The following is a 72,089-nucleotide window of genomic DNA, read 5'->3' as shown; positions in this document are numbered from 1 at the left end:
GCACTGGGTGTTGTGTGTAAGTGATGAATCACTGGGTTCTATTCCTGAAACCAATATTGCACAGTCTGTTAACTAATTAGAATGTAAACAAAAATTTGAAAAAGAAAGAAAGGAAAAAAAAAAGGAAGGATGTTACATAATGAAAAAGAGGCCAATTTTCTAAGACCAGCAATTCTTAATATGCATGAACCTAACAAGAAACTGTCAAAATATGTGAGACAAAAACTCATAGAACCATAAGGAGAAACAGGTAAATCTGTGACAGTTGGGAACTTCAACAGCCCTCTATGAGAAATGGACAGACCCAGTAGGCAGAAAATCAGGAAATGCTTCTCAAGCTCACAACCTGGAACATTCGCCAAAATAGACCACATCCTGGGCCAAAAAGTACGCCTTCACAAATTTACAAAAATAGAAATCATGCAGTGTGGCTCTCAGACTAGAATGGGATAAAATGTGAAATCAATAACAGGAAGATAGCTGGAAAATCCCCAAATACTTGGAGATTAAACAACATACTTCTAAGTAACATACGGGTCATAGAAGAAGTCCCAGTGAAATTAAAAAAAAAAAAATTAAACTAAATGAAAAAGAAAGCACAACTTCTTAAAGTTTGTAGAAAGCAAGGAAAGTAATTTCATTTCCCGCCCCCCCCCCCCACCAAGTTTCTAATAATTTGCTCTCAGCATTGCCTGTAGTTGTTAACCCCTTACGGGCAGAAGTGGAAGTCTCCACAATATGTTTAGTTAATTCCAATAGAATCTTGTTTAATTTATTTGCCCTGATATTTTTCTAATGTGTTTTGCTTGTTTTCCTCTATATCTCTGCTTATGTCTTTTCAGAAGAATACACTATATATATGCAGATATATACACATACACTTATGTATATGTGAAATAGATGAAAGCAATGATACGGGGACAAGAAAAGGGAATTAGGAACATTTTGTTATTATAAGACACCTGTACTACTTGTGAAGTGGTATAGTGTTATTTGAAAGCACAGAATTTAGATCCAAAACAGTATTGGAAGCAGCTACCTAATGTGATCACTTAAGTTATCTAACTGAACTGTTTCTCACTGTTTTCATCTACAAAATAAGGATACTTCTGTCTCTTTTATAGGTTTCCTATATGACTTAGACAAAGTATTCTTAAATAGCTGTGGCTTAATAATAGATGGTAGTTTTCATTATTTACAAATTTTAAACAGTGTTATATGTTTCCTCAGTGTTAAACATTATGATGATGATAATGCAGGTTGTACACATATATATACACATCTATATGTACACATATATGTAATTTCATTGGGAACAAATTTAATAAGCTTAATATAGAAAAAAAAGATCGTTATCATTAGATACTTAGAGAAACATGGTAAGCCTCTATTTTCAGCAGTGTAATAACCACAAAAACCTAATTTATATATAAATATATATTCTAAGGGGACACATGCTTTAGAATATGGCAGTGTAATTGACTGGGTATTATGATCTTCTTGCAATTTTATCAATAAAGAAAATTGCTTTAATAAACATGATGAGCAACTTGGCTTTGCCTATAAGAAAATATTTAGAGTTTTTTCTCCCTCTCCTTTCCCTGTTGGTTGAAATGACAAAGTTATTGAACAGTGCAATGTGTTAGTGCGTTGTAAGTATAAATTGGATATGTTCCAAAACCTGCTTATGCAATGAACTTATTGTAATTTTATAATTATTACATAAATCAATGATATATGAGTGTGAACAGGGATATTTATATTTAATACTGAATTAAGTGCTTTATACTATAAAGGCAAAATAAATATATTTTTGGTTGAATTGCTGTAGGTCAGATTGAGGAATTCGTATGGAGAGAAATCATAAAAGTGAGAAATGTTTTCTTCATCCAAACTTCTACAATTTCATTTCTCTTTTAAAAATCTGAAATACTCTGGGGCACCTGGGTGGCTCAGTTGTTAAGCGTCCAACTTCGGCTCAGGTCATGATCTCATGGTCTGTGAGTTCGAGTCCCATGTTGGGCTCTGTGCTGACAGCTCAGAGCCTGGAGCCTGCTTCGGATTCTGTGTCTCCTTCTCTCTCTGTCCCTCCCCCTCTTGCACTCTGTTTCTCTCTCTCAAAAATAAATGATAAACATTAAAAACAATTTAAAATATGAAATATTCTGGGACGCCTGGGTGGCTCAGTTGGTTAAGTATCTGACTCTTGATTTCAGCTCAGGTCATGATCTCACAGTTTAGAGAATTGAGCCCCAGGTCAGGCTCTGTGCTGACAGATCTGAGCCTGCTTGGGATTCTCTCTCTCCCTTCCACTCTGCCCCTCTCCAACTCACGGGCACATGGATGCTCTCTTTCTCAGAATAAATAATAAAATAAGCTTCAAAAAAATCTGAAATACATTGAGTGAGACACCTTGGCTATGATTTATGTAATAAAATCACACAGGACTCTTTTCTGCAGAACCATACTCAGAAGAAAACTCTTGGTCTTAAAGTAAAAATTACAGAATAAATTTATAATTGTACATCTTAAATTCAAACCAAATATTTAAGCCCTATATCTTTTTCTTTTTAATTTTTACTTTAAATGAGTTTTTTTTGTTGTTGTTCTTGCTGTTGTTTTGATTTTGTTTTTGTTTTTGCATCCAGTTGCTCATTCTCACCAGATCATGTAGACGTTTTATACAATAATACTAATGAAACATTCAAGATAGTTCTTTGCCCCTCCTTCACTTTTTTTTTTTAATTTTTTTTTCAACGTTTATTTATTTTTGCGACAGAGAGAGACAGAGCATGAATGGGGGAGGGGCAGAGAGAGAGAGGGAGACACAGAATTGGAAACAGGCTCCAGGCTCTGAGCCATCAGCCCAGAGCCTGACGCGGGGCTCGAACTCAAGGACCGCGAGATCGTGACCTGGCTAAAGTCGGACGCTTAACCGACTGCCGCCACCCAGGCGCCCCAACCCCTCCTTCACTTTTTATCCATTAGCTTGTCGTATGTTTATACATGTCTTCCTCCCAAAACTTTAATCCCTTTAAGAGGAGCAACTCTCTTATTCAAATTACAGTCTTCACAGAATTTTACATTTAGAAGATGTTCAGTTAGTACTAAGCAAATAATTCCTTGTAAGGTGTCAGTCCCTTGAGTTAAGAAAAAAATAACTGTGAACACCCCTTGTCTGATCCAAATAAAGTTTCTTGGAATAAGAAGTGTCACAATCAATGAGCACCCTAGGGTTCTCGAGTGATCCTGTAAGCAAATGCTTACAAATGGTCAAATGCTAAAACATACAACAAGTGATTCACACTGCAGAAAGGATATGGGCAATAGATCAATAATTATATAGTATAAACTCGGTAATTGAGAAATATATAGGTTGATACACCACTTCATAGGCAGAATCTTTGGCTCATTCTAGTAAGGATTCAAGGGCGATTTCCCAACAGAATTAACATGCGAACTTATTTGGGGACAAATGATTTAAACATATGGAGTATTAGATGTAGACATACAGAAACAAGACGGAAACAACACATGGAAGAAAGAGAGCCAGAGGGAGAAAGAAAGAATGAGTGCTTGCTATATTCAAGTAAAGACAAGTAGTTTAGTAAAATTATTTTGTAGGCTATTTATCAAAATGGCCTTAGAGGCTACATGATGAATCACATGATTTGGAGTTTTTAAATGATCCTAAAGACAAAAATCCTTCTAAAAGTTTCAATGAAAGAATGAAATAATAAGATTTTTGTTTGAGAAAGATCACTTTATTTAGTAATTATAGGCTCTGAGATTATGGGTGTTACAATGATATGTTCTCATACCCATACCAGCTTTGATGGTCCTGGTTAAACACCTCTCATTATGTTTTTTGTGTTTGTGTTTTATGATGAAGTCAAAAAAGATACCCTGTGTCTTAGGCCACCTGAAAAGTTTATCCCCCAAATATACAGATGATTCAAAATGGATCCTTTTTTCTGAAAGAAAAAAAAATTTAAGACAAAAAAGGAATAAGGAAAAGAAAAACAATGAATAATCTGTTTAATCCATGTATTTTATGCAGCAGATATTATCTAAGTGCCTACTGTGTGTTAGGCACCAAAATAGATACTAGGATTTAGCAATAACCAAAAGACAAACATTTATATTTTTACCAAGATTACCTCAGAGTCTCACTTTATCTGAATGATGTGTACCTGTTTGAACAATCTATTTTTACCCAGAAAAAAAAAGAAATCAATATACTTTTCACAAAAGGAAAATATGAATCAAAGCTTTAATATACTATGATTCTGTGGTCTTAATTAGGAAATTTTACTTAAACTCACATTTCTGAACATCTTGAGAGACATTAACTATGCCTTGTTCTGGAAAATCTCTACAAGAATGTTTATATAGCAAATAGTGTTGGAAGATCAAGGTACAACTCTCCCCTGAGAAAAGGACAGGTTTGTTTACAGTCTTTAAAGGAGAGAATGCCTCCTTCCTAAGCAAAGAGCAAGAACTCCTTAATACCCTGTGATAAGAGAGTGGAGTTTAGTTTTTTGTTCTAATGCAATCTACTGCATATGCAGGTGTCACCTGGCCGTCTTCATAACACCCTTTGGAACTGGAGTTAAGTGTTAAGGCTCTGGCACCTACTGTGAGTAATAAACTGCTCTGTCTCTGACCCAGGAGCCTCATGTTGTTTGGCAGCATTCAGTAAACCAGAGCAGGTTAAATTGTTAGCTTACAAGCAGGGTAAACTCTAGACATGTCACAATTCTTGATAATAAGTATGTTTTTTCTATAGTTCATACTGAATTTTCATCTAGGTCACAAGTCCAGATATATCCAGAGATGATAAAACAATGATTTTAAGTTTTTGGAATTCATATCAAGAAAATTATATAACTGTACTGATAGACACAAGATAAGGCCTCAGTAAATGGAAAGTTATATAGTGTCCATAGAGAGAAAGAATCAACATTGTAAAGAAGTCTGCTATGCCCAAATTAGCCTTTTAATTAATTGCAGACTGATTAAAATTCTAATAAGCTATTTTATGGAATTCCTACCAGAAGTTGGTAGAATCAGGAAGACAGGAGTACAATTTAGATGGGCAATGATACATCAATTTGTACATCCACTCTAGTTAATCTTACATGGAAAATGTTTTCATATGTGACATGTATTGCTTTTTCTAACTTTAAAAATAAACTAAATGTTTATTTATTTTAAGTTTATTTATTCATTTTAAGAGAGAGAACGTGTAAGCAAGCGCGTGAGGAGGGGATGGGCAGAGGGAGAGAATCCCAAATAGGCTCTGCACTGTCAGCACAGAGTTCGAAGTGGGGCCGGGTCCCACTGAACAGTGAGATCATGACATGAGCCGAAACCAAGAGTCCAATGCTTAACCAACTGAACCACCCAGGCACCCCCCAAAATAAACTAAATGTTTAGAAATGATTTAACACTATTGTAAATAGTAAAGATGATTTAAAATTTAGGTATTCTTTTGTATAAAATTAGAATCTGGGGTGAATTATTTTGAAAATGTTAGTGAAAATACTTAGGCTAAATTTTCTGTGACCATTCACTTTGATAGACAGAACATACATACAGGATTCATATTGAAATGATTGTAACTGGATAAAACATAAAAATGTTAAACTCCGTGGATAAATTACATCTTTTACAATGTCATTAGAAAAATATTCACTATAGGAAGTGACAAGAGAAAAGATGACAATTTATTCTGCCTCTTACAGAAAAAAGAAAAAAAGGAAATTGTGTGAAAAAGAGACAGAATGTGTGTCAAGCTCATCAGTGAACTTTTGGAAGCTTTGCTCTCCATTTATGAGAGTTTGTGACCTGATAAATTTGATCACTTTGAAAGTTAATCCAACAAAAAATAGTGATAAAAGCTTTCAAATACATTAGAATTCTTACTGAATGTACTGTATTTGAAGACTTCAAAATTATAGGAGGGAAACAATCCATGTGCAAAAAAAAAGAAAAAAAAAGAATGTAGACACACACCTACATCCTTTATAAACATTAGCTCAAAGTAAATGATAGAACCAAATGTAATATGCAAAACTATAAAACTCCTAGAAGGTAATATCACAGAAAACATATGCAATCTTGATATGGTGATGACTTTTAGATACAACTCAAAAGGCATGATCCATGAAAAAAAAATTTGATACTCTGGACTTCATTAAAGTTTAAAACTTCTGCTCTGCAACAGAAACTACCACAAAAATTAGAAGACAAGCCAATGAGCTGAGAAATATTTACAAGGCACATTTGGTAGAGGACTATTATCCAAAATGTGTAAAGAACTCTTAAAACTCAACAATAAGAAAACAAACAACCTGATTGAAAATGGGCCAAGGACCTTACCAAACACCTCACCAAAGAAGATCTACAAATGGTGACAAGTATATGAAAAGATGCTCCACATCATATGTCATCAGGGAAATGCAAATTAAAACAATGAGACACCACTTACACCCCTGTTAGAATATCCAAAATTCATAATACTGACACCAAAAAATGCTGGGGAGGATGTGGAGCAACAGGAACTCTTATTCCTTGCTGGAGAGAATGCAAAATAGTACAGCCATTTTGAAAGACAGTTTGGCAGTTTCTTACAAAACTAAGCATACTTTGACCATATGATTTCAGCAATCATTCTTCCTGGTATTTACACAAAGGAGTCAAAGTTTATTTCCATTAAACACCTACACACAGATGTTTATAACAGCTTTATTCATAATTTCTAAAACTTGGATCATCTGTGATGTCCTTCAGTAGGTAAATGGTTCAACTGTGCTACGTTCAGACAATGGAATATTATTCAGGGCTGAAAATAAATGAGCTCTCAAGCCATGAAAAGACATGGCGGAAACTTAAATGCCTATTACTAAATGAGAGAAACCAATCTAAAAAAACTATGCTGTATGATTCTTGAGATACTCTGGGACAGGTAAAACTATGAAGACAATAAAAGGATCAGTGGTTGGCAGAGGCTGAAGTGAAAGGACGAATAGGTAAAATGAAAATTTAGGACATCATGAATACGTACCATTATATGTTCATCCAAAGCTGTGCATATATAACATCAAGAGTGAACCCTAATGTAAATTATGGACTGTGGATGATCATGATGAAAGTTTATAAACTGCAAAAATGTACCCTCTTGTGGGGGAAGTTAGTAATGAGGAAACTATGCATGTGTCAGGCAGGACAGGCTGAATGGGAAATTTCTATACTCTCAATTTGCTGTGAAGCTAAAACTGCTTGGGAAAAAAAAATAAAAGTTCTCTTAAAAAATTTTAAGATACAACAAAGCTCTACTTTAAAAAAAAATTTAATGTTTATTTTAGAGAGAGAGAGAGAGAGAGAGAGAGAGAGTGCAGGGGAGGAGCAGAGAGAAAGGGAAACACAGAATCTAGAGCAGGCTCCAGGCTCTGAGTTATCAGCACAGAGCCCAATGCGTGTCTCGAATTCATGAACTGAACCGCAAGATCATAACCTGAGCTGAAATCGGGCGCTTAACCGACTCAGCCACCCAGGTGATCCAATGAAACTACTTTTTAACCTTTCATTCCATTGTTATTTTCAGCCTTAGAAGTCTATAGTTACATATTTATGTTTCATAGACAATTCACTTCTTTTTAATTCACTTAAGATAATTTTTTCTCTTCATTTTGAGGAAAAAAATTATATATATATATTCTTTAAAAAAAGTATTTTGGTAAATTTCACTGAAAATATCAAGGTACAAATTTCTCTTTGATTTTGTATTTACCTTGAGATATTTTCTACTTCATAAACTTTCATTTGCCATGAAAATATATATACATAAAAACCCCAAATTAGGTATTTAATTTGATTCAATTTAGGTCAAGCATTTGATTTCAGTTCTAGATCAAAAGCTTGAGGAACATGATACAAACAAAGGCAGTCCTTTGTGGAGAGGCTGATTCTCGCCTCATCTTCTCTGTTACAATTTGGACATCATTTTAAGTGCAGAGAAACCAGCCTGCGACTTCAGAAACCTACTTAAACCATAGCTACCTCAAAAATGAGATTTTCACCAGTTAATATGATAGGTTTGGAAGAAATCTTGAAATGGTCTGAATAATAACGTGCAAATTCACTAGGATTACCTTTCTTCCATTGTAAAATGGAAGTAGAACATACCTATGGAATATCTCATCTCAAGTCTTCCTTTCTAGCTGCCTCCTAGGGTGAGACCTTCTCTGATTATCCTTTCTTCCATCCCATCCAAAGCCCAGTATCACCTGTCTTTGTTTCGCTTTATAACTCTGACTTAAGTTGTCCAAAATTGGTTATTTTCTTTTAATAATTTATCTTTCTCCTTTTTCTGAACTCTAGTTGACTTCAATCATGCTTAGTTTGTGAATAAAATAATTTAATCAAAACTTTCATTTAGAATATTATATCTTCATTCATCCTTAATCAGTTTGCAAATGAAATTATAAATTGCCCTTGGATTCTGTAGTAAATTGTCATGTTTCTATCTTCATTAGCCTATAATGTCTATTTCTCCTAAACCATAATGGTTATTTTGCATGTGAGAATGAATTATAAATCTGGTGGCACTTGGGATTTCCCCACTCTGTGGAATTTGGACTGTTTGTTTTAACCCCAACTGGTATTTCAGCATAAATCTAACCCAGGCAACTTGGCCAAATCATTAAGGCTGTTTACACCTAGTGAAAAGGAACAACAAACATGAAAACCTTAAATAACAATTTTTTCCTCAGTCAACATTACTGACCGAATATATTTTCTGGATGTGCTATTAACTGCTTTAATTGCTTCCTTAGGTGTTTTGTACATAGAAAAAAATATATCTGATATAAGGAAGATTGAAACATTAAAAATTCTCTGGAAATGTATTTCCTAGATACAGGCATTTCACAAAAAGTGGCTGTACAGATCAAAGATAAAAGCTGTAGTGACTTATAGAGTTAACTCTTAGTTTGTAAATAAACCTCTGGCTATAGATATGTACTTAGAAGGAAATTTATTTGTGAGTATGTTTTGCTTCCCAAAGAGAAATTAGGATAAATAAGAAAAACAGTATTCAAAATCTTAATATTATATGTGAATAATAGGAATAAACACAGGCCAAAATAACAGAGTATAATAAACATTCTCCATCTGTACTCACCCTTGTTCTTAATGCAAGGTATGATGGTATAGAGCCATCATACCACCAGATATGATATCCATCAGGTGGTTGATAAGTTTAATGTTCATGATCCATTGGGACCCACATAAATGCTCCATAGTACAAATGATCAAAGGTACGTACATCTTAATCGTTAAGATTCATCAGGAAATTATTGTTGTTTATATACTGATTTTATTTTATTTTAATTTAATTTATTTTTATTTATATTGATTATATTTAATGTCTCTGAGAATATTTTCATTTTGTTTTTTGGAAGAAATAAGAACAGAATCTGCTTCAATTAAAAAGGAAAAAAAAACATCTTGGACCTTGACACTGCAGATGACACACATCCCATAAGTTGGTCACGAGCCAAACACCAGTGAATTGTGACAAGCAATAAGATTAAATAGAATAGCAAACAAAAGGAAATACCAAAGTACCTCCAACGTGGTTATCTTGTGATTCTTTCACTTCAGTTTCTTATGTCTGTATTTATGTGTCAAGATGTAAAATACAGCTCTTACGGTAGGTTCTGGTCAAAGAATTTGAAAGCCACTGCTTGAGATAGCAGAACGGCTGAGACTAAAATGACAGTGTAATCATAAAAGCATCTGTTGACGGGAGGCAGAGTTGACAAGCTTATGCTCTGGTGAGTGGCTGTTATCATCTATAAACATTCCTAAGTTGGAAGTGCTTAAGCAGAAATATTTGGGCAATCCCAATGAGCCAGACCTCGATGTCTCAGATACATCGCAGTAGACTTCTCACTGCCCTCTAGGAATTTCGACTTCTCAGTTTAAGACACATAGCAACCTGGTTGGGGATTTGGGAAAACATGCGTATGGAATTCTTTTTCTGTCTTTTCTGTAACATAGTTTTCCCCTTTTTCCTTTCACTGACTCAGCAAGAAAATAGTAACTGCCTCACTTTGCTTTCCTTCTTCGTCCAGAGTTTAGGCCTCCATTAAACCACTTTCCCATCATTCCCTTTTTGAATTTTAGGCTCTACTTTTAGAGAACATCCATCGCCAACAGTATGGTCTCAGAAAATACATATCAGAGAGGCTTGATGGAAATTTGCTATTTGTCCACTTTCAACCTATTCATTCCTTACATCCAGTAGGGTGACCTATTGCTTATTTAACTACAACTAGAGCCACATCCGGCTGTGGTCTTTCTACATACAACTGACAGCAGTGTGATCATTTCGCTTGTAATCAGTGGTATTTTTTACTAGTAAGAATGAGCCCAGTGGGAAGTCTAAAGTGGGTCTTAGAGTGTATGACAGAGGACCTCGCTTCTTTTATTCTGAAGGCTGAGAGAATTTGCTAAGTTTGGTCGAGGCACAGCTCTTGGGAAGGGAGGCAGTGAGACATTTCCTCAGCCCACTAGCTGCCTCCATAGGAGCTTCTTGGCAAAGGAAGTGACGACACAGTCTTTACGATCCCAAAGATCCTACAGGTGGCTCCATCAGTGCCCCATGAAACTGCAATATTGCGTTCATATCCCATTTTGATCCTTAAATAGGATAATAAATGATGGGGAATAACTTGGTCTGGGTGCCCACCTAGTCTGTCCTGTTTTTTCACTCCCTTCCCCTTGCATTTTGTTCTCTTTGACAGCACTCATTTTCCTGGTGTGATTATCATCGGACCAATAGAGAATTTTAATTACATAGGTCATAATTTTTACTTTTAGCATGGCTTTTCAACCTTTTATAGCTGCATAGGTCATTCAGATCCCCAACACCTTAATTTCTTTTTTGCTTCTTGGGACCTACAGAGTCTGAAATTCAGTCTCCCAGTTTTGGGATACTGAAATTTCTCAGGATAGCATCTTACCATTGGATCCTTTTACTGTTAAACATCCAGAGTTTTCTACTGTTCAAAACTATTAGTAGCTTATTAGATCTAAAGGTAGCTCTGAGTATTTCAAACCTTCCTTTGCATATCCTTTAATACACAAATAGATCTGGCTTTAAACTTTCTCTGTATATCTCCATTTTCTAAATAAGAAAGTATTGAGTATCACACCTACTTATTCTCAGAATTTTTTACCTTCATGCAAGGATTGAGGAAAAATCCACAGAGACTACATACTGTGTCAGATTAAATTGAAAAATAATTTAATTAAAATACACCTGTTCTCTCCAGTCTGCCAGAATCTAATCATTTGAAATGGCATTCTTCCAGACAGGAGTGGCCACTGTCCCTATTTTAGAAATAAGACAAATCTAATATTTCACACATTTCTATCATGTTGGGAATCTAATAACTCCCCCTTTCACAACCACATCTAGTGGAATGTTATAATAATCTTTTGAAAGTGAGGAAGAATTCAGAAGGAAAAAGAGCATCAAATGACTTCAGAATGTTTCTTGAGTTTCCAGGAAATATTCATACCATACACATACACACACACACACTCACACGACATATACCAATTACAAAATAATATTAGACTTGAAGTATAAATTACTTTAAAGTATGTTGTAAAAATTTTGGGACACCTGGGTGGCTCAGTTGGTTAAGTGTCCGACTTCAGCTCAGGTTATGATCTCACGGTCCATGAGTTTGAATCCTGCATCAGGCTCTGTGTTGACAGCTCACAGCCTGGAGCCTGCTTCAGATTCTGTGTTTTTCTCTCTCTGCCCCTCCCTGCCCCTTAAACTCTGTCTTTCTCTGTCTCTGAAAAATGAATAAACCTTAAAAAAATTTTTAAATAAAAAATAAAATATGTTGTAAAAATTTAAAAATTGCTTTCCTTTTTATTTTAAACCCTAGGTAACCTCATTAGCTTCATAAAATTAATCCAGGCAATTATAAAGACAACAAATATTATTATGTTCAAAAATACCCATCTCTCTGTAGTTTCATAGACACCAATATTTGCCTCTCTATGTTATGTCTTCTGTGTGGATTTCCCATCCCTCTTTTATCTGACTAATACTCAATATATTTCATCCCTTATCACCCCCAATACAGATCAATTCAGTGCAGTTCCTTTTTTCTACTTCTGCACCTCTTTACTATTGCTCTCTTAAACGTGCTGTAAACATATTCCTATATTTATATATTTTTATTTGGCACTGTCTGAGCTCATTAAATGTGAAGAATGTGTGCTTTGTGCAGAGTAGATGCCCAGTAAATATTGGTTGAGTAGATGAATGATCATTATCATCACTAAATTTCTGTAAAATCGAGAGATTTCAGCTGAACTGTAAGATGAAGTTTCAATTGCTTCTTGTTTCAAAATGAATTCCAGTTTCTTTGCGTTCCAAGGGTCTGAACATATCAATCCTATGTGACTTTTCAAATAGTGTGTGTGTGTGTGTGTGTGTGTGTGTGTGTATAATCATTCATCCCTATATTAATACAATAAAACCTTAGATTGTGACTAACATGTTCTGTGAGTGTTCCATAAGACAAGCAGACATTTCTAATAAATTTTTTTTAATTTTTTTTCAACGTTTTTAATTTATTTTTGGGACAGAGAGAGACAGAGCATGAACGGGGGAGGGGCAGAGAGAGAGAGGGAGACACAGTAATCGGAAACAGGCTCCAGGCTCCAAGCCATCAGCCCAGAGCCTGACGCAGGGCTCGAACTCACGGACCGCGAGATCGTGACCTGGCTGAAGTCGGACGCTTAACCGACTGAGCCACCCAGGCGCCCCTCTAATAAATTTTAACTTGTTCAATGAACGATGTCTCTCAATATGAGTAGCACGTGGCCCAAATGTCATGTGATCATAACTGAGCCATGGTTCTTCTGTCTCTCTCTCTCTCTCTGACTTGCTCTCTCTTCTGCGGAATTATGGATGATCATCTCCCATGCTCAGATGCTCGGTCTCAGGCCTTTACAGAAATCAGTGATTTTTCAAAACATTGGAAGGTACCCACAACTGGCACTGGTGTATTTTTTGTCACTTCAAAGTACTTACAGACTGTCCTTTGCTTTTCCATACAAGAGTAAGCTTAGGAATGCTTTGCTTCCTTCTAGGTCAGGCTGCTTGCAGATATGGACCCTTTCCTCTGCTGCCTTATTGCCACTTACATTAAATACAGTATATGATAAGAGTTTATTAATACTGTAGTCAACATCCATGCAAGCATATACAAGGGCCCCCATGCAGAACAAGGTTGAAAACAAAGGCTGTAAGAAGAAGGAGATGATTGGGGCAGAAGTTAAGAAGGAAATCATTGAGAAGCATGAATGAGGTATGCAAGTGGCCGAAATTGCAAGATTTTGTAAGCAGTCTGTGTCGATCATTTGCACAATATTAAAGAAGAAAGAAGAAATTAGGAGCCTAGATGCAATAAAAGGAGTCATGAGAATCTGAAACCAATGGCCACTTGTTCTGAAAGATGTAGAAAAGTTGCTTCTGGTGTGGATAAGTGAGAAGCATCTAGCAGGTGATACTGTGACTGAGAACTTTGTCTGCAAGAAGGCAAAGGCCTTGTACACTGACCTCATAAGTAAACCTCCGGGTACATCAACAGAAAACGAAGAAGGTTTCAAGGTGAACAGGGGTCTCCGTCACACCAGCCATGAAGGTTTTCAAAGGTAAGTGTGCAGATAAATTTATTTATTTTTTGTATTTTCTATTTTCTTTATTATTTTGTATATTACAGCATTGTAATCATTTTTATATGAATATTTTTGGGGATGTGAAACAAATCATCTGAGTTTCCATTATTTCTTATGGGGAAATTCATTTTGATATACAAATGCTATGGATTACAAGCATGTTTCCAGAATGAATTGTGCTTGAAAACCAAGGTTTTACTGTATCTATAGATACAGTACATACTACATACTTTCCATTTATGAATGAAGCCTCTTTACTCTAACTTCAGTAAGTTGATTGATAAGGTCCTTGTTGTTCCCCCAAACACATTGTTTGCATTCCAGCCTCCACAGTTCTGCTTTAGTATTCTCCTGTTCTCTTTCTGGAAAGACCTATGTTTTTTTCCTCTATCTAAATCTTATCTATCTTATAAGTACAGCAGAACTTCCCCCTGCTGAGTGGACTATCTTGATGACTCACATCCTAATGAAGTTTGTTATTTATCTTGTGTGTTGGCTTTAACTTTGAATTTTGACATATGAAAAGGCAAAAATTATGTGTTGTAGTTATTTTATACTCCTTACTGTCATCAGAGTGAGTCTTTGCTGAAGACTCTGGGACATCTAACACTAGAATGAGCTAAAGAGGTCTCTGGGTTATTTGTATTTGGAGATGGTTCATTAAAGTATAAATAATTATTTTCCCCAAGCCAGTTTGGAATTTACCTCTGTAGAAGAAGAATAATGAGAAAAATGTTTCACTGAAGACAATTCTGGTTTCAAGATTCTAACCAGAACCTTTAAAATAAAAGCACGTAAATGAACACATCTTAATGAGGAGGGAAATCAATGAGAAGAAAATGGTCATGTGGTTTTGTTTTTCTGATCAGGGAAGATAGCTTCATTTCTTTTCTGTTTTTCCATCTGTTCAGCAACTCTAAGGTTTAGCTCTCTTCTAACTAATTGCAATTGCTTAGTATTGATTGATGGTGATACAAACCAAGGGACTATATAGGGATTTAGTCTTGATTTGAAGCTTTTATATGTAATTTTTTTCCCAACTTTTCTCTGAAAAGTAGAATGTTCTGTGTGCCCTGATGTGCTGTAATTTCCTGGAGAATACCAGAGTCCTTGCATTTACAATGTATAAAGAAAGAATAAAGCAGAGGGGTGTTACAACACATTTTCCCCAAGAGGAAAATTATTATGTACAATAAACATGTAAAGAAAGACCCACTGACCTAGAATCCAGTTAGCTAGTTTGCAACTGCCTGTGTTTGAGAAGCGACTTCCTCTCTTAACTATTACTAGGGGTCTAGTTGTATTAGAAGAAGCTAGGAGGACGACAATGGGACAAATATTTCATACAAAGTGAACATTACTAATATTTACTTCATTTTGTAGTAGGAAAACCTTAGACTCTGTGACATTTTCAGATATAAAATATGTATTTTATATATCTTTGTCATTTCCTAATCTTTGTAGAGAATTGATCTTAATGACTATCAATTAAGGTTAGTTAATTAACCTTGAAGTGACTCTAAGACATCAAATTCTCTGTTTCTTGTGGTTTTAGGAAGATTGCAATGAACCCCTCTAAGGAAGCAGCACTATTCGCTCAATCTGATCTAGCGCTGAATGTCACCCATAGGATTAATTTTAGAATTAAGCAGTTACCCACATGTTGTGTTATGGAGCTTGGTCATTTCTCTGCACAATAATGATTGACCTGACACAAATATTGGATGCCTCAAAATTTCCAGAAGCTGGTAGGATGGGTCACAGATCAGCATCCAGGCTCTGGTATTAGCACTTGGGCTACACTTGCAATCTTAAATTTTTTTTTTAACGTTTATTTATTTTTGAGACAGAGAGAGACAGAGCATGAATGGGGGGGAGGGTCAGAGAGAGAGACACACACAGAATCAGAAGCAGGCTCCAGGTTCTGAGCTGTCAGCACAAAGCCCGACGCGGGGCTCAAACTCACGGACCGCAAGATCACGACCTGAGCCGAAGTCAGACGCTTAACCGACTGAGGCGCCCCTACACTTGCAATCTTAATCGCTTACTATCTTTTTGCCTCGCTTTTCCCATCTGTAAAGAATAATGGTGATACTTACTCCTTAGGATTGAAGGTCAAATGAAGCAATACATATAACCTACTTATGACTATACATGATTAATACTAAATGCTTTAAAAAATGAGCTACTGTTGCTATCATAAAATATTCATCATTTTGACTTACTCTATCTGTATCCTGTATCTAGTGAGGATAAAGTCTTAAACTAATTCACACCCAAGTGTTAGTGTCTTCCTTAATGAAAGAACATATGGATTAGCTTCATAAACTGCAAAGTGCTCGATAAAAAATAAATTGTGTAACTAGTATTTTAAAGGGCAATGAGAGAACAGAGATGGTTTCAGTACAAGAGGGATGGCAGATAAAGACTGAAGGGAAATTCAGCCATTTCATACTTTCCCTGGTGCCTTCCTTATTCTGTATTACAGAATATACTGCAAATTCATCTCTATGTGGTTGTTCAATAAAAGAATGCCATGAGAGATTACTCACTGCACATGTTGAATTGAAAAACCCAGGGACACCTGGGTGGATCAGTTGGTTAAGCATTGGACTCTTTGTTTCTCCCCAGGTCATGATCTCACGGCTTCATGGGTTGGAACCCCACATCAGGCTCTGTGCTGGCATCACAGAGCCTGGTTGGGATTCTCTCTCTCCCTCTCTCTTTCTGCCCCTTTCCCTCTCATGCTGTCTCTGTCTCTCTCAAAATAAATACATAAACTTGAAAAGAAAAAATCCAGGCCAGTGGGGCAGCCCTGTACCCGGGGGGAGGAAGGGGCACAGCCTGTGATAAGTATGTACACATCTGGCCAGTCGGTGTAGGGTGCCTAGGGGAATGTGCAGGTCTGTGCACCAAGGGAGCAGGATCATGGGAAGTTTTAACACTCTGGGAGTAGATGTTTGCCATGAACAGAGTAAATGTGAGATTGGCACTTGCATTTGATACGCTCCCCAACCCTGCAAAATGGAGGCCAGGCCTGAGGTCCACAATCGCATTTGTAGGTGTCCTGCCTCACTGTAAACATCTCTAGGTAGCTTTAGAGCTACTTGCAGGGGGCAGAACCTGGGGTGGGGGAAGGTTTGAGGTGCTTGGATCTATTGTAATTTGAAGTCTTTTCTTTTTTAAGTTTATTTATTGAAAGAGAGAGACAGTGAGAGAGAGAAAAGTGAGTGGGGGAGGGGCAGAGAACGAGAATCTCCAGCAGAGCCCAACACAGGGCTTGAACTCATGAACGGTGAGATCATGATCTGAGCCAAAATCAAGAATCCGATGCTTAACTAACTGAGCCACACAGATTCCCCATCTATTGTAATTTTAAGTCTTAATATAAAAACTACATCGTTTATATCTCTAGTGTGAAAAAAGCAATTACTTACAATTTTTTACCCCTGAGCATTTCTTTCTGCAGGACACTGAGCTCCTAAAAGACAGTAACCATGTCATAATCATTTCTTTTATTCCTGGTACCTTTTACACAATAAAAACTAAAAAAAAGCCATGTGAAAACTGCTCATTGATTTTTTTAATACATAAATTAATGAAAGAAATCAGTAAACAGTTGTCTTTTAGACAAGAAGATATTTAGACTTTGCAAATACTATGAATCCAGAGTAAGAGATGATTTTCCTATGAAGAACTATTCAAATATTTTTATAAACGATAAAACATTTAATATGATGCTGTTTTCTAGGAGGTTTCTTTTGTTATTCACCTATGAATGCTATACAGTAAATATTCTAAGCAAACATATTGTCAAACTGTATAATAAAATATATGTAATGAAATTATATTAATCTAAAATCCTCTCATGCCAAGAATGACCACTCTTAAACACAGTAATATATTTAGCTATATTTTGAGTTCATTAGACAAAATCATTTTCACTCTTTCGTATTTATGCACAGCAAACTGCATTGTGAAGAGAATATATGTATATGAATAACTAATCTCTCACTGAAATTGAGTTTTCTCAGGAGGAAAATTCACTATAAAGTTGGGATCAGTGATGGGTGCCTCAATGGCTCAGTCAGTTGAGCATCCAACTTGGGCTCAGGTCATGATCTCGTGATTCATGAGTTCAAGCCCTACATCGGTCTCTGTGCTGACAGCTCAGAGCCTGGAGCCTGCTTCGGATTCTGTGTTTCCCTCTCTCTCCACCCTTTGCTTGCTCATACTCTGTCTCACTCTCTCTCTCTCTCTCAAAAAAAAAAAAAAAAAATTAAAGCAGTGACACCATACAAGTTGTATTATGATGTATTATTCATAAAAAAAAAAGTTGAAAGAACTTCAACTTTTTGTCTTGTAGAAATGTTATTTAAGTATATTTTGCTGTACCTATAAAGAGGCAAGTGTCTTGTTGATTATTTTATATGGTTTTCATTCTAAGAGCTGGTCAGAAAAGCCATATATACTTTTGGATTGGGAATCATGTCAATCTTAGAACATATGGTCATCCTTAAAGTCTGTTTAGAATCTCTAAAATAGAAGTTGTTTGAAAATTTAAATTATTTGATTTATAATTTTATCAAAACTAAAATGTTATGATCAGATAGAAGTACACATGTATCTCAGCATACCTTTACTTTAAAAAAAAGAAAGGCTTATATCCACCCAAGACACTGTAAAGATTTGGTATTTGTTTTCCTAGTTTACTTTCTGCTCAAATAGTTCTTGAGTTTTTGAGATTTCTTTTTCTTTTCCCATTACCTAAAGTCTTTCTGACAGTGGAGGACCAAAAAAAAAAAAAAAAAAAAAAAAAAAAATTGCCCAGAGACCCAATCTGTATTTTACTATAGATTTTAATCATATTTAATTTCTTCCTTACTCTATCCTACCTATCTCTGAATTTAGTGTATGCATTCCCCAAGAATTAAATACCCCTCTTTCATGTGAGTCCAGCTTTTCTTTTTTCTTCCCCCTTATCTCTCCCTCTCTCCCCCTCTCCCTTTCTTTCTTCCTTTCTCTCCTCTTTTCCTTCCTTTCTTTCTTGTTTCCACACTGTCATATGCATTTCATTAACGATTTTCAACACTCAAGCTAGGTTCTACAGCTTAACAATTCAAAGACCTCCCACCCTAAAGCAACTACTTTCTCAGAAATAAAAGTTCTGTTAGTAACCATCTAAGGTGGTATTTTCAAAAATGCCAGATTATAAAAATGACCTAGGGATCTAGTTAATATACAGATAATCAGGACCATGGGGTGGGGGGGACTACTAATAAACTCCCTAGATGACCTTTTGATAAGAAAACTAATCTCTCAATCAATGCAAATTTCTTCCCATTGCCATTCTGGTATGTGGTCATAATACCAGCCTCAGTAGAGTGATAAACACTTCTTTAAGAGAAAGCCTATTTCACTGTTCAATTTTTTCTAATTATAGAAAAAAAAATGTCTTCTTACATTGTTCCTAAACCTATTTCCTATTCTGCAGGTTACAGTTTTATCATGGGCACATACTGCTCTTATAAAAAAAAAGATGAATTATAGAGAAAATCAAAAGTGCTCTAATACATATGATTTGACATGAGCAGGTTTTTGCCAGCAGGAAAGCAATGAAAATGGGATCAAGTCTTCCTAGCAAAGGAAATTAACCAACAGGAGCTTGACAATTGCAGGCTTATTTTAAGGGAGTAGTGATATGTTTTGAAGGTTATTAAGATGTAACCTCTTATTCATCTAGAAACTTGGATGTTTCTCCTTGAGAAAAATCTTTAGGAAAGTTACAAGTTGTTGTTACCTCTACAGATGAATTGGCAAAGAGTATCACTATTATCACTTGATTTTAATCAGAAAACTTGACTTAAATTCCAACTAAGACATCCTGAATTTGCCACTAATTCTGTTAAGTAGATCACTTAACTCTCTGTGAATTAGTTTTTCATGTGTGATATATAAGACCCTTCTGACTTGATTATAATAAGGATTAAAAGTGAAAATGATAATAAACTAGTATTTAGTTCTGTAAAAACACTAAATGTTGAGAAATGTCCCTGAGCTGGCTAGTGACATTTTGTCTCTGGTGGAAATTCAATTGTCATTTAGTGAAAAGAAGAAAGAGCTCAACTGATAATTGGCATGCATGTATCTAAAATTACATGTTTTGGGGCGCCTGGGTGGTTCAGTCCGTTGAGCATCCGACTTCGGCTCAGGTCATGATCTCACGGCTCGTGAGTTCAAGCCCCACATCGGGCTCTGTGCTGACAGCTCAGAGCCTGGAGCCTGCTTCCAATTCTGTGTCTCCCTCTCTCTCTGCTCCTAACCCACTCGCATTCTGTCTCTGTCTCTCTCAAAAATAAATAAACATTAAAAAAAATAATAATTAAAAAAAATAAAATTACATGTTTCTGGAATTCACACCTAGAGTTTTTGTAATATTATTTCACCATTAGAAGAATTCTTTTTTGGTCCTTACTAGGTTTCATATATTTATTGGGGTAGGAGAACAGAGATCGGGAAATCAGAGTGAGAAAAGACTGTATCTTTTAAGTTTTTGAGAGAGAGAGCAAGGAGAGAGGGAGAAAGAGAGAGGAAGGGAAGGAGAGAGAGAGAGAGAGAGAGAGAGAGAGAGAGAGAGAGAATCCCAAGCAGGCTCAGCACTGCAGTACAGAGCCCAACGCAGTGCACGAACCCACAAGATCAGGTCATGATCTCACGGTTTGTGAGTTTGAGCCCCACATTGGTTTCTGTACTGACAATGCAGAACCTGCTTGGGATTCTCTCTTCCCTTCTCTCTCTACCCCTCCTCTGTTCACTCTCTCTGTCTCTCTCTCTCAAAATAAATAAATAAATTTTAAAATAAATAAATAAAGCATTATCTTGAAATGAAAATGCATATGCAAATAATTTTAAGGTTGAAACTAAATGCAGTTTTCAGTGGTTATTGACACTAGTCACTCATTTTATTTTATTTATTTTTTTTAATTTTTTTTCAACGTTTTTATTTATTTTTGGGACAGAGAGAGAGCATGAACGGGGGAGGGGCAGAGAGAGAGGGAGACACAGAATCGGAAACAGGCTCCAGGCTCTGAGCCATCAGCCCAGAGCCTGACGTGGGGCTCGAACTCCCGGACCGCGAGATCGTGACCTGGCTGAAGTCAGACGCTTAACCGACTGCGCCACCCAGGCGCCCCTCACTCATTTTAAGCTAAAGGATGTTTGAATGTTGTGTCTTTATGACGAATGAACAGTTGGTTAATGTCAGAACCAGTATTACCTTTTTTCTGGGCTCCATGTTTTTTCTTCCATTAAAAACTTAAACACTGAAGGATGGTCCTGAATATACACATAGATATGCTATGTATAAAGGGAAATCAAACACTTAATCTGCTTCCTAAAGACCAAAATCTGTTCAATACCATAAAAATACACTAAGTAGACAAAACAATGAAACAGTTGCCCAGAATGCATTCCCTTCAGTAGGACCTATTTAGGATGACTTCAGGGGCTTTATGAATTCATTCAGTTTCCTATATTGTCTTTTAAATACAAAAAAACTTTCATTTTCTCTATAGTTCCTTTGTCTTGCTTGGCCAGTATTAAGAAGTGATGTCTGACTTCTGTTTTAAGATATAGTCTTGGGGTGCCTGGGTGGCTCAGTTGGTTAAGCTTGATTTCGGCTCACATCATGATCTCACGGTTTGTGGGATCGAGCTCCGCGTCAGACTCTGTACTGACAGTGTGCAGCCTGCTTGGGATTCTCCCTCTCCCTCTGTCTCTGCCCCCCCCCCCCCCCCGTGTAGATGTGTACTCTCTCTTCCTCTCAAAATAAACCTTTAAAAATTATAAAAAGTATTTAATGAGTTCCCTATACATTCCAGTGAAGACTTATCTGTAGCAGAATGTCTACATAAGTGTTCTAAAACAGATATGAATAAAGTACTTCTGTAAGAGAACAAAATCAGATTAATTTCAGCTATAAGTCACTGAAAAGATTTTGGAAGGGAGAGACCTATGAATGCATCGATAAATATCTGGGTAACTCAACAAAACCACACTCAACTGAGCATGTAAATGAAGACAATTAATGAGTTCATAGGGATATGCATGCTTTGGAGGTGGATTTCTGTAGTTAATTTCTGAATACGTATGAATAAAGTGACATTTTCCAAATCAACTAGCTTACTAGAGATTCATTTCACAGAAATTTTGTATGTTTCAAAACTATTTCAACTTTGTGGTTAGAATGTGTAAGGTAAATGGAATTTTTGGTAGGCAATTTTTGTGGAGGTGGAGGCAATTTTCTTGCTTATGAAATTAATAAATTTGTGTATTATTGTTTGGTTTGGCTTTCTTTTTTTTCAGTTGTCCACAAATACATTTACAAACAAAAATATCAAATTATACTGTATTATACATTGACCTGAATAAGCAACATGGCATATTGAACATTCAAGCAGTGATTTTATGACTTCATTCCTCATTATGTTAATTGAAGCCATTCTCCCACAAACTGGACTCTGTGTTCTGTGAGAATGATCTAGATTTAAAGATATTGGAAGATTTGTACTTGTAATTAACTTCATCATTCAAAATTTTCATCCCATGATATAGCCTAAGGGTGTCTTTATTCCCACCCACCTTTAGGTCATAATAAAAATTCAGCTACTATCCTATACAGAAGATTGGCAAAGATAAGATTTCATTATTATTTTCTTGTCACTAAACAGAAGCTTTTTCTTTCCAAAATGAACTCTGGTATTGCCAATCTATATTTGGGTAATTTTGTCAGTCCAGTATTTTACCTGTTATAGAAACTAAAAGGGATACTTCTCACTTGTATTTTAATAGGTCACCTTTTAAAGTGATCACATCATTTTTTTTCTTCTGAAGCATTCTCTGGTGATGTTTCACTGCTTATAACACTTAACATCTCCGTTTCTTTGTTCTTGCCTTCTTGCTTCATATGGCTGGAGTGTGACAACCCTAGATCCAAAAGCTAATTTCTGCAAAAAGTATTTACTTTGTATGTTTGGTAATTTAAAGCTTAATTTCTTCATGAACATTTATTGAGCACTTATTATATGCAGTGTACTTTCAACGTCTCTTACCTCATTTTATTTTTCAACATACTTATCCACAAAATGATAGACACATTTCTTCTTAAATGTTTAAATTCTTACTGTTGCTTAAATGGCAGGTCATAAAGAATTAATAGAAGGTCTGAGATGAAAAGTATAATAAGTACAAAGACAACAGTTATTTTTGATGCTTCCTGTTTTGAAATTTCCTAGAGGCTGTCGCTGCATTCAGTAATTTTTTTCTTCTAGAAGGTCTCTCAGATTTACTTCATTCTCAGTTCTTTCTAGGAAGACCAAAGTCCAGACTTCTATCCCTTCATGTTTGGAATACTACGCAGTTCTTTAACTGATTACCCTCCCCCGTGCCTTCCTTCTCTAATCCATCCTTCCCCTGCAATCATCTTTCTGAAATGCTGCTATTGTTATGTCACTCTTCTGCTCCGAAAACTCCTATGCTCTATTATTGCCTTCTAGACAAAAATGAAATTCTCCTACCTGGCGGGAGGTCACCCATAATTTTGTGCCATACTGCTAGTGAAGCTTTATTTCCTACTTTTTCCCTCATACTTTGCCTCTGTCACTCTGGTCAACTCACTTCCGTCCCAACACACTCTGCTTCCTAAAAAGTCCATGTTTTACAAGTATGATGACCTTTTTCAGCATGGCCCTTTACCCTTGCACCTGTCCAACCACTGACCCTCTGGAAAGCCAAAATTGAACTCCACTAACTCTAACAGTTCTAACACATCCTGATGTTCTTTAATTTTCTGAATTCCAATAACATTTATAATCAGAATCTCATGGTTACTCAATTTGTCATTAAAAGGGTGCTAGAATCAATTCAGATAACCAGGACACTTGTTCCCTGCTGAGTGTTAAAACCATTTCTACCTCCCCTTACTCACTGTATATTCTACTGGTATCATAGTGATCACAGCATCACAGTGATGGATTATGTTTCCATTTTCTGTGCTACTCTGGAAGGCCTGTGGGAAGCAACCTGTTTTTGGTTCCCATCCCCAGTGCATCTGGAATCACATCTGACACGTAGCGGCTTCTCAATGCGTGTTTAAAGATTGAATATCTACCGTTAAAAACTACTCGTCCAGAGATTATCTGTAAAATTGAAATAATAATACCTGCCCTCCGTAGATCACTAGGTATTATTTAATAGAGAAAAAGGTGGGAAATTACTCTGTAATTGTAAGCAGTATAGAAATATTATATGGCTATGTGATGCTCTCTCTCTATAGCAATGCTTTCTTAACTATAATCTTTGAACCTAGAAACTATCCTACTATTTTGACACCCATGAGCATATACTCAGCTGCTAACCAACTGATGGCTTATGACATACTTTTAGTAAAATTTATGCAGACAATCACTTATTGAGTGATTGTAAATTTAGTATTAAAAATCATCTGTTTTTATACTATTAGCATATTTAATATTTGTCTCCTATGTCTCATGGGGCCTAAAATGATAAAACAGTTTTAATTCTAATTCTGAATAATGTGTTTTAATAATTACACTTTTATATATTACATCCTCTAGACAGAAAAAGGAAGCAAAATAAAATTTGTAACAGGAGCTCATGAATACTATCACCTTCTAGGATAGCAAATAAAATCAAAAAGAATTCCTGTTTGGTAGGGGGTTCATGGGAAATATTACCTTGAAAATAGAAAATGTTGAAAAACTGAGTTTTGATCTCAGTTCTGCTCACTTACCAGATGGGTGGTGGTGGGCATGTCATTTACCTTCTCAGAACTTCCCTTTCTTCTTCTGTAAAATGGAAATTTTGTTTTAATTCCTGTTCCATATCTATCTTACAGATTAATGGGAATAAAATGAGAACATGCATGTTAATGTATTACTCTATTAATAAATTAATATTTATTCTATTATTTTTAAAATTAACTTGCTTATTTATCTAAATGCTTCACACTACATTCTAAGTTATCTGTAATTCTATTCAATGAAATATTTTTATAATGATGATTATATAAAAACCAGTGACTACATGAAACACTTTGGAATCGCAGGTGTTTAAATATGTTTAGGTTTATGTTTCTTGACACTTTTTGTCTTGAAATGCACTAACTTGAGTAAATGACATACAGACAAGTTTTACAAATCACAATGCCTTGGACATGGGATTCTTTATTTTCCTTTTTTTTTTTCCCCCTCCTAAGTGGATTTAAACAGATGAGCCAATAGCAATTTATTTCCCCCTTCTGTAAATAGGTCTTAGGAGTGAACAAGGCAGTGAAACAGATATATCAGTTTTGGATGATGTTATAGACTGAATGCTTGTATCCTTCCAAAATTCATGTGTTTAATCCCTAACCTTCATCGTGATGGGATTTTGGGAAGTACTTAGGATTAGATAAGGTCATGAGAATGGGACCCTCATGATAGGATTAGCGTTTTGTTTTGTTTTGTTTTTAAGAAGAGAAAGAGAAAACAGTGTTCAATCTCTGTCTCTGTCTCCCTGTCTCTCTCTCTCTCTCTCTCTCTGTCTCTCCATCATGTGAAGACACAGCAAGAAGGCAGCCATCTCCAAGCCAGGAAGAGGTCCCTCACCAAGAACTGAGTCTGCCTGCACCTTGATCTTGGACTTCCCAGGCTGTAGAACTATGAGGCTGTTATATAATTATATGCATAATTATATGCATAATAATATGCATAAAATGTTTATTTATTTGAGAGAGCATGAGTAGGGGAGAGGCAGAGAAAAAGGGAGACAGAGGATCTGAAGCCGGCTCTGTGCTGACAGCAGCAAGCCCAATGTGCGGTTCAGACTCATGAGAACTCACGAACTGTGAGATCATGGCCTGAGCTGAAGTCGGATGCTCAACTGACTGAGCCACCCAGGTGCCCCTGTGAAGCTGTGTTTTAAGCCACCTAGTTCATAGTATTGTGTTCTAGCAGCCTGAGCAGACTAAGACAGATGCAACAACTTTAATAAAAATAAATGACTCAAAAGCATGTCTGGCTATAAAGAGTTAAGTATAAGGGAAGTGTGGAAAACACCATACACACACACACACACACACACACACACACACACACACAAACCAGAGCATGTCGAGGTGTAGATATAAAGTAGAAGTACTGAAATTAGCACACATTTTAATTAGTTCAATTGGGATGGATGGTAGAAAAGCCAGCTGTCCCACAGTCCAATCTCTCTATCTTCATTTTCTCAATGGATACCCTATTAAAGTGTGTATTTCACAGGCTTTCTTGCAGCCAGTTGCGGCGAGGGACTAATTTCAAGCTTGTGATATATTAATGGAAGTGATATTTGCTACTTCCAAGTTATTTCTCTGTCTCTTTAAAGATGTTGGTCCTGGGCTTTCTCTCCTGCTTAGTGTTCTAGCTTGGTGCTGACCAGAGAAATCTAGGAAGCCATATGTTGAGGATAACAGAACCACCCACAGCCTTGGACTACTCCTCTCTGAACTCTTCTAAGAGGGGGAAACACATTTCCCCTATATTTATGACTCTTCCTCACTTCAATTTAGCCTCTTCTAACCAAGTTGACTCACAAAAACCAAACCTACTGCTATCTTTCCTTAAAGCAAAAGACTTAGTCTGAGGAGAAAAAAAGACTTTAGTTTGGGGGTAGAGTAGGCAATTTACCCAATTTGTGGGACAGTGGGAATGATTAATATCACATCTTTTGTCACCTCATCCAATGTGAGGAAGTACATTAGTAATCTGAAACACTGAAATAGAGGATGGGTAGTTAATGTCACATCTTTCCTTGTCCAACACAGCTAACAATTATGCCTCTTTTATTTGTTTTTTCTTATATGTGCCAAATTGAATTGCACAATACAGATAGATTCGCATGGATTAAGATAGACTAGCTTTAATTCCTCTGAGAACCAATCTCTCTTCGGCAGTAACCATCATCATGAAGGCTTTTCTGAATCATTCAAGACAGAGTATATTCAATTGGTAAAGTGTGAGTTATATATATTATTTACATATGTGTAATATTTACAAAAAAATTGACAGCCCACTATATATCCCTTTGTGTATCCAAAATACAATGTAGAAAAATACCATACTAAATAATTGGAGGACAAGGTAAAAGAGGAGTCCTGAGCTTTGCATTTATCTGACTTTTGCATATTTAGTTCACCTCTCTCCATGGAAAGAAAACCTGTTATGACCAATTTATTATCTTACTGTCTTTTTTTCTCTCTTTTTTTTTCTTTTTTTTTTTTAATGTTATCCTTCAAGACCTTTCTACCTCTTGGTTTTTCAGCAACCTACTAAGGTACATCTTGCTTTGCATTTATTGATGTGATTTATACACCTGAGTATATAGAAACAATGTACTCTTCCCTCTTTCAACCACATAGCAAAGTGTAACCTATATGTTTGAGAAGATGGCACTGTGTAAAAAGAGCTTTTACACACGTAAGGTCTATGCAACCTACGCAGAAAATTGTATAGATCTAGATACAGATTAAGAACTATCTATCTAATCTATGTGTTTAAATATATGTAAATATATGTATGTAAATATATGCATATATACATATATATGCAAATAAAAGTGTAAAGATAAGCATAGAAGTATATATGTACTACTTTATGTTACTTAAACACATCATTAATATTGACTTGGGACTGGGAATGTCCAACATTCCAGATTTTTCCATGATTGTTGACAATAAAATAATACTTCATCTGGGAAAATCCCATGTAGTTAATTACTTGTAGAAATATGTGACATGGATATTTCCTATTTACATAATACTGATTCTAAGTCAGCATATTTACTTAATCAGATATCTCACTTCTTAAACATTCTGGATCAATAAGAGCTTACTCTTTTGCTCACTATGGGTTTTAGATCAGTATTATTGATTTCGAACGTTAAAATTTCTCTGTCTGACAGAAGTAACATACCTTCCACACATTCTATGCCTTCACTAGCAACTAACTTGAATTTTGTTCTCACTGTAAGGTCTAATCCCTGGAACTGTTCTTCATATTTCTGGTTCATTAACCTCTGTCTGATTTCACTTTTTTCTTTAGATTGTGAGACCATATTGAGCCTCTTTAATGGTCTTTTCATTAGTACTCTAAAGTCTCTCATCTATTTAACTTTTCCGACCTATTCCCCAATGCTGAGTGGTCCTTATGGTCTTTTTTTCACTGCTTTCAGACTATTTTGGCATTGCTGGAAAAAAGTAGCTAAATGGTGCTAACTCCACCATAGATTTCCATTGTCCAATCTTACTTCTCTCTTGCTACTGCTCAGAAATGGTTATTTGTGTCCTGATTCGATATTGCATTAGTCTGAAAAGGGGTTTCAATCTTATTTTTATTCCTAATGTATTTCATCCTTCTTAGGTTAAACCTCTTCTTGCACTTAACTATGGATAGCAATGCCATCTTAAATGATTTCTGTAGACTCTCCCCTATATAAAGACTTGACATCTATGACGTCATGTTCTTCATTCTTTTCTCAAAGAAAAGAAGAAACCAGGCATAGTTTCTCCACTTTTTTAGTGTTACACCATCTATGTGGACTTTGATGTTAACCTTTTCTTCTTTTCTTGACAACTCATTCCATTAAATCACCATTTTCTATATTTTTCCCTTTCTTCTTACATTTGCTCTGAACTACTTATGTGCTCAAACTTATCCTTCTTGTGTAAAAGCCTTTCTTCACTGACAATCTCTCAAGGTATCAGTTTGTTTTGTCCTCTTGCTAAGAAACCTCTTGGAAGAGTAGCTGGAGTGTTCTCCCCACAATCTCATTATTCTTTCACTTCTTGCAGAGTAACTTTCACAACAAACCCTTGAAAATCAGTCTACAAGCCTTTTCCAGTCTTCATGTTCACTGACTGCTCTTTGACATTACACCATGGTAACCATCCCTTGTTTCTTAAAGTGTGCTCCCTCTTGCTTCTGCGTCATATTTTTAACTCTGACCTTCCTACTACCCATTTCTATAGAGAAAGTGGGACCTATTATTTCTTGATTAAATGGTACTTAATTTACATGCTTCAGCTACTTTGCTTAGATGCTCTAACAACCATTATCCCCACTTAGTTCCCAATAGTAGCCATTCTCCAAGAAGTCTGTGCTTACCTCTTCTGCTCTCTGTGTTATTTGTGGCTGCCACTAGATGAGTAAATTTTATTTCTTCATAATCCCAGAGACCTGTATCTTAGCTGACAAACTCAAACTCATAGCCATCTACTTGCTCATTACCTTTACTTAAATATTCTGAAATGAACAACATAGCCCGAACAATTCTTATCATTTCTATGACCCTTGTTTTCAAATTAGTTTCTTCTATGTATAATTTTTTTAAGTTTTATTTATAGTACAAGCATTCTCTAAGTAATCACAACTTGAAATCAAGTGTAATCCTTACTTCTGCTCCCTTCTCCTTTCCATCATTAGGTTTCAAATTCTTTCCTTTTATGGTAACTTCCTTTTAACTTTTCCCCTTTTCCATCCTCATTGTGTTTTGTTAGATTTAGTTCTCATTTTCCTTTACGTGGACTGTGGCCCCACAGTCCAAGTTGGTGTCCCCATATTTAGCCATTCTCTTCTTTAAGTGTAATGTAAAAAGTTCTCCTTTGCATTTTCCACAGAGAACAAGTTATTTTAGAGATATCTTTAATATTTTTTTAAATCTGGCTGAAATTCACCTCTCTACCTTATTTCCAATTATTTGTCTAAACATACTTTAAATCATAGCATAACTATAGATTTAAAATAGTCTAATGTCTTTGAACATATCCCATATGTTTTTGTGCCTATGGTTTTGTTTATACTTTTGTCCTTCTGCCTTAAATGTCCTCTTCCAAAACATCTACCTTTCAAACTCCTATGCATCTTTCAAAGTTTTTTTATATGCTGGCCTTCAGTGGTGCTTACTCTCAGTCAAAAGTTCTTTTCCTTCTTTTTTTTTTTTAAATTGAGATATAACTGACATGTAGCTTTATGTAAGTTTAAGATGTACCATGTGTTAATTTGATACGCTTATATATTGCAGTATAATTACCGCTGCTGTGTTAGCTAACACCCCTGTCACCTCACATAATTATCATTTCTTTTTGCAGTGAACAATTAAGATCTAGTCTCTTAGCAACTTTGAGGTTTATAATACAATATCACTGACTGTAATCACTATGTTGTACATTAGATCTTCAGGACTTATTTATCTACTAGTTGTCAGTTGATACCCTTAAACAACATCTCCCCATTTTCCCCACCCCCTTGACTCTGACAACCACCATTTTATTCTCTGTTTCTATGAATCTGGCATTTTTAAATATAAGTGAGATCATACAGTATTTGTCTTTCCATATCTGACTGACCCCATATTAGCATAATTCCCGCAAGGTCTGTGTTGTTGCGAATGACAAATTTCCTTCTTTCTCATGTTATCATGGTTGAAAGATGTTCCATTTTGTGTGTGTGTGTGTGTGTGTGTGTGTGTGTGTGTGTGGTCTATATCTCATCTTCTTTATCCACTCATCCACTGATAGATTCTTAGGTCATTTCCGTATCTTGGTTCCTATGAATAATGCTGCAATAAATATGAGAGTGTGGATACTTCTTTGATACTCATTTTTTATTTCTTTGGATGCAAACCCAGAAGGGAAATACTAGAATTGCTGGATAATGTGAGTGGCAATTCTGTTTTTTAATTTGTTGAGACACCTCCATACTGATTTTCATACCGTCTGCACCAACTTACATTCCTACCAACAGCAATCAAGGGTTCCCTTTTCTCCACATCCATGCCAACACTGGCTTGTCTTTTTAATGATAGCTATTCTAACAGGAATGAGGTGATAACTCATTATAGTTTTGATTTGTATTTCCCTGAAGATAAGTGAGACTGAGCATCTTTTCTCTTTTATTAACATTTATATATATATTTTGTTCTCCATCCAACTAGCTTCAGGTGTATATCATAGTGCTTCAATATTTTTATATATTATGAAATAATCCCCACTGAGCATTTTTCATGTACCTTTTGGTGATTTGGGTGTCTTCTTTGGAAAAATGTGTATTTAGTTGCTTTGCTTGTGTTTATCAGACTGTTTGGTGTGTGTGTGTGTGTGTGTGTGTGTGTGTCTTTTCTGTTGTTACTGAAAATTTGTCTCAAGGAAAACAAAGCTAGAAGCATCACACTCCCTGACTTCAAACTATATTACAAAACCATTGTAATCAAAACAGTATGGTATTGGCATAAAATCAGACACAAGGGTCAATGGAACAGTATAGAGAGACTAGAAGTAAACCCATGGATACATGGTCAATTAATTTACAACAAAAAAGCCAAGAATACACAATGGAGAAAGGATAGTCTGTTCAGTAAATGGTGTTGGGAAAACTGGATAGCCACATGCAAAAGAATGAAATTAGACCACTGTCTTGCATCATGCATAAAAATTAACTAACTATAATGGGTTAAAGACTTGACTGTAAGGCCTGAAACCATAAAACTGCTAGAAAAAAAGCATAAATGTTAACTTCTTTGACATTGATCTTGGTGATGATTTTTTGAATCTGACACCAGAAGGAAAGGTAACAAAAGCAAAAAAATCAACAAGTGAGATTACATCAATCTAAAAATTTTCTGCACATCAAAAGAAACAATTAACAAAATGAAAAGGCAAACTACTGAATGGAAGAAACTATTTGCAAATCATTTACATAACAAGGGGTTAATATCCCAAATATATAAAGAACTCTTACTACTCAATTGCAAAAAAAAAAAATGTAATTCAATTTAAAAAAATGGGCAAATGATCTGAATAGACATTTTTCCAAAGACATACAGATGGCCAACAGGTATATGAAAAGTTGTTCAATATCACTAATCATCAAGGAATGCAAATCAAAACCCTAATGAGATATCATCTCATACCTGTTAACTTTGCTGTTATCAAAAAGACAAAAGTAACAAATACTTGTGAGGATATGAAGAAAAGGGAACCCTCCCGCACTGTTGGGTGGAATGTTAATTGGTGCAGCCACTGTGTAAAACAGTATGAGTTTCCTCAAAATATTAAAAATAAAACTGACTTTGGGCACCTGGGTGGTTCAGTCAGTTAACTGTTAAGTGTCCGATTCTTGATTTTAGCTCAGGTCATGATCTCACAGTTCATGAGTTTGAGCCCCACATTGGACACGATAACAGCACGGAGCCTGCTTGGGATTCTCTCTCTCTACCTCTCTCTCTGCCGCTCCCCAACTCATTCTCTTTTTTTCTCTCAAAATAAATAAAAACTAAAATGAAGTAAAATAAAATAAAGCAAAGCAAAACTATCATATGATCCAGCAATTATATTTCTGTATATTTATCTAAGGAAAACAAAAGCACTAACTCAAAAGGATACATGCATCCCCATGTTTATTGCAGCATTATTTACAATAACCAAGATACAGAAACAACCTAAGTATCCATCATGGATGAATGGATAAAGGAAATATGAATACACATACACCCCCACACACACACATATGTGTGTGTGTGGGTGTGTATGTGTGTGTGTGTGTATATATATATATATATATATATATATATATATATAGAATAGAATATTACTCAACCATTAAAAAGAATTGGACACCTGGGTGGCTCAGTCAGTTAAGCCTCTGACTCGTGATTTTGGCTCAGGTCATGATTTTAGGGTTTGTGAGATCGAGTTCCACATCAGGCTCTGTGCTGACAGTGTGGACCTTGCTTGGGATTCTCTCTCTCTCTCTCCCCTCCTCTATTCGTGTGTGCCCTCTCTGTCTCTCTCTGTCCAGATAAATAAATAAACTTTTAAAAAAGGCTGAAGTCTTGTCACTTGGAACAAAATGGCTGGACCTTGAGGACATTATGCTGAGTTAAATAAGTCAGACAGAGGCAGAGTTGGGTGGGGGGAGGGGAAATGTGTGAAGACAATCAAAGGTACAAACTTCCAATTATAAAAAAAATAAGTTATGGAATGCAGCGTACAGCATGGAGACTATAGGTACTCATACTGTATTGCTTATTTGAAGATTGTTAAGATAGTAGATCTTAACATTTCTCATACAAGAAAAAAAAAACTGTTAACTATCTATGGTGGCAAATGTTAACGAGACTTACTGTGGTTATCATTTTGTTGTACACCTGAAACAAATATAATGTTCTGTGTCAGTTATACCTCAGTTTAAAACAAAATTTTAAAAATTCTCCCTTCCTTCTGTGAGCATCTATGTTAGATTTTTGGGAACATTCTGCCTTATAATGATGCTTGTTTTATATAGGTTTTGACTGCTGTAGCTTAAGCTCTTGGAATGTAGAAATCTTGCCTCTTCATCATTATATCTTTTGCTGTTCCTGAAAACACTTACGTTATCACTATTTTCTCCCTATTTATGCATATATGTAGGTTGCACAAAGAAATAATGATAAATACTTCAAGTTTTTTGAAAATTGTTTTGAATGACCTTCTTATGGTATATTCATATGCTTTTCTGCTTCATTTTATTTGGTGGCTTTTATCAAGAATAATAATTTCACCTAATTATAATAAAATAAAATAATAAAATAAAATAAAAATGTGATTCAGTGGGTGTGGAAATTAACTAGATGGCAGGAATTTTTTCATAACATATATATATAACATATATACACATATACACATGAATATATCACCATGATATAAACTTAAAATGTCTTACAGTATTATTTGTGAATTATACCTCAAGAAAGCTGAAATTAAAAAAAAAGAGTAATCACAATATTCTATGTTCCCGTTCCATTTTATCTTTCAATTTAGGCATAACTTTATAATTTTATTTGCTTCAGTAAATCTTTTCCAAAAAGAGAAGTATTTGTAAGGGCTTAAGACTTCTGCAATTTCTTTGATTCAGTTACATTGTTTATGTGTCCTAAGGCATCTATGCTTTTTGATTCCAAACTATGTAGTGCCTTCTGGGTGAGTTTTCATGAAAAATTCAGGAAGCTCCATTTGTGTTTCCTCTTTGTAATATAACTGTTTTTCAGATATTTCCCTTTTATTCATGAAAAACTCTGTAGCATAACTTTTAATTTAAATACAAATAATAAATATATACAGAGAAAGATAGATGACATTATCATTTCCTCCCTCAGGAAAAATACAAGTGTGAATAATTAATGAATCTCTGTTAATAGCAAACAATAGACCTCCTTATCCAGCTTGTGGATGAAGTGAATCCATCGACCTTGCTATAGAATATCTCCCCCGATGAGTATAAATTACCTCTTGTCAAGGCTACCACATAACTCCTGTTAAAACCATTTTCCAGAGCCTCAAACCCTGGTGTGGGCCTTGTTCAGTGTCTCTTGTCTTCCTTCTTATTTAAAGGAAGTCTGTTCACAAGGAGACTGGAAGCCGAAAGATTTGGTTTCTACCTGCGCAACTCCTACAGATATGTGATGAACTGAAGCTGACCCTCAAGTATAGCTCACTCTTAATGGAACTACCTACTTCTACACAGTGTCAAGGATTGGCTTTAAAGGTTTCCTGGGCCAATAGATTAAATTACTCTTTAAGGCCAAAAGGCTGTGGTATGAGATTATACCTGATGAAAGGGAGAAATAAATTATTAAGAGGATATGAAGGTAATAAATCTTCCATTATAAGTAACACATGAAGTGCTATTTTATGGCCAAGGCTGAAATATTAATATCAAGTTTTCTTGAAAGGGCACCTGCACTTAACCCAGAATTTTCCATAATGCTAGACACATGAGAGTTCATGTTTTTGCTCTAATATTGGGTATTCTGGTGAAATATTCCTCACGGTGCAACCTCTTGGTATTTTTTGTCAGGTACTTAATAACTTCAATGGCTGTAAGAAAAATAATTAGGTGTGCCCAAGAGTTTTAAAGGCATTTATTTTAAGTGAGTGCCAAACTACATGAAATCTGCAGTACCTTAAAAAAGCTATTTCTATAGAATGTGGCTTGATGTTGGAGGAAAAAAATAAAGAAAATAAAGTCAGTGAGATTCCCAAGAACAAGACTGATCATGGTGTCTCCAGCCCCTCACCTGAATTATAGTAGGAATGACTAGTGATTTATTGAATAAATTAAACTATAAAAATCAACTCACAGTCAACTTTTAAATATTAAAACTTGGAGATGCTGGATATTACCACAATGTCTCCTAAACCTATTTACATGTCTAAGTGCAGGTTAAGCTTTCCGTAAAAGAAATTGATTTCTGTTCCTCTGATAAAGTCACAGAAATATTTCTTTGAATTTCTGTGTTCCAGGGCAATCACAAGAGGCGTGCCTTCTGCAAGGTAATATTGAGTGTGCTTCAGCGTCATACTTCAACTTCAGCTTTTCACTTTATGTTTTAGATGGGCATGCTGATACCAATATGCAATAGAAACAGGTTACCACTGGCCAATTAGACTTACAGAGACTCTAAGAACAGAAAAGATACTGTTCCACACCCGAAATTTGAATCAAGACATCTGTAAGACACATGTGATACATTTATTCAGTTGTATATTTCTGATTTTTCTCATAATGACGTCAAGCATCAAGTTATTTCTCATATCTATATATAATTCATATTTATCTATCTATGTATTTATACCTATATCTATGTTGCTTTGATGGTCCTCTCGGTATATACTTAGTTGAATAATACAGCACTGACATAATCTCAAATACAAAAGAAAATAATTCTGATTTAGACATCCATGTTATGTTCTTCTAAGAAGGGTATTGTGATAGTAATAAGAAAAAAGGAGTGTATAATCTACTTTTAGTAAAAAAGTCAAAGAATTTCCTAATGAAAAAGAAAATTAAACATAAAACCAATCGTTCAGAGGTTTTAAAGAGTAAGTATTGATTATTTAAAATTCTGTATCATGTATTGTCAAGAGATTTTACAATATTTTTGAAGAAAAGGATTTCTTTCTACTCACATGAAAAACCACAAGGACTCAGAGTCTATCAGTTAAAAGTGATTTTTATTTCTTTACATTTACTTACAATCTAAATATGTTGTGTATTATAAACATGTTTTCACTAATCAAAAAAGGGCACATTTTGTTCCTCTTACACATTAAAAAATAAACACACATGAACCCATTTATAATAATCATTAAAGATCTATGTTAAGTAAATAAAATTTTGAATCAATAATACTAGGGATGGGGTACCTGGGTGGCTCAGTTGGCTAAGTGTCTGACTTCACCTCAGGTCATGATCTCACCATCCCCAGTTCGAGCCCCGCATTGGACTCTGTGCTGACCGCTCAGAACCTGGAGCCTGTTTCGGATTCTGTGTGTGTGTCTCTCTCTCTGCCCCTACCCAGCTCATGCTCTGTCTCTCTGTCTGTCTGTCTCTCTCTCTGTCTCAAAAATAAATAAACATTTGAAAAAATTTAAAAAAAAGAATGCTGGGGATGAAAATATAGTCTAAATACAACCTATTCTGAGTAGATCTTGCCCTTCCTTCTTTCCTTCCTTCCCTCCTTCCTTCCTTCCTTCTCTAAAGGTAAGGCAGAAATTAGTTTGAAAAGTTCATTAACTTTTATGCCCATAGGTAAGAATTTCATATATTCTAGGAAAAAAACTAGATTTATAAAGTCTAAGTGTCCTTCAAATAGAATGTCTACGTATCTTTTTTTTAATTTTATTTTTTATTTTTTAAAATTTACATCCAAATTAGTTAGCATATACTGAAACAATGATTTCAGGAGTAGATTCCTCAATGCCCCTTACCCATTTATCCCACCCCCCTTCCCACAACCCCTCCAGCAACAATCAGTTTGTTTTCCATATTTATGAGTCTCTTCTGTTTTGTCCCCCTCCCTGTTTTTATATTATTTTTGTTTCCCTTCTCTTATGCTCATCTGTTTTGTCTTTTAAAGTCCTCATATGAGTGAAGTCATATGATTTTTGTCTTTCTCTGACTGACTGATTTCATTTGGCATCATACCCTCCAGTTCCATCCACGTAGTTGCAAATGGCAAAATTTCATTCTTTTTGATTGCCGAGTAATACTCCATTATCCAAATACACCATATCTTCTTTATCCATTCATCAATCGATGGACATTTGGGCTCTTTCCATACTTTGGCTATTGTTGATAGTGCTGCTATAAACATGGGGGTGCATGTGTCCCTTCGAAACAGCACACCTGTATCCCGTGGATAAATGTCTAGTAGTGCAATTGCTGGGTCGTAGGGTAGTTCTATTTTTAGTTTTTTGAGGAACAATGTCTACATATCTTCATTTTTGAATTTCATTATTTTCTTTATTGTGAGGTTTTCCTCTTTATAAATTAGTTCTGTCTTTAAAGCAGAAGACACTATGAGGAGAGTTAGAAATTGCATCATTATCCCATCATTTAAAAATCAATAGGAAAACATTAAATTGCCAATACTTTCAGATATAGTAAAATTAAAAGTTACTTTTTGAAGAAAATATTTAATCATTATTACAAAGTATACATTTGTGGTTATTCCAATTATGATATCTTGAAATTTCAAGATGATCCATATATATATATGTATCTATACATATATGTGTGTGTATATATATATATATGTATCTATACATATATATATACTGTGTGTATGTGTGTATAAGTAAGGACATAAATAATTTTTAAGATTCTTTGAGCTAGATTCAACTGAACTATAGTCTATTGTTGAATATCCACAAAACTATTTTTTCTCATTTAAGACTATCATAGAATGAGATCTAAAAGTCTTTCTGCATGAGGGTTTCCAAGGAAATTATAGCGAAAAGTTCTAACATCTGGACAGTATTCTGGAAAATCAGAAAACTCTAGATGTCATTAAATATGTGCCAAAGATTAAATTGTTCCCAAAATGCCAAAGAACCAGATATTTTCAAACTACCTGAGAAGCTTTAAAAACATTAGTTTATGAACCTTGCATTCTGAAAATAATCAATGTAGGACCCAATGATCTGTATCTTTAAAAGTTATAGAGCATGATTCTTATATACCGCTAAGGTTTGAAATCCATCCCATATTTTCTACCTTGACAGGGATCGGCAGCAGTAAATGTAGGAATGTGTGTGTGTGCGCACACACACACACACACACACAACCAAACCAAATTTCTGTTCGCCATCCCCTCCCCACCAATCATCTTACTTGCTTCTTGATAATCACTTCTCAGACTGATATCTAAAATATATTTACCTGTATCATCTCCAATTATGCAACAGAAGGCTGATCTCTATGTGAACTCAATGAAAATGCACCTAGGAAGAATATTCAAAGGAATTTAATTTCCATAAATCAATACCCTAGAATGTCTCAATATTGTACAGTTTCTAGCAAAGGGACATTTTACCCTCCTGTATTCCATTTGTACAATTTAGTCTCAGACTGAGAGTTGTTCCTGAATGAGATAAGTTAATAAAAATTGCATTCTGGAGGCTGGCGCTAACCAAGCCTGGCTGACAGCAGTAGAGCTTTCTCAGTGCTGAGGATCCTGAAGAAGAGGGTCTGGAGTGCATGGAAATGCTTGGGGCGGAAGAAAGAAAAGAAAAAGAAGCAGAAACTTGAAGATGCATGTTATTGGGAGATGTGACCAAAGGTCCATCTTGGCTCCAAGGGAATTTTGCTCTGCATCATTTCTGCGAAGATCCATCTTGTCTATTATTACAAAGGAAGAGGTTTGTGATATGACATTTTTCTGAAAATTCAACTTCACTATATTTACTGGAGAGTTACAGTAGAAAAATAACACATACACAACTGATTAAAATCCAAAGAAAGGTGTCATTTTTTAAAGGCTGAAATTCTGATGTGTGCAATTGAAGATTTTATGTAGGAGGACGCACTTGAGCTGAATGGGTGAATTTTGACAGCTTGAATTTAGGAGAAGGGAAAAAAGCAGAGACGTGGAAAAGTGGAGTATGTTTTAAGACAAAGACGAGTTTTTTGTATGCCACAAATGAATTGTGTTTTGGTAGGATTATGATGTAAAAAATAAGACCAGAAAGACAGACCAACCTAAAAGTTTGCATTTCATTCTGTATGTAATGATGAACTCTTTGAAATGTTTAGTAAGTGTAGGACCTAATCAGGTTTGTGCTTTAAGAAAATTTGAGAGAGAGTGCAGTGGTAAGAAATGCAGCAGTCTCTATAAAAGAGGGCTTACAACTAATCAGCCAGATGCCACTTCAAGAAACACATGCTATTATCTATGTGTAAGTGCTGGACAAAGAGCTAAATGAAGGTTTGAACTAAGACAGAGGCATAATGAATGGAAAGAATAAAACGGTTTTGAAAGGCATTGCAGAGACAGAGATGAGAATTACATATTCATAACTACCTTTATCTTGTTTTAGAAAAAAAAATTCTGCCATCTTTCTTTTTAACAGCATTATTGAAATATAATTTATATACCATACCATTTACTCATTTAAAATGTGCAATCCAGTGGTTTTTTAGTATACATACAGAACAATGCATCCATCACCATAATCTAATGTTGGAACATGTGCATCACCCCCAAAAAGAAACTTTGTACCCGTTAGCGATCACTCCCCACTCCTGCTCCACTTCCCCCAGAGGCACCCAACTGCTAACCTACCTGTCATCTTTCCTGCTTGTATTTTCTGTTGCACTATAAGCTACCAGAGGGAAGAGTCGGTCCTTTAATTAATCCATAGTACCTGATAGCAAACATTTGTTAGGCTACAGCATTGTTTTGGAACTCACTACAATCCTCTCAACTTCCATCTCCCCCTCCTGGGCCCTCTCGGCCACCCACATTCACACATCCACACAGCACAGATTGTCTCGTGGAGTAACATTCTTACCTTCTCCTTCTCTTGTTATTGTGCAGATCAGAAAGCCATGAATGCCTCTGTGGAGGTCAGTAGAGGCAAACAATCCATGATTGTAGATACAAAGTGATTCTAGGAGGATCAAGTTCCCTGTGATTTTTTCCATTTCTCTCCCTGGTGGTTGCAACCTTGAGCTCTGTGAAGAAACAATGTAATACTGCCTGGCTATGGCCCGTGCTGGTTCTGGAAGCCCTGGGTCCACACCAGACTAGGAGACCCACTAAAATTAAGTCTAAATGACACAGGCCAGAGTGAGCCATGCCTGAAAGAAGGTGAAAGTCAGCCTGAAAGAGTATGATAGACCTTTTGTAAGACTCTGCTAAAATTCCCTGTTGCAACTGAGCATCCAAAGGGTTCATGCCAATCTTCCTCTCCTCTCAGGAAGGTGCATGCTCTCAGGGGCTTTCCTAACTTACCCAGATACTGTTTGATCCTAGAATTTTATGAAGCTCAATAAATTTGGGGACCTCTGTACATAATTCATGACCATAATGATTATGAGAGAGAAGGGACAAGTATCATAGACACTATTTTTACAAATTAGGAAATTCCTTAACAAGTCACACTAGAGGTTACCATTAATTCTCTACCTTTTACCATATGAACTTATCCAGGTCACTTAAACTTCTCTCAGTCCCCAAGGATTGCCTTTCCAGGATTGTTTTGAGGATTAACAAGGACAATGAAGAGGCACCTGGGTGACTCAGTCGGTTAAGCATCCAACTTTGGCTCAGGTCATGATCTCTTGGTTCAAGGGTTCAAGGGTTCGAGCCCCACAACAGCTCAGAGCCTGGAGCCTACTTTGAATTCTGTGTCTCCCTCTCTCTCTCTGCCCCTCCTCCACTCACACTTTGTCTCTGTCTCTCAAAAATAAATAAACATTAAAAATTTTTTAAAGACAAAGAATCGAAACATAATTTATAAATGATAAAGTGGCTCATGGTGGAAATATCATATTTCTGCATTGACTAGTCCAGATTGCCATATACAGGCAGAAGAATCCATATTTAGTTCTTTGAATTTTCCTGGAGTCTATGAAGATTTCTAATACAGACACTTATACATCTGATTGGGCTGCTGGGTAGTTATTAGCTCTGGATTGTTCCTTCTGAGTCAAACCACTGGCTAATGATAGCATACAATTTACACTGTCCTCAAGGACGGTCACTCAACACTTGGTTCCAGATTCCCTGCGGCTGAAAAAAGCAACAGGATCCCAGTGCTACTCACCTTCTGTGTTCTCTGGGTGTTGCAGTGAGTTGTCATGCTCTAAGTCTCCACGTGTGAATGATCTTTGTATCTTCTGAAGAAGTTTGAAGAAGAGAATTCATTTTTTTTTGTTTTGTTTTAGCACCTGGTTTCTTACAGGCATCAGAAATAAATGGCTTCATATTCATACATATTTATAATTATTAGCCAGTTAAAACCCCGGTCTTGATGCTGAGCTTGCTTGCAAGAGGCGTATAACTATGCAGCTCCTGAGTTTAGCAGTTTTTGGCCCCTCCGAAAATGTCCAATAATTGAATTGGTTCTACCTCTTCCCGGTGTGCTGCCCAGAATATTCAGTCGTATTCTCAAACAATAAACTATTTGCAGAATTACAAGTTTTTAAAGAGTATTATATTTCCTTTTATAAAATGGCTTGCTGTTTTTATTTTCTTAAAAAATAAGCTGGAAACTGCAAACCCTGTGACTTTTCTTTCAGAGGCAGTTAAGTAATTTCTTTTATGATAACAGAATCCATTATATACAGAGCAAGCCATAATTAAAAGGTTTTATAGTTTATATATATAAGGAGAAATTTTTAAAAGCGTCGATTGTACTTTAAACACAAATACTTGATTTTAAGCCTACTTAAAGTCTCCAATAACATTAAAAGTTAAACAGTTGACTTACATTAATTAGTGTTTCCATAAAGGTTTCTGAGGGTAATAAAAACAAGATAATACAGCACCATAAGGTTAAAGTAGCAGGGAAAAAAGTAATTTTTATGTTTATATTTGAATATACCATCTGATTGTATATCCAGTTTGTGGTCATTATAAAATAATTAATCATCATCAAGAGAATCCACACACACATATTTTACAAACTTTGGCTTCTAGTTATACTCAACATAGAATTCAGAGGCTCGGAGTCAATATCTAGGGCTCATAAAAATGAAAGTTATAGCCTGATCTAGTGTAGTTTCTATTTCTACAGACCAGTAGATGTGTGGTCTCCCCAGGATAGAAACTCTAAAAGTTGTGGGGTTTGGCTACTATTCCACGTGGTTTCATCAGGCTGAAGAAGGATTTTCTCCCTAAGCGTCACAGATAGGAAAAGGTAGTGCTGTAAATAAATACAAAGCAAAAATGGCTTTGGAAACTTGATTGCCTCTGTGAAACTCATACCATCTTTAGGAGTCCTTTACTCTAAGGTGACTTCAAATGGAGGGATCTTCTAAGAATGAGTCTCAGCAGCTTTCTCTAATGTCTTTAGGGGAAACGTGGAGAGGCAGATAAACTTGAAGTTAATTTACCGATAGTGCAGGCTCCTACCAGTTCTAAAGTGTTACGGACTCTGTGTCTTTTTTTGAGATCGCCACTTCTTCGGGAATAAGGATGTTTTTTCTTAATATACAATGTTATGTTGCCAAAAGTCTGTTTTATAACACAATTCATGTTTCTTTGGAGTAACTTCTATTTATAATATTCCTTATCGGTTCTGCATTTTGGAAGTATATCGTCATATAATACTGTCCTGTGTTTTGTGTGATTTAATTAAACCTTCCATTCCTTTCTTTGTTTTCTTTGGTTTCTTTGTAAGGCAATATGTATCTTTACATATTTCTTACCTTTTTATTCACCTACTTCTTTGATACCCGAAACCCCCTTTCCATTCACTTTGCCGGTACAAATCTGTTCTTTTCTAGGTACACATGAAGATGAATAAAAGAAGTTCCCTTCTGATTAACCATGTATTAAACTCAAAATGTTTTTACTTCGTAACTTTCTCTAAAAAAATCAGGATTTTATTTTATTTTTTATTTTTTTATTGACGTATAGTTGACATATAATGTTACATTAATTTCAGGTGTACCACACAGTGATTCTGCAAGTCTATGTTACACTATGATCACAAGCATAGGTACCATCTGTCACCATACAACACTGTTATAATATCATTGACAATATCCCCTATGCTGTATACTTTTTACCCCCTGACTTACTCATTGTATAACTGGAAGCCTGTGCCTCTGAATACCCTTCACACATCTTGCCCATTTTTCTGACTCTATCCCACCTCTCTGGCAACCATCAGTTTGTTCTCTGTATTACTGGTCTGTTTCTACTTGTTGTTTGTTTACTCATTTGTTTCATTTTTTAGATTCCACTTATGAATGAACTCACATGGTATTTGTCTTTCTCTGTCTGGCTTATTTCAGTTAGCATCACACCCTCTAAATTCATGCATACTCTCACAAATGGCAATATCTCATCCTTTTTAAAGCTGAGTAATATTCCACTTCATATATTTACATCTTTTTTTATTCATTTATCTATCAATGGACACTAAGGTTGTTTCCTTATCTTGATTATTGTAAATAATGGTGCTCTAAATATAGGGGTGCAAATTATTTGTTTGAATTAGTGTTTTCATTTTCTTTCAGTAAATAGGAGTGGATTTGTTAGTTCATATGGTACTTCTGTTTTTAATTTTTTGAGGAACCTCCATATTGTTTTTCACAATGGCTCCGCCAATTTATGTTCCTACCAAAAATGCACCAGGCTTCCTTTTTCTCCACATCCGTGTTAAGACTTATTTCTTTTTGTTCTGTTTTTTTTTTTTATGTTTTGTTTTGTTTTAATTCTAGCCATTCTGACAAGTGTAAAGTGATATTTCATTGTGGTTTTAATTTGAATTTCCCTGATAATTAGTGACAGTGAGCATCTTTTCATGCATCTGTTGGCCATCTGCATTTTTCTCTGAAGAAATGTCTATGCAGATCTTCTACCCATTGTTTAATCAGATTTTTCCCTTTGGTGTTGAGTTGTAGATATATAATAGATATTATCTATCTATATTATATATGTAATATATATTAGATGTATATATGTATACATCTGTATATGTAATATATTACATATATATTATATATGTAATATATTTTAGATATTAACCCCATATCAGATACATTGTTTCCAAATTTCTTCTCCTATTCATTAAGTTGCTTTTTTTTTTTTTTTTTTTTTTTTACTGTTTCTTTCGCTATCCAATCTTCTTATTTTGGTGTGGTCCCAATGGTTTATTTTTGCTTTTGTTTTTCTTTTTTGGTTTGTTTTTTTTTTTTTTTTTTTTTTTTGGCCTAAAGCAACATATCTAGAAAAATGATGCAATGGTCAGTGTCAAATAAATTACTGCCTATGTTTTTTTCCAGGAGCTTTATGATTTTATGTTTCACATACAGGTCTTTAATCCATTTAAATAATACAGGATTTTAGAGATCAAGAGATTAGAATGTTTCCGTCATAAACCAGTGCTAATGTAATCACATATCTCAAAACTCAAGTGAGGTAAAATAGAACAGTTTTTTATTTGCTAAATTTGGTTAAAGAGAAACATTTAAATAGTGATAGTTTACATTTTTTAGTATCCATAAATATTCATTTTAGATTGTTTTCTTTTAAGAGCTAACCAACAGAATTTACTAATTAGCAAGGAGTAACATACAAGCTATTCACCTTGATAATAAGCAAGAAAGCACATATTTATTCCAAATCTTATCTTCAGTCCTGGTTTACTCATAAAATAAAATCTTGAATTCAGTAGCATGTTTAGGAATAAGCCAATTACCGTGAAAATGTCCAAAGGGAAGAGAAACATTTCCTACAGTGTCTCCATTTTAAAGGGGCATTTTTCCTCTTTATTTCTAATCTCAGATGGTCTGGCCAACCTTCATTCCCAGGGAGAGATGGAAATAGTACCTAAAATGGGAAGAAAGAGGAAACATCTTAATGCATATACTGACACACTGTTAAATTGTCAAATTTGGTAACGATGACTTCACAGGGACAGAGAATCTCTTTGCCGATAAAAGCAGATATATCCTAGGTGACAAGGTTCCTAAAAGTCGTATTTTATACTTGCTGAACAGTAATTCCCATACAACATAGCATCTACTTGTGTACTGCAAAATGCAATTATTTGCTGGTTGTTGATTTATCATGTGTTTCTAACTCTTGTTGAAAAACAAACGCTTTTGGGTGCCTTGTAGCCTTTACACGTAAGTCCCCATGACATGCACACACACACACACACACACACACACACACAGCAAGACAAAGTCATCATCCTCCAAAAGTTTATAGCTAAGTTATAATATCTATATGAATGTGAATATGTGTTTTGCTTTAATCCACTTTGTCCAACACCTATAGATAATTGCTTGTCATATAACAAAATCACAATTATTTTTTAAAAAAAACATTGTTTAATAAATACACTAATGATATAGAACCCCCAGGTTCTATTTCTTTCTTATCTTAACATCTAAAAAAGTCATTGGTAGTAGTAGTATTTTTGTTTCTTGGGCTCTCTTTGTCTCTTTTTACAAAGTGTTAAACTTATTGTAGCCCATTTAACAACCTAACTCTCAGAAATATTTATCAAGGAATTAATGTTGGCCTGGCAGGGAGATGCCTAGAGAGGGTCTAACCTTGACCATTTCTGGCTGAATGTCTTTATTAAGGGCTCCTGTAAGGGTACCAATGGCAGGCAAGGAGCATTTGCAGTTGACACAAGTATGGAAGTGTTGAGAAGTAGCACAGACGATAGGATTCATATTCAAAAGAGTCCCAAACATAGCAACATGTCGGATCTGACTAGCAAGGAAACATAACAGGGATAAAATACTGGGCACTGTTCTTGGGTCCGAAATATCAAGTTCAAGCATAAGGTAATTTAAACTCAGCAAAAAAGCACTCTATATAAAGTATTCTGGGGGCGCCTGGGTGGCGCAGTCGGTTAAGCGTCCGACTTCAGCCAGGTCACGATCTCACGGTCTGTGAGTTCGAGCCCCGCGTTGAGTTCGAGCCCCGCGTCGGGCTCTGGGCTGATGGCTCAGAGCCTGGAGCCTGTTTCCGATTCTGTGTCTCCCTCTCTCTCTGCCCCTCCCCCGTTCATGCTTTGTCTCCCTCTGTCCCAAAAATAAATAAAAACGTTGAAAAAAAATTAAAAAAAAAAAAAAAAAGTATTCTGGTTGCCTATCAGCTCAGTGTGAGTGAGCACCATGAGATGACTTTCCTAAAACGCTGAGTAGGAAACGAAAGGTGACAACACGTGCTGCGTGTCATTCAGAGTGTCCGCTGTAAGCGCCACACTCTAACCGTGACATTGACACATTGTAAAACTGCAGGGGTAGCGCTGGGGATGGAGCGAGGGCTTGAGATACAATAATTTAAGGAATTTATAACACTTAACCTTGAAGAGAGGATACTAAAGAAGAAAATGAATATTGTCTTCAAAATATTTCTAGATCTGTTAGCTGGAGTAGTAGTAATTCCATTTGGAATTCTAGATCAAGATGGAGCAGTCCCAGGAATAGAGATTTTAATATGAGAGAAAGAGAGAGTTCTTAGCGGTGGAATTATGAAATGGACAACTTTGAGAGGTAGAATTTCACAGCGGCTGAAGGAATTCATGCAGAAGCTGATGTCCTCTGAGGAGTGGTTAGGAGGGAAAAAATCAAGGATTAGATAGTGCGGAACTAGATAAAATGTAAAATCCAGTCTGACACTGAAATTGTATGCTGTGACAAATTCACTTCATGACTAAGAGATTTGTCTTTTTCTCTTTTAATTCTAATAGAGAATTGAGTCTGTATCCATTATAATAGGATATCAAAATATCTACAACGGATAAATGCGTAAATTGCTAAATCAGAAAATAACATTATGTGTACATTATTCATAGATAAATTGGTAAACACCAGAAAAATAAACAAAAGTGAAAGTGGCTGCACCAGAGGAATAGTACCTGGGGCAGCGATGTAACAAGTAAGGATGGTTTCTATTAAGGGACACACAGGGGCACTTGGTGGCTCAGTCCGTTAAGCTTCCAACTTCAACTCAGGTCATGATCTCACGATTTGTGGGCTTGAGTTCCGCTTCAAGCTCTGTGCTGATAGCTCAGAGCCTGGAGCCTGCTTTGAATTCTGGGCCTCCCTCTCTTTCTGTTCCTCCCCCACTCATGCTCTCTCTCTCTCTCTCTCAAAAATAAATAAACATTAAAAAAAGCTTTTTTTAATGAATGAAAAAAATTTTAATAAATGGAAAAAACATTGTTGTTGACAATGTCAATTGAGAATAATAAATATTTGACTTTTAGATTTTTTTCCCACACCTGTTCGCCTGTTTCAAAATATGCTACCTGGTACCACTTAGATTTTGTCAATTTTTTTCTTGTTCAAACTGTAATGTCAAACAAATCTATAGTGTTTCATGTAGATTCTGAACAGGGCCACATCAACTGCATTATCTTCAGTTCCACAACTTGCAGTACAGGGCCAGGAGAGTAGTAACTGCCCAGAAGTAAACAGTGAGTGTGTCTGAAATCTCACTTGTTTGTATTTTATTCTGATTTCTAATAAAAACTGGGTAAGTTCTGCAGTGTGTAAAAGAGAGTAGGAGATTGGCTTCAGTGTAGTTAAAATAACAAGGTCATACATAAAGAAAATTTACTAGCCAAATTATCTGTAGTCTATTACACTTCTGCACAGCTAGAGTCTGTCATTTTTTCTCAACCAGTGACATGACTTTTCCCCATTTTTCTTCATTATTTCACTCAGTAAAATATGATAGTTTCCCTTCTAGCATTAATACTAGATCTATTTAGATTGAGTGGTAAGTAGATGGATGATTAATATGATAGACAAGGTTACACACACAAACATATAGACATATTGTACTCCAGTTTGCAAATATCTACCTGTCAGAGGTGCCTAAGTTCTACCACTAGAAATTCATTTTGTGGCTTGAACAAGTTTCTGTATTTGGTAACAATTCATCAAAATTTACATATCTTTAGGGGCTACTAGCAACTTAACCCTATTATAAATTTAAACCACAGGGAATATAATAATGTCAGTAACTCAGTAAATCTCCGGAAACAGAGAAATCATTGTTTTTGAGAAAAGAGTTGGCTTCCGCTCAAGACACCTTGACACAAAGAAAGACTGCAAATGCAGCCTGGGGATGCGTTGAAAAAAGAAACACCCCTATGTCTAAAGACAGGACTATGGGAAGTAGTGGCTACAAAGATTTCAAGAGAGAAGAACACCAATAACAATGAAAAGTGCATGTAGGGAAAGGAATTCAGAGAATTCTGGCTACAAGTGATAGTGAAAATGTTTTCCTTGGAAAGAAGCTGGCTGGTACCAAGGCCACATGGACCTGGGATCCGGAAAAAAAACAAAGAGCAACCTCATCAGGAAAAAAATGAGATATGGGTTGTTTTCTGTCAGGGTGGAAGAGAGGATGCTGAGAGTAAGGCAGAGGAGTGCCAACCAAATTAGACCCACCTCTACGAAAAGCTGGCCTTTTATCATCCATAATAGTGGTGGTCCAAGAATCCCCTTCTTCAGACCAACATCTAATGTGTTGTGACCCTGGATGAAATTTATTGTTGCTACTCACAGGTAAATTTTAATGATGGAGTTAAGGTCATAAAAACACAATAACCATGTTAGCTATCTATTCAAAGTGATGATACTTAGACAAAGGATTCTGTGAATGTTTATTTGTTCTATTTTGTTTTGCCATCTTCATTATTTTAAACTCTTTTTTCAAATGGGCATATTTTCCATAAACAAATGTAAAATGAATGCCTCCAAAATCAAAATGTAATAGGATTTTTAAGATAAATGAATGATAAGGAATTCGTAAAGGTGTTAATTGACTGAGCATAAGGAATTTGTTTGTTTCATTCACAGTACTAACCACAGTATGAAGTACCCACGTACTAAAATGGAACTTTGAAAGGAGAAGAAACACAAGAGGGGAAAACTAGAAAGGAAGTCCAGATTTGTAGATATGCAAATGGCACTGTGGCTGGCTGTTGCCATTTGAATTCATCCCATTCAAATTCATGGGAGTATTGCTATAGAATTAGTCCAGAGTAATAACACCAGTGGGGGAAGAGAAGGGTAAAGTAGTGGATGCTGGGTTATGTTTCCCCTTAGATGCTGATGGACATATTAGAGGGCATGTGTGAGACCTTGGCTATAAGGAGAGCTACTTCTGAGCCTGGCTGGCAAAATATGATGTATCGTTTGAATGGAGGCTTTTCTCTTTGCCTGTGAGTAGAATCCTCCAGTGAATTGAATCCCTGCATGTCAGAGAGTTTAGACCATCTGGAATTAATAAACTTGACATGGATATTGATATTCTCATAATGAGCAGGATCTTAGCCTTAATTCCCCAGAAACCAGAGCTGAAGTGAAGGCTTAAGTGCAAACATTTTATTGAGGTATGTGATCTAGGAGGCAGGGGAACAGAACAGGTAAGAACAAAGAGCAAAGAGAGATGCATTTTCAATTTAACCACAGCTATGGGCAACTGATTTTCTGTTCAATGTTATCTCCTAAAGAGGTGTATGGAATATGTCTCAAGACAATCTGTCTGGAAAAAAATGGACAAATTTTTATCCATTGTCTCCCACACTCCTTTCTTCAAAAGATTTCTCCCCTGGATTAACTTCCCACACTCCTAAGTAGCACATTCTAGAGCACCAGTAGGTCACCATGACATTATATTCCATGTGCCAACAGAAAAATCCAGAAGAGTAAGTGATAGGCAAGTAGTGTAAGATTTAGTAAAGGAGTTCATGTGTCATGTATATAAAGAACGAAGCATTTTGGCTGGTCTGAGTTGTTTGCCAGTTAGGTTGATTCAAACCATTATCCCCAAGGTATCGAAGCCATAAATTCCTTCTCTCGTTGAACCATGATTGCTGCAATTTACTGTTTTCACTGAGAAGAGAAGTACCAGAGGAGGACACTGTTATTCCTTTGAGGTCCACAATATTTGTCACTGTCCCTATTGTGTAAAAACGACACTAATTCCTCATGGAATGGGTGGTTTACCTCATTAGTATGGTAACCCCTTTCCTTGCCTGTGGGTACACTGGCACGAGAAACGCAGTGAAACCAGGTGGTAGTTCCAACTTCACGTTACATGGAATCCTTTCTATATCCTCTAGAGGTGCATTTCCCTCTTAGGAACCATTATCTCTTCTTCAGAAAAGTCTAATGTGCGGGAATGGGAGGCAGAAGTTATTCTACCGGTGAATTATTTAGATACAATGAAGAGAGAGGTGAACCCTGCTTCTACCTTGTGTTTCTGAAAATTATGTGTTCTAGATATTTGAGTTCCAGCACCACATATTGGTTGCTGGTTCAGTGTCTATTCTGCATTCTGGAGGAATAAGCCTCAAACATACAGTGTGCTTTCCTCAAGCTCTTAGTTGAGCCCTTTATATCTATTCTACTTTTCTACTAGTTGCGCCTTAGCCCCATGCATCTTGTGGCCAGGAACCCTTTTCACACTTTTTTTGCCCTAAAATCAGTTCCTTTCTCTGAGTGAATGTGCAGAATGCCATGATTTTTTTTCTTTCTTTATTAGTTAATCCTAGTGTGCCTCTTTTGAAGTCTACCTAAGCTGAAGAATAGGCATTTGTGATACAGATGTATGTGATAGAGCACCTGGGCAACTCATACATGGGATTTACTTGTGCCTTCTGAATCTTCACAGGCCTATGCCTGAACTTACCTCTGGCAAGCAAACTCTCAGATGGCCCTCCATGATCCCCATGTTTTGGTGTCCATGCTTTGTGTAATTTCCTCCCCTTAAGTGTCATTGGGACCTGTGACTTGCTTCTAACCAATAGACTTTGGCAAAAGTGATAGGATATAACATGTGTGTTATGTTATATTATATAACTGCCTTGCGTGCTAACTTACCATAGATTCTCCTTGCGGCTTAATGAAGTAGGTGGCCATTTAGCAAGGAATTGCAGGTGACCTCTAGGAAATGTGGGCAGTCTCTATAAATGGAAGGTGACTTCAAACCTATAGCCAACAAGAAACCGGGGCCCTCAGTTCTGTAATAATAAGGAAATTAATTGTTCCAACAATATGAGTGGACTTGGAAGTTCATTTTCCTCCAGTGATCTCTGGATGAGAATATAGTGCAGTCTGTCTTGACAGGAGCTTGTCAAAGCAGAGGACCTAGCTAATCTGTGCCAAGACTCTTGACCCAGAGAAACTCTGAGATCACGTGTATTGTTTAAGCCACTAAGTTTGTGGTGATTTTGTATATAACAATAGAAAATGAATACAGTGTCTTTCCATTGTATAATGTTATGTTGCAAATTCTCATATTCATCAATGGGCAGATCTGACGATATCCAGCTCACAATGGAAAAATCTGATTGCAAAACCATTTCACATCCTGTGCTAAGGTGTTCAGTCTTTACTGCAGTCCAGTTGCATGACTCTTATGCAGGTCTCACAGGTCCATGATACAACTTTTATATTTGGCCTTGTTATAGACTTCCTAGAGCATCATTATCTACTACAGGTATGTCTAGCATGTTGGATTTTCTGGGTCACGTACCGAACTGGCAGAGTCAATTGTGTTCCAGAGCCCTCTGTTTCTCTAGATCCCACTTAAAACTGGTAGCCTTTCAACTTACCCAATAAGTAATGCTGCCTCCAAAATCCAAATTGCCCATCCAGACCTGGGCTTCTTTGTTGGTGATAGAAGGTACAAAGTGAAATTTCTACCTCATGGCATACTCCAGTTCACTGGACGTCTAAATGTCACCAATTTGGTAAGCCTCTGATTCTCTATTTGGTTTACCTGCCACCATATATGGTTATACATACATATATATATAATATACATATATATGTATATTATATATGTTTATATGTAGAATATTTATGTTCTATATTTATTTTAAAATATATATTATATTTTTTAAAATATATTAAAATATATATATTTTTTTTTTTTACTGGGGAATTTTGTTTATTTAGACTTCATTGTATCAAGTCTAATTAAGATAATGTCACCATTTAGTGAACGATCATGATGCCCTGTCTAATATCCAGATAATAAAGATCTCTACAAGTTACATTTTGATAGAGGACAGGATAGTTAACATAGTCCAGGAGCAAGAGAGTGAATTTGTACTTCCATCCTTATCACACAGAAACAACTTGACTTTGAATTTTTTATCTTAATTGCTTCTCCACTAGAACTGCTCTTGAGACTCTGATCAAATAGTGGCTCCTCTCCTGTTGGGAATCTTTTCATCATCAGTTCCCAGACCTCTGCTCCCCACCTGATAAACTTCTTTTGCTTATTCCCGTTATCTTCATGAAGTTCTACCTCCATCTAATACTCACCCCCAAATACATTATTTTCTTCTTCTTGTAATTTCATACTGTATGCTTAAAACATTAAATCCAGAGCTTAAGTCATTAAAAACAAAACTTGTTTTGCTCTATTCTCTTTCCTTGAGGGAAGGGAAACATTAATCTTAAAGTACTGCAAGGAGTCTTTTCTAATGTAGCGAAGAAAATAAAGAAAAAAATAAAGACAAATTTCCATATTATACATATTGAATATTCATATTCTGCCACTGCTGTTCAGATATTTTCTTGGATGAATGGATGATTTTACAGAATAGAAACGTTCTAGGCTTGGATTAAGACAGCCTGGGTGTAGTTTGGAGATATATTACAAACTTCATAATAGGAAGTTAAGTTGCACAATATCCTTATTGGGTTAATATAAGAATAAGTTATATATATATATAGTATTATATATAATATTATATATAATCTATATCATGTATAATACATATAACATGGTACTATTGCATGATTCAAGCTTTCTATCTACTTATATATGTGTTCTCAATATATATTAGAACTAATTATCAAAGTTATGCTGCTGTGTGTTGTTATAATAGAAAATATTTTCTTAGAAAAAGAGAAGTCTCATTTAATTCTCAATTTACTATATAAACTGTAAAATTTAATACTTCCAGTTGAAAACAGAATCATAATCTACAGTGCCTAGAGATGACACCAAAGAAATGTATTCAGTGAAGGTGACTCCTAGCATATCATCATGCAGAGTATATCTGCCACAATCCAGTCAAAATAAAAATAAAAACTCATAAACCTTTTACTCGTTTTGAAACAGGACAATTTAATCCTAGGAATTAGCTGCAAGGGTTACGGAAGAGCTGAGAAGCCAATCAAGTGAGCATGAGGAGGCATGAAAGGCGGGAACACCAGCAAGGCATTCTTTTCCCTAGGCTGGGGTCTCAAAGACAATGGCATTTTCCAGAGCTCAGGGACAATGCCTTTCCGGTGGAAACTGAAACCACACTGGGTCTTTCTGGAGAGACCCACAGAAATATGTAGTCACTGTCTGAGCCTCAGCTTGAGGAATGAGGAGAGGGGGAGCACCTTTTCTTCTTCCTTCCTTCCCACTTCACTGCAGGTAAACCAGATGGAAGTCAGCTGACAAGATAGGCTGGGCAATGCAGCCTGAAGAAAGGACATCAGAGTAAACAAGAAAGTCACATTACATGGCCGTTATTATAAGAAGAATAGGTAGATAGTTTCACTTCCACACGATGAATTTGGAAGCATGTTCATGTATGTAGAACTAAAACCCTTGAAAATATGTATTAAGTGTTCAACCTGTAGCCTCAGTCTTTTTTTTTTTTTATGTTTATTTATTTTTGAGACAGAGAGAGACAGAGCATGGACGGGGGAGGGGCAGAGAGAGAGGGAGACACAGAATCGGAAGCAGGCTCCAGGCTCTGAGCCATCAGTCCAGAGCCCGACGCGGGGCTTGAACTCACGAACCGTGAGATCGTGACCTGAGCTGAAGTCGGTCGCTCAACCGACTGAGCCACCCAGGCGCCCCATAGCCTCAGTCTTTAAAAGTGGTTTATTGGAAAGAAAACATTTGCATCGACACTGTTCAAAGACTTTATTAGGAATAAATTCAGACACCCAGATGACTTAGTTTGATCATCCACAGTTTAAGGATTTCTCAGGTGTGTTTGTAAGTTTTCAAGTATATCAATTACTATTATGTTTTCTTAGTAGCCAAATAAGTGCTTACACTAGTGCTTAAAATTGAGGATATTTTTCTTTTGACAAACGTATATTGAGCTCATACTAAAAGCCAGATGAAGTGATTAGGGATTCAAAACTTGAGACCCAAGTCTTGCGGTGCCTGACTCACCCCAGTGAGTCACTCAGCTCAGTGGGTTAAGCGTCTGACTCTTGATTTTGGCTCAGGTCATGATCTTGCAGTCATGATCTCGAAATTGTAACATGGAGCCTCATGTAGGGCTCGGCACTGGGCCTGGAACCTGCTTGGGATTCCCTCTCTCCTTCTCTCTCCATTCCTCTCCCACTCACTCTCTCTTTCTATAAATAAATAAAATAAATAAATACATAAATAAACAAACACACAAACATTTAAAAAAATTGCAAATAAATGCAAATTCTCGTTCAAGATTGTTTATATGGGAGAAAAAATAACATAAGACTGCAGTGCAGATGAGAAAATAATAATGAATAGGTGATGTTGCAGTTTGAGGGGCCTTCATATATTTCAGAAATTTTTAAATGATATGTTACATTAAAACATTTCAGCTAATACCTGTGATAATAGTATGAGTTGGCATTATACTTCCTCATTTATTGATGAGGAGTCTGAAAGGCAAGCAGAACTTGTAAGCAGAAGAACCCAGTAGAAGCCAATAAATGCTCTGCTGCACTTCAATATGACTGTTGCCTCCACATTTCATAGCAAGACCTCTTGACATTGCACATGGTACAGAAAAATTCAATGAGAGTTTATATGAGAGAAGATATCTCAGATCTCAAATATATCAGATATTTTTCTGATGTAAAAAATCAAATGATAAAAAAATGTTCATACCATGAAAAATGGAAAAAGGAAATTTTTTCTATTTGAAATACAATCTTCATAGAAATCTTTTAAAAATTGCTTTCAATGCTCTAAATACATTGGCCTAATTTTTCACACTTAGAATTAAAAAGATTAACAATGACTAGAAAACTTTAAAAATGTGTAAAAACCAAAACTAGAAAATAGGAAGCAAATGGATCAAAAACCCATGGCTTTGGAAATAAAGGGCATTGCCTGGTGAAAAGTATATGTCAAGTAATAAGCATATAAAATTAAAATTCATTTCCAGAGGATTCCTCTAGTTTCAAATAACAAGAAAAGTTGATTTTGAGAAAACTATCAATTCCTTGTTTATTCTGTTCAATAAAAAGCAAAGACAAACTACAAAAGGCAGAAAAATAGTAGAAGACAAAATGGGAACAAGAACAAAGGCAACAAATAAAAAATAGTAACAATTATGGCAGATATAAACTCAACTATATTGACAATCACTTTGAGCATGAATGGTTTAAATGCACCAATAAAAAGACAGAGATTGTGAAAGTGAATCAAAGATAAGACCCAACTATGTGTGTCTGTAAGAAACCCACTTTAAGTATAAAAACACATATAGATGAAAAGTAAAGAAATGGAGAAAGATATACCATGCAAACAATAATCAGAAGGGACACCTGAGTGGCTCAGTTGGTTAAGCAACCAACTTTGGCTCCGGTCATGATCTCACAGTTGGTGGGTTCGAGCCCCATGTCTGGCTCTGTGCTGACAGCTCAGAGCCTGGAGCCTGCTTCAGATTCTGTGTCTCCCTCTCTCTCTGCCCTTCCCCTGCTGGCACTCTGTCTGTCTCTCTCTCAAAAATAAATAAACATTAAAAAAATTAAAAAATAAATGAAAAAACTTATATTAATTTTAGGCCAAGCTGAATTCAGAGTAAGAAAAGTTATCAGCGATTTTTTTGAAAAAGGCACTATAGGGGTCACCAAGTGGCTCAGTTGGTTGAGCATCCAACCTTTGATTTCAACTTAGGTCATGATCCCAGGGTCATGGGATCGAGCCTTGAGTCAGGCTCTGTGCTGAGCATTGAGCCTGCTTAAGATTCTCTCTCTTTCTCTGCCCCTCTCCCTCCCTCCCTCTCTCTCTCTAAAATAAAATTTTTAAAAAGGCATTACATAATAATAAAGGGGTTAATTTTCCAAGAAGATATCAAAATACTAGCATGTATGTACCTAGCAACAAATTACACAAATACACAATCAGGAACACAGGAAGGATGTGTTTTTTCACTACTTCTTTCAACATTATTTTGGAAGTCCTACCTAATGCAAATAAAAGATGCTGGGAAGGAAAAAATAAAACTTTGCAAATGCCATGATAATCCATGCAGAAAATCCAATGGAATGGATAAAAACACTCCTGGAACTAATAAATGATTGTAACTAATAAGCTGTTATAACTAATAAGCTGTATTCTACAAAGTTCACATACAAAAGTCAATGTCATTCCTATATACCAGCAATGAACGGGTGATATTGAAATTAAAAACATAACATTGTTTACATTAGGACCCTAAAAAATAAAATACCTATATATAAATTTAACAAAATATGTGTAAGATCTATATAAGGCAAACTATAAAACTTTGATGAATGAAATCAAAGAACCAGGTAGAGAGGTATTCAATCTTCATGGATAGAAAGGCTCAATATTGTCAAAATGTTAGTTCTCCTCAACTTGATTTCTCTTTTGAGTGCAGTCCTAATCAAAATCCCATCAAGTTATGTTGTGGATATTGATAAACTAATTCTCAAGATGGTTATCCAAAATATACAAAGAATTCTTAAAGCTGACTAATGAGAAAACAACCCAATTAAGAAATAGGACAAAGACCTTTACAGAAACCTGAGCAATTGCTAAAAAATGCTAACCTTCATCTGAGCTTCCAGTGAGTTGTAGTCACTGATCACAGATCACCAGAATAAATATGATAATAATGAAAAACTTTTACATATTATGTGAATTACCAAAATGTGACACAGAGACACCAAGTGAGCAAATGCTGTTGGAAAAATGGCACTGATTGAATTACTGGATTCAGGGTTACTACAAACATTCAATTTGTTAAAAACATTATATCTGCAAAGAGCAGCAAAGCAATGCACGATAAAATGAGTGAGCCTGTAGTACTGAGTGAAAGAAGCCAATCTTAAAACGCTACGTGCTGTGTAATTTCAATTATATGACATTGTGGGAAAGGCAAAACTATGGAGACAGTAAAAAAATCAGTGGTTGCCAAGGGTTTCAGGAGAGGAAGAGACGAATAGGCGGGGCACAGAGGATTTGTAGGGCAGTGAAAATACTTTGTAGAATAATGTATTATTCTATCTGTGCCATTATACATTTGCCCAAATCCATAGAATGTACAACACCAAGAATCATCCTAACATCAACTGAGGACTGTGTATAATAATGATTTGACAATATAGTGTCATCATTTGTAAATTTTAAGGATGTTGATAATGGGGAGGCTGTATGTGCGTTTGGACAGGAGGCATATGGAAAATCTCTGTACCTTTCTCTCAATTTTGCTGTGAAGTTAAAACTTCTCTAAAAAATAAAGTCTATTAGGGACGCCTGGGTGGCTCAGTCGGTTAGGCATCCGGCTTTGGCTCACATCATGGTCTCACGGTTTGTGAGTTCAAGCCCCTTGTGGGGCTCTGTGCTGAGCCTCTGTGCTGAGCCTGGAGCGTGCTTCCGATTTTGTGTCTCCTCTCTTTGCCCCTCTCCTGTGCTCTCTGTCTCTCTCAAAAACAAATAAAACATTAAAAAAAATAATAAAGTCTATTAAAGAAAAAAATGCACACAAAAGACAAGAGTGGATTTTACAAGCCACAATTTCCTACCCCTTTAGCAATTGATTTTGTGGCTTTTCACGCTATATTCCATGACCCATCAACAGCTAACCTCCCGGGGCTTTGCTAACATCTGCAGAAAAGAGCATCTTCTGGAATCAGACATGTACTAATTTGTAGCTATGAGTTTGCACAGCATTGATATCTTTTCTATTTCTGCAGAAATGGATTTATTGAGAGTATTTCAATTAAGTTAGTAAAGGTCACTAAAAATTGGTAGCCCAATGTGTCCTTTGAAAGTCAATGCTATGCCCGATGCTAGTTTTGGTTTATTGATTGTTGTTTCTTATGTCCTCTGCCACTTTCTTAGATATATTAGTACTTTTCATCAGCCAGGTGAAGATGTTTTTTTGTGACTTGGTTAAGCAAGTGTCAACTTGTGTCTTTCTTATGGTTCTGTCTTCTCAAGAGAACACTGTTATTGCCTCTCTTGCATGAACGTGTAAATTCTTCACATTCACCCGTCAAAAAAACAACGAATAAGGTAGATTGCATGCTCATTTTACTGAGTGCTAAATTGTTTTTCCTGGTCTCCAAAGAATGGATGATAATTAACTGTCTTTAAATTTAACACTTGAGAAGTGCTTAGGGGAAAACGTGCTGATTTAGGTTTTACAAAAAAATAATTCTTTTACTGTATGTTCTTGTCTTTTCAGTGAACTGGCCAGGACAATTTACATTTTCAAAAGGCTTGAGATTTTGGTTTAAATGACAAAGGTTAGACCAAGGGCTGTGACCCTTTCTGCTTGTTTTGGTACAATCTGCCCCAGTGGTAGAATTTCAGCCTTAGAAAAAAAAAATCTACAGAGAAAATAGCTACAATGTAAGGCAAATAAACTGGAGGGTAGAGTAAAATTGCTTTAAATATGAAGCATTCTTATAAAATTACCTTGTCTCCCCCCCTTTCTCTCTCTCTCTGCCCCTCCCCCACATGCGTACGCATGCACGCGCTCTCTCTCTCTCTCAAAAAGAAATTAATAAACTTTAATAAAATAAAATAAAATACTCATTCCTCCAGTGACCTGCATTCCCTCAATCAAAGGAACCAGAAGAGAACAAACTGTTTTGGTTAATCAAGACACATTTTCTTACCATCACATTGTTTTACTCATTACCTAATAACACTAAATATAATTTTATTTTATTTTATTTTATTTTATTTTATTTTATTTTATTTTATTTTATTTTGTTTTAATATATATTTTTTAATGTTTATTTTTGAGAAAGAAAGATAGCAAGCTCAAGCCGGTGAGGGGCAAAGAGAGGGAGACACAGAACCCAAAGCAGGCTCCAGGCTCTGAGCTGTCAGTACAGAGCCCCACACAGGGCTCGAACCCATGAACTGTGAGATCATGACCTGAGCCGAAGACATACACTTAACTGACGGAGCCACCCAGGGGCCACTCCAGCATCTTGATTTCAACTTTCAACCTCCAGAAACATGAGACAATTAATTTCTGTTGGTTAACGCACTCAGTTTGCAGTACTTTGTTACAACAACCCTAGGAAACTAATACAGGTACATTCTTTTCAAGTTTATGTGAAAACCTTTCGTTTTAAAACCGTTTATCGAATATGTTGTATCATCTTAATTTTTAATTCTTTAAATATCAGTTCACAATGGTTAGTGGTTTAGAACTGTTTAAACATTGTTTAAACATATTTATAGACATGAAATTTTTCCTGGCGTTTCTTCCCCAATACTTGCCTTGGCCTGTTATGATTCTTCCTTTCTGCCCATTTATTCCCTAAGTCTCTTTCTGATTCTTTACCTAAACAATTCATGTGAGAATTCCTATCTTGTCGATCTCCTCTTTCCATCAACCACTTCCATGTAACTGTGTAGGTATATAGTCAACTTATTAGTAGTTCTCCTGGAGTAGGGATAACCCCTAATACTGACTCTTCTAATGCAGTGACAGAAAGGCAAGACCAAAGATGTCATTGAAATATGAACGTACCCCATGGGACCCAGCACCAGAAGCATTTGAAAAATGGAGGAGAAATCGATTTTGAAATGTACATAACTGAAAATTCTTCTCATACTGAATGAATAACATGTAATTAGAGAATTTGTTTCTCAAGTAGTAGAAGTTCTCTCTTTTGGGGCATATACAAAGATAAACACATCATACCATTTTTTGGTGTCAATTACACAAAATAGAATTTATCAGAGTTGCTGGGTATGTAGGGCACAAACATAAAATCAATGAGTGTGTAAGTAACAACTCCTATGTGAAAGAAACTTGAGATTTCCCCCAAATTTGAAAACAATCCCTAAACTTGTATGCTATTCCATTAACAAGTTACAATGCTACAAATATTTTTTAGACAACTGCTGTGTGTGTGTGTTTAAATTGACCATGCTAGCAGAAAAATAGAATTTTCTTTCTAATATTTTTATAGAAAACGATATTACAGGGGTGCCTGGGTGGCTCAGTCAGTTGAGCATTCAACTTGGGCTCAGATCATGATCTCATGGTTCATGGGTTCGAGCCCAGCATTGGACTCTATTCTGACAGTTCAGAGTCTGGAGCCTGCTTTGGATTCCGTGTCTCCCGCTTTCTGCCCTCCCCCCCCCCCCCATGCTCTCTCTGTCTCTCTCTCTCTCTCGTCTCTTTCTCTCTCAAAAATAAATAAACATAAAAAAAATTTTTTCTAAAGAAAATTATGTTATAAAAGCACTGTGATTTGAAGAGCAGGTCAAAGAGCACACAGCCACAAATATAAGAAAAGAAGGATTATAGAAGTATGTCAGGCATAAATAACGTGAAAACATTATGTTGTTTTCTGGACTTTGTTATGTTTAAAGAATTTGTTAGCTTTTTAAATTTTGTAATTTACTATTTCCTTTCTCATTCTAAGTAAATGTTGCTTTCATATATAATTCTGCATTTATAATTTTGTATTTTGCAAACCATATAAAGACACCCTTTAAAAATCAAACTAAAAGCATCACAACTTAACTTTTCAAGCCAGATCTCAAATATGTCTTTTTTGACATCACCTGACATGAGGAGGGTGGAAGAGAGAAAGTCAGATTTGGAAAAGAAACAGTAACTTTTTAACAATTATGGTTAAATATCTTACTTTTCATTTCACAAAAAAACATCTGATAATGTGAACTCATTGCTAGAAACTCTCCCACAGCTTTGGAAGGAGTTGGTACTGTTGAAACTCTCCAGTAAATCCTTTTTTGCCCCCCTGAGTATCAGCCCATTCTCTCCATAATTTCATGGCGATAGTTCAGTTCCTCATTAAATACATTTTGCAGGGCATTTAGTGTATTTCAGGCCCCGTGTCTAGATGTCGGTGTAGTAATAGTGAATAAGACAAAGTCCGTGTTCCCATAAGCTTTTCTGTCACGTGGGGAGGGAGGGAATAGCCAATTAGCAAGTAAATACACAAATAACCAAGGCTAATTTAGGTAGTCAGATAAGCAATGCAGAAAATAAAATAGATGATAAAGATGACTGAGGTATTGAACAACTTGAGATCGTACTAGATGGTGATTCTAAGAAGATGATATTGTGATACATAATAACAACATAAACATAAACCATCACCATAAATGTTTTGGGAGAAATTATTTTAAAGAGAGTAAATACTAAATGCAAGCATTCAGGGGTGGGAAAGTGTGGCATGTTCAAGGAAGGTAAAAACGGTGGTGCTGGCCAGATCAGGAAAGCAGAGAATGGTAAGGAATGAGGGGGGAGAGACTTCAAGGCAGGATTAGTAAGATTGATGGATGTGAGTCTAATTGCCAAAGGCTATTCCTTCCTGAATGTTTCAAAGGCACTTCCAAATTTATCGTATTTAAAACCAAATTCGTTATCTTTCTTCCACAAGTATGTTTATGCTTCTACAATGCCCATCTCATTTAATGAAATCATCTCCTCCCAGTTGCCCAACTTAAAAAAAATCTCCGACTCTGCTGCATAATTCTTCCCTGAATTCCAAATCTAGTCTGTTACTGAATCTTATTTGTTGATTGTTCCTCACAAGTATATCTCATCGTGCACTCGCTATTCTAGTTTCTCACCTCACCCTCTCCCCTGGAGTTGTGTCACCTCACTTCCCTTTTAGAGACCCCACTGCTTCTGGTTTTATTTCCTCGAGTTAGTCTTTCCAGGGCAAATCATCGTGATCTTTGTCAGCAATGATCGGTCACTTCCTTCCGATGTTAAAGCCTCCTAGTGGTCTATCACGGCACAAATAAGAAAGTCTACACCCTCAGCCATGGAACGCAAGGTCCTTTAGGTCTGGCTCTTGCTTACAACTCCAGTCTCCAACCTGTCACACAAATTAATTCTCCCACAAAACCAAACTACTTCCAATTTCCTTTATGTTCCCACTACTTCAAACCCTTATTCTTTGCACATGCTGTTTCTGACATTTGGAATGACTCATTCCATTACATCCCCTGCTGTGTCCCTGCAAAACTCATCCTTGAAAGCCTAGGTTTAGGGCCCATATTTTGTGGTAACTCTTCTCTTGAACACTTAAGCCTTCTCTCCCCACCACGCACCACGACCACCACTTGACCTCTTATTGCCTCTATGTTTCTGTGGCATTTTGCACAGAGAGTAATTTTGGAACGATAGTTTCCCTCTGTTGATATCCTTTAGAATGATTTGATGCCTGTGCCTCAAGCAATGTGATGAGGAGCCCAAAGAACTTGTGCCTAAACAGCGCAACTATTGATCATAAGAATAAAATGTTAGATGTACAGGGACTTTAAAGATCATTAAGGTGAGCCCTTCATATTACAAATGAAGAAACTGATAACCAGAAAGGTTAAGCAGCCAAGGTCACCATATCTAGTTTGTGTGTGTGTGTGTGTGTTGTTGTTGTTGTTTTGTTTTGTTTTTCTGTTTTTTTGTTTTTTTATGGGGCTCATAAGAACTTCAAATTTCCTGCCCACGGAGCTTTTGCCTGGGGCTTTGAGCACCATTGGGTACTTCTTCCGTCATCTCCCATATTTACGTTCACATAGGATACCTTCAGTGGAAAGCTGATAGGTTGCTTTTACTTCATTTATATTAAGCACCCTCCCAGCATTTGTGAATGAAGGAAAGAAAAGTCTGGAGTGTGTAATTCCCTAACTGATACTGCAAACAACTGAGTGTTACTGTGCATTCACCTATTACTTCATTCATTAATTCTTTAGTCAAACACTTACTAATCACCTTGAATGTGCAGAATGCCATACTTTGTGTTGAAAATTAAAAAGCAAATAGAGAACACAGGATGCTCTTTGCACACCAGAAAGTCACAGAGAAACAAAACAAATGATCATAATATTAAAACAAAATTAGAAAAGCCGCATTGAACATATGAATAAATCAAGTTGTGCATGATTTTGGAAATCTCTTAGGAAAGGGCCACCAACTTCTTTAGAGAAAATCGCATTTCAGCTATACGTTTGTTCAGTTAAAAAGAGAGGAAAGTAAAGGATAAACCATGAAATAAACCCTTCATCAGCGTTATTTTTAGTGACAGCTTAAATTAATCTCAGTGATAATGCCACCTTGTTTCCCGTACCATGAAACATAGTTAAGATAGGTCAGTGATATCCATATGCCAATAAAATTTAGGGTTATTTTCATTTTTAAAATCTTAGGTTTTATTAGTTTAGTCCTAAGTGTTTCAGCTTTAAAGTTTAATTTTTATTTTCTTTCTGTGGTCTCTGATTTTGGAGCAAGTCCAGAATTCATTTCTGATTCTCCTTTACCAACATGAGCAACATGCTGATTTTCTTGCCTCAAGAATGTGGCTCTGATGAGTTCTTCAAAATATGGCTTGGGAAATTGAAATAAAGTAAAAATTTTCTTCTGCTCTTGTGATGGGACTGTATCCTATTTCACAGTTTAACAAATCTTTACCAACTTTTTATTTCATTTGTCTTTTCCTATTTGTTTGCTTGGTCTGTGTCCAAAGGTAAATGTGTACATGTGCAAACCCATTCTTACTGTAGAGCTTAGTCATCCAAACCCATGGATTTCTGGAAATCTAAAAAAGAAACAATTATTGGATGTTGCTAGTCTGATTCCCAAATATAAAAGCTTATAGTGTTTTACATAAACACTCCAAAGCCCTAGCCATGCGTTTTAATTTATTTTGTTTATGGTAAAATTTCTCCTATGGTTTTTCAACATTTTTCAACATTCAGTTTAAATTTTTGAAGAAATCATGGGGCACCTAGGTGGCTCAGCCAGTTAAGCATCCTACTCTCATTGGCTCAAGTCGTGACCTCACAATTCCTGAGTCTGAGCCCCACGTCAGGCTCCTTGCTGACAGTGCAGAGCCTGCTTGGGCTCTCTCTCTCTCTCTCTCTCTCTCTGCACCTCTCTGTCTCTCAAAATAAATAAATAAACAAAAAAATTTTTTGAACAAACTTCCTCCTGTTATTACTCTTGGAAAAGAAGATTCTGTAGGATTTTTCTTCTTTGGAGAGTATTTCATAAACTTATAAAACATCAAATCTAAAAATTAAACTTTTTGTAAGTGCATGTATACCTGTGTGTAACATGGAAATACGAAAGTATAGCCACCATTAGTTATGCAAATAATAATTCATATCTATGCATATATGTGTATAAATATAAATGTTTCTTGTAATTTTTAAAATAATGTATCATGGGCTTGCATTATTATTTTTATTATTATTGAATGCATGCCTACTATACCATCACAAATCAGTTATTTATATTACGACAATGAAACTAAGTGACTTACCCAAGATCACACAGCTAGATTATTTACTAAACTGGGTTGTAATAAAGCAACATTTAGGACATGTTATAGATTTTTTAATATGTAAATTTACTCCTTAATGGCATGATCTTTTGTTTTGCGATTAAATTTCCAAAGGGCATTTCTGACATTCATATTAGCTTATTTCAAATGGAAATTAATTTCCTCTTGACAAGTGTTGTGAGTTTCAAAATATCCCCTGTGCACATGTTTGCTGAAAAGGTTATTTGTATTACAAATGTTTGTAGCAAAGATACCTAAGCTTTTATTATGCATACATATCTTTATGTACATAGTACTCATTATAAGTTTATGAGATTATTTTTCTGTAGTGACTTTTGGAAACTAGTCTGCAGCTTTATGATTGTGCTGTGTGTTCCATGTCTTATTTAAATGTGATTTTGTCCTTTAATTTTTAACCTTGTAAGTTTCGTTACTGTGTATTCCAATTTCATCTGAATAACCATACCAAAAGAAAACTTAGAACTCTTCAGCTCTAAATTCGTGTAACTAAAAGTAGCTCTTCTAATGTCTGTTATTGTGATCAGCATTTTAAAACTCAAGCCAAGGCTTTTGATTGGCAGAGATCCTGAGGACGGGAATTGCACACAGCCCCACAGCTGGAGGAAACCATCAGAATGCGGGGGACAGTACTTCTGCGGAGTAAGTTTCTTGATTCCGGAACTGTGGAATAGACCAAAAAACCAAAGCATCTGGCAGGATATGTGGCAGCTGGAAAATACACATATTTTAAAGCCTTAAGATGCCTGTGGTTTAGCACATATATATCATTATTCTAACATTTGCTAAAATAAAATGCAATTACACATTACTGAATATTATTGATTTTCTTTTACATCAGGACAATTTCGACTGTCTTAATGCTCTCAAATAATATCTTAGAACTCACTTGTGTGCTAAGCAGAAACCTAGAGAATAATTTACATTTTTCTTTTTAAACATCTAAATGAATTAAAACTTTTAAAAAAAATAACCCAAGGCCCTTAAGAATTGATCATTCCCCTTGCTTTAACCTGAATTCTTCTTTCATTAGAAAAGATTCACTATTCCATGAATATTTCATCTTCATTCATAAAATGGAGTCTTCATTTCTGAGGCATGTTTGAATTTAGGAGAAAAAGACTTCACCTAGGAAATTAAATATGCAAATATATGTGCATATATGTATAGGTGTATACATACACAAGCTTGTGGTTTCCTTCAGTAGGTTAATTTATAGTTTAAGAGTCAGATGCTTAACCGACTGAACCACCCAGGTGCCCCTGCTAGATGAACCATCTGATTTTATTTTAAGCTGGTGCCTTTTCTTTAACATGAAATACTAATTAAGCCTTGTTAATTCTATAAGATACTTCTTTCTCCCCCTTCCTTTCTAGTGATTATATAAGAGCAATTATAATCAGTTCTGTAAGATGCCTTGTTTTCTTCATTTTTATTAAAATAAATTGTTAAATGTGAGACTTTTCAGTGAAAGAAGTCTTAAAACTTTAGTAATTTAAAGTTCAGAATAAGTAACTAAAGGGTAGCTTAAGAAAAATTTAAAAAGTAAAGGGATAATCATTTCATAGCATGTGTGTGCATATATACACATACATGAAAGATAATAAATAGATAGCCATAAAATTATTAAAACAACATTTTATAGCCTGGGATATAGTCTCAAAAGAAAATAGAAACATACACACCTAATTTTATTTATACAGCAATTTCTCATTTGTTTTACAATAGACACAAGATAGTAGGGTTTTTGTCTGTAGAGTTTTCTCAAGAGAAATACCTAAAACCAGTGTAAGACATCCCCATTCTTTTTTTTACTAAGATATGAAAGCAACTTTTTTTTAAAATTTTACTTACGATATAGTTAACACATAGAGTTATATTAGTTTCAGGTGTAAAATAATAGTGATTCAACAATTCTATTTATTACTCATTTCTCATCAAGGTAAGTGTACTCTTAATCCCCTTCACCTCTTTTACCCATCTCTCCTCTAGTAAGCATCAGTTTGTTTTCTAGTTAAGAGTTTAGTTAACACTCTATTTGTAGTTAAGACTCTGGTTTTTGGTTTTTCTTTTTTTTCCTTTGTTTTTTGTTTCTTAAAAATCATATGTATTTGTCTTTCTCTGACGTATTTTACTTAGCATTATACTCTAGATCCATCCATGTTGTTGCAAATAGCAAGATTTCATTCTTTTTATGAGTAATATTCTATTGTGTATATATCCCACTTCTTTACCCATTCATCTATTGATGGCCACTTGGGCTGCTTCCATAATTTGGCTATTGTAAATAATGCTGCAATAAACATAGGGTTGCATATTATCTATTCAAATTAGTGTTTTGTATTCTTTGTGTAAATACCCAGTAGTGAAATTACTGGATCATATGCTAGTTCTATTTTTTTTATGTTTATTTATTTATTTTTGAGAGACAGAGAGAGAGGCAGAGAAAGAGGGGGAGACAGGATCTCAATTAAGCTCTGCAATAAGAGTGCAGAGACGATGCGGGGCTCTAACTCATGAACCATGAGATCATGGCCTGAGCCGAAGTCGGACACTTAACTGATTCAGCCACCCAGGCACCCCTATGCTAGCTCTGTTTTTAACTTTTTGAGGAATCTCCATACTTTTTTCCACAGTAGTTGCACCAGTTTGCATTCCCACCAGCAGTGCACAAGGGTTCCTTTTTCTCCACATCCTCACCAACACTTGTTTCTTGTGTTTTTGATTTTTGGCATTCTGACAGGTGTGAGGTGATATCTCATTTTGGTTTTGATTTACATTTCCCTGATAAGTGACAGTGAGCATCTTTTCATGTGTCTGTTGGCCACCTGTACGTCTTTTTGGAAGAAATGTCTATTCATGTCTTCTGCCCATTTTTTAATTGGATTATTTGGTTTTGGCTGTTGAGCTGCATAAATTATATATTTTGGATACTAACCCTTTATTGAATATATTATTTGCAAATATATTCTCCCATTCAGCAGGCTATCTTTTAGTTTTATTGGTCATTTACTTTGCTATACAGAAACTTTTTTATTTTATAGTCTCAATAGTTTATTTTTGCTTTTAATTTTCTTGCCTCTGAAGACATATCTAGAAAAATGTGGCTATGGCCATTGTCAGAGAAATTACTGCCTGTGCTCTCTTTTAGGACTTTTATGTTTCAAGTCTCACAGTTAGATCTCTAATCCATTTTGAGTTTATTTTTGTGTACTATGCAAGAAAGTGGCCCACTTTCATTCTTTTGCCCAGTTTTCCCAACACCATTTGTTGAAGAGACTCTCTTTTTCCCTTGCACATTCTCGCCTCCTTTGTCATAGATTAATTGACCACATAATTGTGGGCTTATTTCTTAGCTCTCTATTCTGTTCGATTGAGCTATCTATTTTTATGCTAAGATTATACTGTTTAGATTACTACAGCTTTGTAGTATAACTTGAAATCTGGGATTGTGACGCCTCCAGTTTTGTTTTTCTTTCTCATGATTGCTTTGGCTATCCAGGGTCTTTTGTGGTTCCATACAAATTGTAGGGCTGTTTGTTCTAGTTGTGTAAAAAATGCTATGGGTATTTTGATAGGAATTGCATTAAATGTGTAGATTGCTTTGGGTAATACATGCATTTAAATAATATTTGTTCTTCCAATCCATGAGCATGGAATGTCTTTCCCTTTCTTTGTGTCATCTTCAATTTCTTTTATCAATGTTTTATAGTTTTCAGAGTGCAGATCTTTCACCTCTTGGGTTAAGTTTATTCCTAGGTATCCTATTATTTGGGGCTCAAATATAAATGAGATTGTTTTCTTAATTTCTCTTTCTGCTGCTTTATTAATAATGTATAGAATGCAATGGATTCTTTTAAATTTTTTCAACATTTACTTATTTTTGAGAGGCAGAGTGTGAGCTGGAGAGGGACAAAGAGACAGGGAAACACAGAATCTGAAGCAGGCTCCAGGCTCTGAGCTGTCAGCCCAGACCATGATGCGAAGCTTGAACTCACAGACTGTGAGATCATGAGGTGAGCGCTGAAGTTGGACATTTAACTGACTGAATCACCCAGGCACACCTGCAATGCATTTTTTTATATTGATTTTGTATCCTGTGATCTCACTGAGTTCATTTTTTGTTCTAGTAGTTTTTTGGTGGAGTCTTTCAGGTTATATATATGTATATATATATATAAGACATCCCCTTTCAAGAGGAACTAAAAGAAAATCACAACCCTTATTTGCCTCTTATTATTCTATATATTCATTTGATGAGACTAGTTCTTTCCCCTCTCTCTAGCTGAAATTCAGATGAAATTCCCCTCAAGATTTTTCCAGTCAATTACTTCAGTCAATTATTAAAATGTTCAGTCCCATAAAATTGTCAAGATTCCTTGTTGATTTAAAGGTAAAATTTCCCTTTCCCATCCTGTTCTTCCAGTTGAAGAAGGGGATGTGAAAGTGTCTTCTCTCTTGCACATGATATAGGAAGATTGGTCTTCATTTCAAAGAAAATGTAGAGTCATTGAAAATACTTAGTCAGAACAGTAGTATAGTTATATTTCAGTTTATAACTATGATTCATTTAGAGAGTGGATTTAAAGTAAAGAAGACCAGAGGCAGAAGAGAACAAAGGAGATTCCTCCCCCCACCACCAATTATCCATGATAGATCTAGTAGTGATGGAGAAGAAAGAGAAGGAAAACTAAGAAAGTAAAAGCTGTGTGCACTGAGTGACTGTCTAGATGTAATTGGGGAAGAATAATGTGAAATCAAAGGTAAATCTCAGATTTGCAGATTGGATGAATGGGTGGAATCTGTTATCATTTTCTGTGAAGGTACACAGAAAGCGGAGTTTTAGAGCAGGTGTTAAGTTCAATTTTAAATACGTTGAGTTGGGGGTGCCTGGAAGGCTCAGTCCATTAAGCTTCTGCCTTTGGTTCAGGTCATGATTTCATGGTTCATGAGTTCGAGCCCTACATCAGACTCTCTATTGTCCTCACAGAATCCACTCCAGATCTTCTGTCCCCCTCTCTCTCTGTTCTTCCTCTGCTCATGATCTCTCTCTCTCTCTCTCTCTCTCTCTCTCTCTCTCTCTCAAAAATGATAGATAGATAGATAGATAGATAGATAAATTGAGTTCAAAGTTCATATGAGACAAAATGAAGATGACCATTGGACACTTGTATCTGTTAGAGATACAATCTCTGTTAGAGGTTGTCAAATGGACGATAATGATCTTTGAAAACTTTATGGTAGATACTTATAGTTATACATATAAATATCTTCATAGAGTATATATAAAATATATGTATCTGTATTTTTTTCCAGAATTTCCATTTGGTTCTTTAATGGACATTACATTTTTTCTGCTAAGATTTATGCACTTAATTATTATATGTATTTTTTTAAATTTTCATTGCTAAGCCTAGTTATTATAAATGATGCTTTTAAAAACTTGTCTGCTAATTACACATGGATCATCTCACAGGCCCTATTGATTGCCTGTTTTTGTTGTAACAGTTGGATTGAGATATAATTCATATATGAGAAAACTTATCCATTTAAAGTCTACACTTTTGTAGTTTGTGGAATAGTTACAAATTTGTGTGTTGATTGATTTTTGTTTTGAATATTAGTCACATTTTAATGTTTCTTTGTATATCTAATAATATGGGATTATATCCTACATTGTGATTGATACCTTACAGAGACTCTGGATTCTGATATAGTCTATATCTGTATCTATAGATATATATACATACATATATGGCTAAAGTGATGGTTAAATCCACAGAATGAGAAAAACAAGGAAGAAAACACACCTGGGCAATGCCCATGTATACAATGAGTAGTTTACAAAGAAGACAGAAAAGAAAATGAGAATAGGTAGAGATTATGTTATCACAGAAATAGGATGGATTATTCCTAACTCAGCAATTTATTGATTTTATTTAAAAATCTTAATTTATCAATTCTATGAACAAGATTACTCATTTCCATTTCATTATAAATATATTTCATCCTTCCAGAAATTAAAAGAAAATGCAATGTAAATAAATTAAAAGAAAACTTACTTTTAATGTTTGTTTATTTATTTTGAGAAAGAGAGAGAGTGCATATGTGTGAGAGGGGCAGGGGCAGAGAGAGAGGGAGGGAGAGAATCACAAGCCGGCTCCCTGCTGTCAGCACAGAGCCCCATGCTGGGCTCTATCTCAAGGTTCATGAGATCATGACCTCAGCCAAAATCAAGAGTCTGACTTTTAACTGACTGAGCGACCCAAGTTTCCCCAAATTTGCTTTAACAAAATATCCACATCTGCCTGATTAGGTCTGGATCACTCTGATGGGGAGGGCGGCAGTGAAGGGAGTGAGTGTTGGTAACTGTGTTGTTATCAACACCTTTTCATTCTCTCCTCATCACCATTTGTGAATTTAGCCAGTTAGAATGCAGGATTTCTTCAAGGGTTACAGTACAGGTGTTCTCTGGCACATTATCATTTCACCATTATGCATATGTACCTTGGATTCACCTCCTTTTCTGGATCTCTTTGTCATTAGAAATGCAAGTTTATCACTTTGATCTTTATCTGTGATAGAGTTTTGTTGAAATCCCGACCATAAGTCACACACTAGTGTTAACTATTTTAAATAGTCTCTAGGGCCATTTTTTTATAAATGGAAATTGAAAGCCTCTTTATCTCTATTAAATGAGGTACAAATTTTTGTATATGAGAAGAGATATTTAAACTCACCAAACAAAAATCTTTGTGAGCTAAGTCCATCACTTTTCTGGTTAAGTATTTTCAGCTTTATTGCTACTAATGAGAGTGCTATCAACTTAAAACTGGAATTTTGATTTTAACTGTGTTTTTGGAAGAAATTTATTTCTTCTATAATTTATTTGAATGGATTAATCATTGTAAAATAAAGTGTTTATTTTTTGAGTGAGCTATAATGAGACTCTACTATTTGTATAGCATTCACTATAATTTTGTTCAAGTTTTAAGGAGTAAAATACCAAATTTAACAATAAATATAGAAATATTGAAATTCACTTATATCTTTATCCTAGTATAGAAGATCTGGAATGAATGACTAGATAGATAGATAGATAAATAGATAAACATAAATGAAATAGTATCAGCCAGAAGATGAGAGAACCAGTCTAATTTCTCAAGCTGGTAAGTAATATTTCCAGACTGTATTGCTATAACTGACTAAATATTGGTACTAAAAAAAAGTAAAACTTTATCATTGTTCTTGAGGATATTTTTTCCAACTTTATTGAGAGATACTTGACATATAGTATTATGTAAGCTTAAGATGTACAGGTGATTATTTGATACACATATTTCATGAAATTATTACTATAGTAAAGTTAGTTTAACACCTCAATTATCTCACATAATTACCATTTTGGTTTTGTGGTGAGAACATTCAAGGTCTATTCGCTTAACAACTTTGAAGTATATAATACAGTGTTGCTAACTATAATCATCATTAGATGTCTAGAAGTTATTAATTTTATAACTAGAAGTCTGTACTCCTTGACTAACTCTTCCCATTTCCCATCCCCTGGCAACCACCATTCTATTTTCTGATTCTATGAGTTTGGCTTTTTTTAGATTCCACATATAAGTGATATTATACAGATTTGTTTTTCCCTGTCTGACT

At 35.6% G+C, this 72,089-nt stretch overlaps 1 long non-coding RNA gene across 1 annotated transcript; it reads left to right on the top strand.

Annotated features, from left to right (window-relative positions):
- Nucleotides 1–13,195: 13,195 nt before the first annotated feature.
- On the top strand, nt 13,196–65,387 carry LOC123384780. Its single transcript, XR_006596323.1, has 2 exons — nt 13,196–13,755; nt 64,991–65,387. It is a non-coding gene; the product is annotated as an uncharacterized LOC123384780 (long non-coding RNA).
- Nucleotides 65,388–72,089: the final 6,702 nt, after the last annotated feature.

The sequence above is a fragment of the Felis catus genome, chromosome B1, assembly GCF_018350175.1.
Source record: "Felis catus isolate Fca126 chromosome B1, F.catus_Fca126_mat1.0, whole genome shotgun sequence".
NCBI lineage: Eukaryota > Metazoa > Chordata > Mammalia > Carnivora > Felidae > Felis > Felis catus.
This window is presented reverse-complemented; position numbering and strand designations above follow the sequence as displayed.